This window comes from Lytechinus variegatus, chromosome 13 (assembly GCF_018143015.1).
Source record: "Lytechinus variegatus isolate NC3 chromosome 13, Lvar_3.0, whole genome shotgun sequence".
Classification (NCBI taxonomy): Eukaryota; Metazoa; Echinodermata; class Echinoidea; order Temnopleuroida; family Toxopneustidae; genus Lytechinus; species Lytechinus variegatus.
Genome location: NC_054752.1, coordinates 8,282,480 through 8,351,452, shown reverse-complemented (window position 1 = coordinate 8,351,452; position 68,973 = coordinate 8,282,480). Strand labels below are relative to the sequence as shown.

The 68,973-nt window shown below is 36.2% G+C and overlaps 1 protein-coding gene across 1 annotated transcript; it reads left to right on the top strand.

The window, feature by feature from the left end:
- Positions 1-13,698: 13,698 nt before the first annotated feature.
- On the top strand, positions 13,699-59,142 carry LOC121426620 (cilia- and flagella-associated protein 251-like). The gene is made up of 6 exons (XM_041622978.1): positions 13,699-13,726; positions 14,929-15,051; positions 21,448-21,568; positions 30,346-30,426; positions 37,602-37,681; positions 58,779-59,142. Exons 1-6 carry the CDS (start codon positions 13,699-13,701, stop codon positions 58,844-58,846), a joined length of 501 nt encoding a protein of 166 aa, XP_041478912.1. The 3' UTR covers positions 58,847-59,142.
- Positions 59,143-68,973: the final 9,831 nt, after the last annotated feature.

The window sequence follows — 68,973 nt, the reverse complement described above, 5'->3', positions numbered from 1 at the left end:
TTTACATGACACATTAGCTCAACACTTATTATAATTTCCCCCCTTACTGCATGCTACCCCCCCCCCCCCCACATCCCCGTCCCAATTCTTTCTTCTTTTTTTTATTGTATAAGTTGTAATTTGTAGTCGTAAGTTATTTTGTATAGGATTGATTTATGTTTTCTTTTACATATGTATTAGTTTGTATATTGTATGTTTTCTATTTTTTCAAAGTGTACACTGGACCCCTCAGAAGAACAGCCTGTGGCTGAAGGGGGTCATCTAGCCCACGAGTGGAAAATAAATAAATAAATAAATCTATTTCCATTTACAACTCTTTCCTTTCTTTCAATGTCCCCTTTCTCTCCTCGTCTTTCTCTGCCTTTTCCGCATCTGTCTCCTATTCCCCCTTCACGTCTTCTAGGGGGTATCCCAAAGAGCAGCGAATAATCGCAAGTGTTGCAAATTTGAGATTTTGCCAGGGTTCATAAATGGTAGCAGGAAAGTTTGTAAACAGTTTTCATTGTTCCACAGTTTTTGTCGTCGCAAAGAACACGTTCAAAATTATTTCACGAATCTATTTTCTGCAAATGATCAAAAGCCTTTGCAAATTGTTATCGTAGCTGAAGTACTCTTTTATTCAAGCAAGCAAATGACTGCATGGCTTCTGTGTAAAATTAACCCACTGATAAGAATGTGGATTGATTGTTTGTAAATGTATCTTTCTTCCTTTTGAAGCAGTTCGCAAGGAAATTTTTATATCACAAAGAAACATAAGAGTTTGCAACAAGTTGGCAAATCCAAAATTTGCTACATTCGTGCGATACTTCGTTCATCTTTCTCCCCCCTGCTTTTCTCTCCTTTCACCCCTTTTATGATTACCTTTGCTCCCCCATCTCCCCTTATACTCCACCTTAGCATGCCCCTCTCTCTCTCTTTCTCAACACCCCTGCGCCTTTCTCCAATCCCCATTCACTTCTTTATCTTTCTTCCCTCACCTTTCCCTTCATTTTACCTCTCCCTGTCTCACTCTTTTCATTCTCTATTTTCCCCTTTCACTCTTCTTCTCTCTTACCATTTCATTTCCCCTTGCACCCATTTTTTTATAAGTGGGGGTAAAGTATGCAATGACACTTTCTAAACTTGGCATGGGCTTTGGCTTGATCTACACTTACACAAGACAGATGTCTGATTTGAATTGCACTCCTTTTGGAATGATTTTATAATTCATTTATGATCCCTGACCTTTGAAATGGATGTTTCATAAATCTATGGCCAAACTTCTTAAGATTCAAGTAGCTCCTCTGTGATGATTGAATAATTGGATTAATTCAATCGGTCCACTTTCGTTTGAACTGTATTTGCAGGGGCAAAACAAGACACGTTGACATGCTTTTCAATGTACCTAGTCTCCCTGTCATACTTTTCCTCTTCACTATGTAGTTTAGATTGAGAACACCGGCAAAAACGCAATTGGGCTGCAAATTTAGCTTTTGCAGATCTTTTTTTTAAATAAATGAAGCATACGTACATGTATGTATGATGTTCTCAAATATATTACCCCCCCTCTCCCTGATTTTAAACCTTTTGCTCATTGGTGGATCGGGGGGGGGGGGGGGCACATCCCGTTTGTGCCCCCCCCCCTGACAATTTTTTAATGTAAATATGCTGTTCTTACAAAGTGTGCCCTCTCCCTTTTGAAGATCAGAGCATATATTTTTAATGGGAATAAGTCGTTCATACACAAGTGAGAAATTTTTTTGCTGTTCACATTTTCCTTTTTGGAAAATGTGCACCCCCCCCTTTGGAAAATCTTGGATCTGCCCCTGCTTTAGCTACAGATCTCATTTTAAATCTGATTACATTAACATATTATAATGAAAATGAAAGCATCAGTGAGACGATTATACAACTATAAGAATGTGATAAAGCTAATTTCATTAATAATTTTATATTATTCATGCTAATTAACACATCAGCAAGAGTAAAAAAACAACAAGAAAAAAGAATATTGAAATGTCTCCTTTGATGTAAAATCCCCTTTTTTGTTTTGTTTTTTTCAAAAAGTTGTGCATTTCTTATGTATGTAGTGTATACAGAATATATACTTCTACTATTGTTCAATTAATGCACAACCTCGATTCTTTTATCAGATTATTTCCCTTTCGCTTCCACCCAGCCTGAATAAAATTAAGCCAGGAAGCATGCCATTTTTTCAACGTACATTGCTTGTGCCATTGTTCACAATACAAGACAGGCCGAGGGTGAAAAATATTAGTCAGGTCCAGATTTGAGAAAAGTAAACTGCCTTAGGCAAATCGTGTTAATGCTGAATTGAGAAGTGCTTTAACATAATTTGAGGCGCTGAGTCCAAATTTGCTGTTTGCCAACCTTGATTTTTATGTTAAAATCCTCAAATTGGCAAAAACAAAATGGCCGCCATTCTACACCCATTTTTACTCTATTCTGACCCCCAAAACTTGTAACAAAAATGTTTGTCAACGGTTTTTGGTACTATTTGATCTCAAAAATAACATACTAAAAATCCATAAAATCCGTATCCGGGAAAGTGGTTATTTTCAAGATGGCGTCTAAGATGGCCGCCATTAACTGAAAATTAAAATAACCGGCGCTTTATCTACCCTAGACATCTTTTCCGGTGCATACATGTATTCAATGGTGGAAGGCGAAAAAGGAAAGAGGGAACATAAGCACTCCAGGGTACCTGAAAATCCAAGATTGCGTAAAAATGGCTGCCATGGTCTAAAAATTCATATTTCATCTTTTACGTATTTTAGTGTCTTTTATTTGGGTTGTATTCATTGGTGATTTCAAGGGTCAAGAAGTAAACCGGGACAAGTTACAAGGACAGTCAACAGCCCACTATGTCCAAAAATCCAAGATGTCTTTCAAAATTGGAGTCTAAAATAGCTGTTGTTATCTAAAAACCCCCAAACCCGACATATAGTTTGTTTAATACCTGCCTTGGGCATATGATGTTGGTGTCTAACCCATGGTTTAATGGGTCAAGAAATACGTTGGAACAGGTTAAAAGACAGTCTATGGTCCTCCATGTTAAAAAATCCAGGATGGTTTGCAAAAATGGAGTATAAAATGTCTGTCGTTAATTAAAAACCGACACAGTTTGTTTAATAACCGCCTGGAGAATATGATTTTTTAGTATAACGCATGGATTAAAAGGTCAAGTATTAGATTGGGACAAGTTACAAGGACAGTTAGTGGTTCCATTATGTCCAAAAATCCATAATGGCTTCCAAAAATGGAGTCTATATAGGCCATTCTCACCAAAAAACTGACATACTTTGTTTAGTATCAGCCCGGGGTATATGATTTTGGTGTTATACCCATGGTTTAAAGGGTCAAGTAATAAATAAGGACAAGTTACAAGGACAGTCAGAGATCCAGCATGTCCAAGAATCCAAAAAGGCTTCCAAAATTGGGGGTCTAAAATGGCTATTGTTACCTAAAAACTGTCATAGTTTGTTTAATATCCGCCTGGGGTATATGATTATGTTGTCCAACCCTTGGTTTAAATGGTCAAGTAATACATTAGGATAAGTTACAAGGGCAATCAATGGTCCTGTAGGTCTAAAAATCCAAGATGGCTTCCAATTAAGGGGACTAAAATGGCTGCTGATACTCAAAAATTGACATAATCTATTTAAAATCCATTTGCGAAATATGATGTTGCTGTCTACACTATGGTTTCAAGGGTTGAATGATACTTTTGGATTAGTTACAATGGTATGAAGCGGTCCATTTTGCCTATTATTTAAAGTTGACTTTCAAAGTGAGTCTTAAAAGACTTACAGTAATAATTAGGTGAACAAAATCTACACTACATGTATTGTGGTTTGAAGGCTGAAATAATAAATCGGAACTAATAAAAAAGATGGTCAGTTTCCTTTTCGTCGTAAAAAGTCCAAAGCGACTTCTAAAATTGCGTGAAAATGACTGTTGTCCTCTCATCATGAAACCATAGGATAGTCCTGAACACAAAATGACGTGTCTTGAAATACTTATAAGTGAATTATGGACATTTTTAGGTGAAAGTGTACCTTATTTTTTAAAGTTTGTTTTTGGATGTTTACTTATTGGTGCACCACAACCTAATTATTCACTAATTCTTGTAAAACATATTTTCATGAGTCTTGGAAACAGAGACACCAAAACAGTGGCACTAGATGGGATATGAAGTATTGTCATTTTTGTAATAATGGTGGCCAATTTAAATGTAATTTTTGGAGCGTTCTTCAATCTTTTGACAACATGGACATCTGTCTTCACCTATATCGACGCTTGAAATCATGAGAAAGGCCCACAAATGTTCTTAAGATAGTATATGAACTTTGTAGCCAGATTTTTAAGAAATAGCAACTATTTTTTTTAAGCCATCATTATTTTTGGGGGGGCAAAAGTGCACCACTGATGAACCTTGAAATTTTCCCAATTTAATTTTCCCCTTTGGAATCATGATTTTTTATATGTTTTATTTTATTCTCGGTAGACCCCAAAGTTATTTCTACCAGGTGGATATTATATGAATTTGGACCATTTCAAAGTTACAACGTCCATTAGACGCCATTTTGGAAGGTAATCTTGGATTCTCTGACACACTCACTGACTTTCTTGTAAACATGTCCTGATTCATTATGTGCCTTGAAAGCTTTTTGATTATTTTGATTTTGAGGATTTACTTCATTTTTGGAGTAGATGGTACAACCACTGCCGTTGTGGACGCTATTTTAGATTTCAAGGTAACCTTGACAACGTTTTGTAACTATAACCTGTGTCAATAGACTTTGTTTAATCCTAACATGCCTAAGTTTCATGTAATAAACATCTAAACCCTAAAATTTATGAAATTTCAAAAACTTAATCTCGGTTAAGATTTGATGTTGACTTCGCCGCCGCCGTCGGAAAAGCGGAGTCCATGTCTTGCTTCTGCTATGCAGGCGAGGAAAAATGGCGGACACGTTAAAGATATCCAATGTGAATATGCCAGCATTGCCCCAAATTATCAAACACTTTGCCATATTATTTTATCAAATCAGCAGCTGTGAATCATGGCAGCCATCTTGGAATTAAAGATGGCTGACGAATCAATCGGACACATTATGTTTGCAACCCTGGGTATAAAAAATAACGCATAGATCCCATTTTTTATCACCCATAAAAATCGTTTAATATGGGAAACTGCATTAAAAATGCCGCCATTTTGATTTTTGCCGATTTGAGGGTGAAAACGTCGGAATCGAGTTTGGCAAACAGCATTTTTGGAATCAGCACCCCTGAATTACCTTAAAACAATTGATAAATCAGCATTAACACGAAATGCCTAAAGCACTTTTTCTGAGCACATTTTCTAAAATCTGGACCTGACTATATAGTAATTCCATCAACTCAGCGCTGTTCATGCATACACTACGATCTCTATTAGATATGAATGAACTGTGAGGTGTATATAACATACTATACACTGTTGCAGCAGTTGAATAGCATGGTGCATGGGACAAACCTATGCCCTTGGTTACATGATTGAGTTTGCATTGTATGATTGGGGCCATTGTTGTTGGGCTGATTACATAGATTTTGACGGAGGTCTTTTGTGAATTGAGATGTAATTGATAGTGGTGTTCGGCAATAATGAGTCCATGTAGTATTAGTGTTGCCATGGTAATGGATTGGTTATGATTGGCTGATGATTGGATTTGTACATTGTTTGTGAAGGACTTAAAAGGCATTAAATCCGCATGCAGATGCAAACACTTGCATTCATGCGAATGATGGTATTGTTAAATTTAGTTATAATGGAAGTATGATGTGTAGTAACTATTTGTTCAATATTTATAATTTAATCTAATTTTGTTTATAATCTCATTTGATTGTGTTTTTGGTTATCGCTTAATGTTTATTTTTGGTAAGGATGGGTGGGTTTGATTTGCTTATGAATATTGATTCGGGTATTAATTGACTTGACGATTTCTTTAGATTTTTTTATAACTGCCAGTGGGGATGACATGACCCCCACCCATGTTGACTACTGTACAAAATTCAAATTTCCAGGGTAATTGTTACCCCGGCTTAAGCTTGAGCTTCCCCTTCCTTTTCCCCAGTGCATTCAACGAGGCATCCTTTCTGGGCTTTCATACACCTCACCTGGGTTAAGTGTAGTACAACCTAGGTCAATATCTTTCGGAGGTAATATACACTTTAGCTGGGATTTGAACCCTCAACCATATTGAAAGACAAGAGTCAGAACCAGCAAACCGTGACACACTCAAGCACTCCATAGAAGTGTTGACAAGAACTTCTAATGTGAATACCACCCAATTAGTTTGAATGTAACGTGTTCTGATACATGAACCACATTTCATTATGCTCCTCCGTGTTTGATGCGATGGGAAGAGTAAATCACTGCAAATGAAGAAAGTACTCGGAGGTGACTGGAACAGGAAGCTCTGAGCAGCGCAACCGCATTGATTGCATTTCCGTTGAGGCTCGACTTAGTAACTCGGGCTCTGGAAGGGGGGGAGCTCGCCATGTCATTGATCTTTAAGGGTGATGAGGAGGTGTAGAGGAAGGGGAGGATGGGGTCGGATGGATAGGGAAAAGTTGGGGGAACTTCGCTGATGAAAGGGAGGAGACTTCTTTTGAATGTGGTATCATGTGAATTAAAATGAAATACCTGTTAACCCTGAATGCAATATAAAACAAATTACTACAATTTCTTTATTTCTTTCCTGAGAGTTTGATGCTCTTGATGCACCCCCCCCCCCTTCCAAAAAAAGAGAGACCTGGGTGCCGTAACACAAAGCGATTGATCGTCTGCTTGATTTTCACGATTGATTGTACATTGTAGTCGATGGAATCAATCGTACAAATATGTTTTACGATCATTGCTACGTTTTGTGTTGCGGGCCCCTGATGGCTGCATGTGGAAAGGCTGACAATTGCGGCAATTTCTGGCCAAATCGCAACGGAAATGTATTCATCCTTATGTGGTTTACATGAAATAAGCATTACTCCATCGTTTGTGACTCTGAACATTTTAGAATTGCCTTTTTTTTCTGCTCTTGGAATGTGTATGGGATTGTCACCCGAGTTGTTCCGCCAGCCACCCACCCATCTAGCAGCTCTCAGGGCTTGGTTGTTTATAAATGTCAATGTGTGGACCTAGTGACATTTTAAAGCTGAATTGACACTCGATTCTCTCCTTCAGATTTTCATTAGAAATTTGTGAATGTGAGGAGTGCAAGAAGGGAGAGTAAGAGAGAGAGATAGGGCGTTGGACGTTCCACCTGCAATCCAATCTTCATAGGGAAGTTGACACACAGGTTCAAGGTTGGACCCTGGATTATGTCTTTCAGATGTAAACATTAAGCCAAGTTTAACTTTGGACGCGATTGCACTAAGATCTGATTGCAGTGCAATCGCATTGCAGATAGCCCACACATTTTGCCAGCTCTACTACGCACTTTCGTGATAGCTTCAGTGTTTTGATTGAAAGAGAAGAGATAAATACATCACACCTGGCTTTGATAATATCAAAGGCCATTGTATGAGTTGGGAGAGTTAAAGGTTACTAAAATCAATGAATAACACCATAAAGAAAAAGGAATAATGGATACAAATCAATTGATATTTTTCACTTTTACTCCATGTCAGCTTTGATATTGATTTTGGAGAAGGTGTTTGTAATATGAATATTCTTTTTTTGGTGTTGGGAAGGAGCCAGAAATGCCATACATCTTTGATTTATTTTTTATGCCCGGGGGGTCACTTACATTGACAAGTGGATACCATGCGTGACCCAAAAACACGTAAAAAGGATGTCCTTTTCACGATAGGGCACTTAACGTACGTAACGTAACATGATAAAGATGTTAAAAACACAAAAATGATAAAAAAGGGTATCTATTTCGCTAGGAAAATTACGTGTTTAGGGTCGAATTTGCAGGGATGATAAAACAGAATTAAAATATTTTATATGAAAGGATGTCCTTTTTGCCCCAACACCTCGTGTTTAGAGTCCGATTGCACGACGCGAAGAAGGTGGGGTCGTACTAAACCAAATTAGGTAAAACCAATGACCGAAGGACCCGTAACAGTAAAACATTCCAGTACTTGTTCAGGGTAGGGTTTCACACGCCAATACTTGTTAAGGGGTGCATTTTCAGAATATGGAAATTACATGTTTAGGGTATCCACTCTTGAACGGAAGTGGCCCCCCGGGGTTTTATGCTAATGTGGACTTGCAAATGATACTTCTAGCATTTTAGCTGATCATTATTTGAAGATATGACATCTGTAGACATAATACACTCAGAGCTTTATATTCCTTGACACAAGAAAATGAAAATCAGAAAAGTAACATTTATACATGTTTTGGGATTGTCCTTAAATCATTTTGATACTACAAAATCACCCTATACACTCTTAATCAAACATTACATTTTAGATATAGTCCTGCAGATTTGAATTTAAATCTTTTGAGATTTTAAAGCCAATCCTAACGATTGAATATAAATCCAAGATTCAGCTGGACTTTATTCACAGCAGATCTGGATTTTATTGTAAATTCTTGAAATTCAGAGTAAATATTTCATAAGCAAATGGTTATTTTGCTTCATATTGGAAAGAATTATCCACAGCGCAAGACAATTCTAAATCAGTAAAAAAAAGACAATATTATTTACTAGCATGAAATTTGGAGAAACCATGCCATTTTATGTGATTACAAAGATGTGTAGTTTTAAATTGATGTACAGGTTTGCTCCTGTTCAATGAACTAAGTGTTGAGTTGAAAATATCAGCAGAAAACGAATTTCATTTGCAGTTTTTGCATCTCTAATTCCAAGTGGTAATACTGGGTATTATTACTCATATCAGACATCTGACTAGGTCATTTACAAAACTGTATTGCCCTAGATTTCATAATTATTGGGAGGGGATAGGTACTTGTATATTATTTGTATTTTCATTGGTCATTCTGCATGTACTGACTTTGCATGCAGAGACGACACAAAATATTATACAGATATTGCCTACCTAGAGTTTGAATGTATATTTTCCCCAAGGGATTGTATTTTGCCCGAAAGGGAAAATATTCTCCCGAGAGAAAAATATTGCTTTGGAGGGGAGTTGAAATGTTATTTATTAAAAGTATAGACCAGGCAATATCTGTCATATTATTTAGTCATAGTGGATTCACCATCAGAGATTGCATTCATCATCTGGCTCTCTGATTAACCCAAAATTTTTGCTGCAGGTCTGATCCATGAATCCATCTACATCATAATAGAATTTTATTGGAAAATACATCAAGCGCGTTCTTCAATCAATTGACACAAGCGCGTGCATAAATAAACTACCTGATTACGCAACTTGTAAGCAGCGGGTGACGTCACCTTAGTGAATATAATGCTGCAATTGACAATACAACGCAGTTATATTCACTGAGATGACGTCAAAACCTAGAATATAACAAATGTGATCCTCGCAGCTATGGTCATGTGATGGCATATTAACCCATCACTGATTTGAATCTACATAACCGATGTAATATACCTCTGTATTTTCCCTGATCTCGCATCCGGGCATCTGAAGATGCGTAGAAAGAGATACGCGTCATATTGATCAGCGCAGCACAATGTCATAATATCAATCAAAATGGATACTGCGATATTGCAAATACGTCACGATGGTTAAGCTTAAAGGCACAGTCTGCTCAACATGAAAAGGGTAAAATATCCAAATTTTCATGATTTTGCTCTAGATGTATGATTTGGATAATAATATAAATATCGACTGGTTCTTCTTTCGGGAAACATCAAATATACTGCCCTTAAAAGAACCATATTGCCCTTGTGAAAAGATCTGGGCCAATATGATTCTATTGTGGGCAATATATTTGGTGTTCCCCTCAAGGCCAGTCAACATTATGATGAAACATTTGGTTTAAATCTATTTAATGTCTTAAAAAACAGAAGTTCATGTAGTTAACCAGGTTGTATGAAAATGCTGCATTTGTTTAATTTTTTTTTCTGTATGGCTTCACTCTTCAGTTCAATATCAATGATACTTTGGTTGATTGGCCAGGTGTCGGATGACATTCATGTCATTGAGAAAAGTACAGGTCAAGCCAATATAGGATGGCTTCTTCCGCCTCTTGGTCAACTATTCAAACATTGTGAAAGGTTTTCCAAAAGTGCATTCCAACACTGCACCTCAAAAGTGGTTGTGTTGATTGGTGTACATAGAAGGCTACACCAGTCATTCCACACTGGTGTTAATGAACTGTTCAAACGTTATGAAAGGTGTTCTGATAGTGCATAACTACACTGCAAAAGCTGTGGTGTTGATTGATGTACTTACAGGATTGCACAAGTCATTTTACTAAGGTGTTGAATTTTAGGTGCTAGATCAACACCTATGGACATCATTGCAACATTTTACAACTATTCAAACTTTATGAAAGGTGTTCTGATACTGCCTACCTACTCTTTCCAAATGTAGTCAGCAAAAATTGTGGTGTCAATTGGTGTATGTAGAGAACCACGCAAATAATTTTACTGTAGTGTTAATTTTTTGTATTATTCCGACATGTATTGGTGTTATTAGAACACCTTACAAGTACAACTATGCAAACATTATGAAAGGAGTTCTGATGGTGCATATCTAGACTGCAAAAATGGAAGTGCACAGAAAAAAATGGTATTCATTGGTGTACAAGTGGATTAAAAAAAAAATGATTGATATTAGAAGACTGAATTGCAATTGATTTCATGTTTTTTTTAGTAACACCACCTTAAAAAGTAAATTGAAGAATGAATCCTAATACCTTCATTATGGAGGCAATGTCAGGTCATTTAATGCATGATTAGATGTAGATTCAAACATGATACATGCACATTTCATAGCCTATATATTTTTAGTCACCTTTATTCAGAAGTTCTTTTTGGGAGTAATGGAAAGTGGGCCAGAAAATGACATTCTCCTAATTGCATTCTTGCCGAGCCGTGGCTTCGTGACATGGGGATATGATATTTGAACAGAGCGTTCTCTCTCACCTGAGCGTTTTTCAATCAGAAACCTAAATGGCAGAACATTGGCGCTCCCCTGGTTTCGTTCACACTGCCGTTTCCCTAGCATCGTTCACACTACTGTTTCTTGTGTGTTGGATGAGTTCACATTGAATGCTATTTTGGTATGTGTTCAAATTAATTTTTTTTTCAGGGGTCTGAGAGTTCAGCTCTTTAGATTTATTTTTGGTTTTGGTTTTAGCTTAATATAGATTATTTTAGTTTTCCTCTGTACAAAGACTGTGGGAGCTCTTTCTGTTTCAGCTTTGTTCAGATATTTTCATTTTTGACTACCCTGGTTTATACTTCATTGTCACAAGTCATGTTCGTAAGCACGAGTGTTACAACATATATTTTGGGTAGTATATCCAAGTGTATATAAACAAATGAACATGATTTAATGTAGAGTTCAAGCTTTATATGGATATGAGTAAATGGCAGGCACTCGTAGCCTGATTTTCAAATATTTTTTTTCATGAATAAGCAAAAAGATAGATAAGGAGATGAATTAGATATATTACAAAGATATTGAAACAGTGAATCGTTATCTTTCTGTTTTTTATTGACTTTTTGTTATTCATCTTTTTCATCCATCTCTTTGCTTATTCATGAATTAATTCATCAACTGATTAGTTTTTTAATTGTTAATTCATTCCTTTGCCCATCAATCTATCGATTAATTAATTAGTTCTTTTGGGGCAGGTCTGAAGTGACCACTGAATATATTGATGGAACAAGGTTTTTAATATATATTGCATTTTTATATGATTTTATGGATAAAGTTCTTGTGTGATGTGACCTCTCTTTGGCTTAGTGTGTTATGGTTTGTGTAAAGTGGAACCAGTGCTCCCAGGGAGTGGAGGATGTGCATACATTGTCTGTGGGCATGAACTGATTGAATCTGAAAAGGGTGATAATAAACCTGTAAGCGCTTTTTAGTTATATATGTCTTAAGCAACTTACAGATTACCAATTTATTATTATCATTATGTGAGAGTGACATGAATGTAAGAAACAAATCTACTTTTAAAATGAGAAAACTTTTTTAATCAAACAAAAGAGAGAGTGAGAGAGTGATGAAAGGGCATTTCATAGGAAAGAATTAGCATACATCTTTAAAGACAAAATTATGAATATCATTAATTCAAGTTTGGTCCCTAATCGCAGTCATTTAGAATACTTTTTTATCAGGATTTTTCCATAATCGCAGTCCCCTAAAATACTTTTTAATCTTAGGTCGAAAATAAGCAAGGGGTAAAAGACAGAAAGTGTGATATTCCATAGGAAAGAATTAGCATACATCTTTTTAGGAAAAAAAGATATATTGCATAAATTCAAATGTGGTCCGTAATCTCAGTCACTTAGAATACTTTTTTATGAAAGAAAGTATTATGTTGAGAATAAGCAAGGGGAGAGATGATGGGGAGAGATGCTGAGAGACATGTTGGGGTGGGGGAGTACAAAAAATAAAAGAATAAAAAACACAAGTGATAGGTAGAAAGAACAAATATTTGAATTTTATTCCAAAGATTGAAGTAATCAGAACTATGCTTTACTCCTCATGTACATCCATCAGCAACACATTGAATGAAGAAAAAGAGACCAAAAGAAAAAGAAAATAAGCAAAGAAAATGTGGAAAAGTTAAAGTAAATGCAGAGGGGTATAGTGAAAAATATAAATGTAAGAGTACTAATTATAATACAAATGGAAAGTACAGAGTGGAAATTAATTAAGCCCTCAAGAAATGAAGATGAATGTTAAAACAAAAGAAATGTCAGATTTTGACAGTATTCATGATTGATATAAAAAAATCCAAGATTTTATTACACATATCCATCAATCGTCCAAAGTAAGATAATGCAACGTGGAAAAATATAGTACATAGTGATGAAAAAGATCGATTCGCTATTAAATCAATATTGAGTCGCACTGTCTAACCATTCCACTGAACCGTAATACGAGTCACATTCGGCAAGAAGCTTGAACTCCCGCCTAGGGCACGCATCCAGCGTAAAAGGAAACCGAGAACCGAACTCTCTAATGGAATTTCTGCATTTTGCTCCTATGCCCTCCTGAGAGCTACAGAGGGAGACCTCAAAGATTTGAGTGGAATTTACAGTGTTGGATTGGGTTACTCTAGGTGGATGCTGAGGTCTATAGATAATAGGTTGCTTATATTTAGCAGGATCTCATTTTCTTCATCTTGTAAGTCACATTCCAGCTGCGGGAGGGGATCCCCCCCCCCTCTTGTCACCTGTATGGTCACAGAAATCTCAATTTTCCAGTGCTTAGCACTGTGTAGTGGCACATGCCCCCATACACAAAATTTGCATATTCTCTCTGTGGCATGTCGTCTGTGTCCCACCCCTACAGAAAAATATGAATGATTGGCTATCTGCTGTGATGTAAAATATACATACATGTAGGTTCCATTTGTGATAACAACAATCGCAAAATGAATTCTTTCAGAATCTAATAGAATGAACACGAAGTGTGTCTATATGCTTAAATCAATATTTGCCAAATAATTTTGGGGAAAAGTAAGAAAAGAGTAATCAGAAAAATATGTGTAAGACATTGTGTATTTTTCAAAGATACAATGTAACACATGACATGCCCCAGGGACTATGTTTTAAGCAGAGTGAGTTGATCACTTGCTACCGCTTGCCTTAATCCATTTCCGGTAGAGCAATTTATCACTCGCCCAAAGCGAATTTGGTTTTCTGTGACATAAAATGAGAAATACAGAAAAACTAGAAATCAAGCAACATCATGTATAATCTCTATTCTGACATCACTTAACCTGAATGTAGTATCAGTCAATGATCGAACTGTTAGAGCCAACCTTGAAAACCTCATTCTCAGTCAAGGTTTTATGAATAACACACAATTACATTTAAGCAATACTGTAACACACATCTAAAATGAGATAAGTATTGCATATATTCAGGGCATCTGATTTTATGTCTCTTTTGGTTGTGGGTTGTAACTTAGGCCGTGTTTATGCTTCCACTTTTCAGGCCAGAATCAGCGTTTCCAAACGTGGTTAGTCCAAAACACGGTTGCGTCCATGCTTACTTTCATTTAAACGCTGTTTCAAAACGCCGATCGTAAACTCACAAAAAGGTGCGTTTGTAAACGTCGTTTGACCAGAATCAGGCTTTCTGGGGAAGCATAAACAGAACCACGATCGTAAACGTGTTTAAATGACGTCATTTGGTACATGCTTCCGGTGAGATGAAAATCCGCGGGCAATACAGTCGTATTGCTCCATGCTTATCTCCACGTAATAACAACAATCGGAAAAAAAAACGAGAAAAAAGGCACGCCCAATTTGACCTCGCTTTACGATGCGAAGCCAGCTGGAGATCATGATTTGCTCTGAAAAGTTAAGCATAAACAGCACTCCCAGAACCACGTTTACGATCGGCGTTTTGAATCGACGTTTGAAATCGCTGATTCTGTCCTCGCAATGGAAGCATAAACACACCCTTAGTTTACATTCTTCCACTCACTTTGTAATCGGACAAAAAAGCACCCCTTTGTATATGTCAAAGAAGAGCTTTTTGCAGTGCTCCCTATACCACTCCTCTTTAAAGTTAAATTAGGAGAGCTCTTTATTGCTACTCTCATAATTATAAAACTGAATCCCTGATGCCCATACCTAGGACCAATGTGTGCCTGTTTGTGAAGCTGATCGTTAATCATATTGTTTTTTATAACAATTCAACCAACAAAAGTCTTTCTCTCACAAGTTGTTGCTCACTGGTACTTGACGTTGGCTTTAATAGGTCTCTTTAAACCTTTCCTTTATAAATTATTTGTTTTATTTCTGTATTTCAGGAGGTGAGTCACCTCTCTTTGAGCCTGAAGAGGAGAATGAAGGGAACAATGAAGTCCAGCTTGATGTCATTCAGCCAATGGACAAGAAGGATGATGAGGACGTCGATGAAGATACAAGAGAAGGTATTTAGTTCCCTAGATTGTTTTTATTCAGTTTCTATCTGAAATTGATGTAATGATCTAGTATGATTGTATGTTTTGTTTTTAGGCAGTTGTATCTGTTAATAGAATTAATCTGAAATGCATCTCTTTGTGCATTTCAGGTTGGTATTCAATTAAATCAAAATATATTCTCTTTGAGGAATATATTTTGATTTAATTGAATACCAACCTGAAATGCACAAAGAGATGCATTTCAGATTGATAAATATTATATGGAAATGCATTTTTATGTATATATTAGCACATGATATGGTGTAAACATGGTTATATGATGTTTCCCTGTGGTACCACCAAATACAGAGTGTTAAAATCAAGTTACAGATTCATATAATGACTGGTGGAAGGGGTGTATACTTAACTCCTTCACACTTTACTTACCACCATCTCCTAGCCCTTACCATTGAGAACCATTGACTATGATGAAGTATCTCCCTTGGAAACGAGATACTATGATGAAGTATCTCCCTTGGAAACGAGCACCTGCTTGCGTATGGTTTGCCGACTGGATTCAAAGAAAACCTCCCCCGCTAGTTGAATCAAATTTACGCTGCATTACCCGCCATTGTGACAATAGGCAAACATACATGCACTGCCCATGTTTTGGGGTCTTAGCTGGGCGGGATTATCGTATCGATAAAAATGTCCATTAGGATGGAAGTAATTGTGACTGAGTAGACGACATTGCATGATCATTATTTCATGCACGTCATCTCTGTCTCATCTATCGTAATTTTGCGTTTTTCAACCCCCCTCTATTTCCTGCCATATTTCCTGTGCATTTGTAATTGTCTATTGCTCTTCTTCTGTTTTTTCCCACTAATGTTGTCTCCTTTCAGTGCACGTTCTCTTCTTGTACTCTCTTTTAATGATGATAAACTGGGTTCCAAAGGAAACTTAGCAAACTTCACACCCGCACTACACAAATTCCACTCAGTCAGAATGAACACAATTTTGACACAGGCTAGCTTCATTAATCTTTATGAAGCACTTGTCAATAATGAAGAGATTTGTTTAATAACAAAGAGGCTGTAGCCCCTCAATTCAATTGGTTCCGGAATCCAAAGTCACAAAATTGGCAAAAGAAAGACCAATGGAAATGAGATGGGATGAAACCAAATGGACACATTTTCTGGACTGCTATAGAGTCCATTGTTCTATTGCAAATTAGTGATGGATTGCCAATCTGCTCCTTGAAACAAGAAGTTTAATCTGATTTGCTACATCAGTTGTGAAAATGCAACAGAATATTTGCAAGTGATCGCAAACATTTTCTTGCAACACCCCCTAAATGTGATAAAAATGCGGCACTTCAAGTACTAGTCGGGCAGCATATGTCATGATTTACCAGCTACATCGACAAATTGGCTAGGTCTGATTTTTCACTTTTATGTGATTGGTGACATCACAAGGAACAACTTTCAACTTGGTGACAAATTTGGTCATCTTGACCATGTTAGTGGTCAAAATGGGGTCTATAGGGGTCAATCTTTAACTTGCCCCGATTCTGTTGAATGACAAATCAAATTGTTTGTCTTGTTATACTGAACAAAAAAGTGTACACAACCATATACTCTTGACCTCCTGTAAAAAAGATATGAGCGGAAATGTCAATGGTCAACAAACTTTTGTTAAATCGCAAATTACACTGAAGGTGTTAAGAAAGCTCATTTTTCTGTGTTTTTATGCATGTGTGTACTTTTTTCCTTTCGATTTTGATTAGTCCATCGTTAGAAGTCGTTATCCAGAAGATATAAAGGGTCAAGACAACATCAGGAAAAGGTCAAAAGGTCAACAAACTTTCATTGGAAGCCAAAATGCACGTCTAAAAGCGGTTAGAAGTTTCAAAGTCTTATTTTCCGTGGGTTCTTTATTTTGAAAAGTCTATTTCGATTAAAATGCTAATATTAACTTCCTGAAACTTCTTAGTTATTTAAGCAATCAATTAAACATGCCAATGGTCATTCTGTGAACTTCAATAACCTGGTAAGTTTGTGTTATACCATCTCATTTTCATTGGTCTTTCTTTTGCCATTTTGTGACATCGAATTTTGGTATCAATTGAATTGAGGGGCTACAGCCTCTTTGTGATTAAACCAATCTGTTAATTACTAATGAAGCTAGCCTGCGTCAAAATTTTGTTCATTTTGACCAAGTTGAATTTGTGTAGTGCGCTTGTGAAGTTTGATAAGTTTCTTTTGGAACCCAGTTTATCTGTGATATTTGTTCATTATTTGATGTGATAGTCATATCCTCTACTGAAAAAGATGAAATATTCTATTTTGACAGTCAACTTTTAGAAGTCATGTGTGCAAGGCAATAACCTTCAGCACAGCACTTTCTTTGATCACTCTGAATTATTTTCATACTTCTATAACCTTTTTTGAATTTGCACGTTCATACCATAAACATGAACTAGAGTGACTTTATGACTTCATTTCATTGTCTTTGCGCTTGTGTACCTCTAAAGGAACATATTTATTACCTCTTGGCGCACCATTGCATATTTGCTTCACCGACCATGAAATGTTCATCAAAATAATCGTCATAAAAATACAGAAGTCGGCAAGTTGCAATGCAAGAGCATATGAATCCCTCCCTCGGGGATAGCATATTGAGGAGAGTGAACAATTGATATGATATTCAGGAAATAGATCGATTTCATCTTTGCATTCGGAAAGCGATCAAAAGAGAGCAAATTATGCTCGCTGGCCTCTTATGTTGTGCGAGAGTTTGGCAACGTGGTGAAAGTAAGGATTTGCAGGGAGTAAAATTGAATTGGTATTGCATGGCTTGCCAGGCATAGCGGATCCATTGATTTGCTCACTCGGCTATGTGCATATCAAATTACCCCTTGTATGATGGGGGGGAGGATAGAGAGCTTCTGCCTTGCTTCCCAAGCATGGCAAACAAGGTTATAATGTGGACTGGAGAACGAAATAATGAGGTTAGTACATCCACCTGAACAAAATAACTTTCCATACAGCCAGTATCAAGACTCTGCATTCCTGTACAAAAGATGTGTGGGTCTAGTTTTTACAGAGAGTTGTGATTTATCCAATCAATCTCATTGCTCTGGAAATCCATCAATGTCATAATTATTCCTAATGGGAATCTATCTATGTTTTTTCAGGAAAATTGAAATTCTATTCTTGGTTGTTTTCTATTACTGTTGTGTTTTCTGTTTATTTTCCTTGAAGCGCCATGAGCACCGAAAGGTGGACCTGTGCGCTATATAAGTAGCCACCATTATTATTATAATTATTATTATATACCGTACCTTTGAAGATAAAGAGGAAAGCACTGATTTTGTGGGGTTTTTTTGCAAAAAACATTTTGTCCTTGATAAAGTCTGGTGGAAGCTCTCATAATTTTGCAGGATACCGACTTGATCATTGCAGGGTATTGCCTGGTATTTTTACCATTCATTTTCTCTCTGATTTGAACCGATCCATTCCTCATCCTTAAACTGTCCCTGCGTTAACACTTTCCAACCTTACTATTCCATTTTTTCTCCCTCTTATCCAATTACTTTTTAAAAATAAGGCATCCTCTCCCTGTTTACCAGTCATATTATGTAACAACAATCAAATGTGTTTACGTCTTATTGCCATGTTTCCAAACTTAGCAAGCCATTTAGTATAAAAGAGTCACAATCGTGCACGCCCCCCATCCCCGTGCTGGCGCTATCCTTCCATTTCACCGTTATACACAGCATTCAAAAAGACAATAAGATTTTACCAAATTTATGAATCTATTGTATAGATATAATTGGATAAATAATGGTATTTAAATACTAAAAATTACCTTGCAGGAAAAGTGAATAAATTTGTTGTTTCAAATGAAAATTAATTAATTTATTATTGGTGTTATTTTATTAATGTATTTATTTATTTATTCATTCATTCATTCATTCATTTATTTGTTTATTTATTAACTAATTAATTAATTTACTTATTTATTTATTTATTTTCTATTTATTTGTTTATTTATTTATCTATTTATTTATTTATCTTTTTATAATATTTATACAAGGTAGCTCATGCAACAAGACAAGATCTCCTATGAGGTCCTGGATAACATATAATCCAACCATTTATTATTAAAATCAATGAATGATGGTAATACATAAAAATTTATCTTGTCATTAGATGATGCATATAATATTACAGTTAAAAGCATTTTATAAATACATAGGATTTGGGTTGAATGATAATGAGTAAATTTCATCTCATAAAGATAGAATATTATTCTCATTGTTCTCATCTTGCAATTATTTCACAGCTTGATTTACTCATATTCCTGTGTTTATCATTACCATGTATTTGATACAAAGAGTGAATAAAAAGAAGATGACCCTTCAAGGGCACTTTTTTATCAGGAGCCCTTCTCATTAAAATTGAATGCTATTCTCATTGTTTCATCTTAACAGTTTCACAAATTGAATGTCTTAATTTTCTGTTTTTATCATTCCCAATTTATTTGAAACAACAAGTGAATAAATGAAGATTATCAATGAAGTAATCATTTGATTGTTTCACCAAGGAGGTCTTTGGTTTAATCAGGGTTTATTTTCATATATGCTTTTCACACTGCACTTTTTGTCCTAAATTGGTGGGGCTAAGGGGGGGGGTCTTAGCCCCACCAATTCCCGGGGTTAAGCTGAGCCCACTTCATTTTCGCACTACGTTTTAGCAAAGTGGGCTAGCACGGTAAATAGTACGGTACTATCTGGCCCTCTAAAAAAGCAGGGTTAGCCGACTTATTGTGGTGCTAGCACCACAATTGCGGTGCTAAGAGATGCAGTGTGAAAACGAAACAGGGCTAGGGAAAGTGGGGCTAAGCATTAGCCAATCACAGAAGTCGAATTGCACGTTAATCATGTTCTGTTTGGTAAAACCATCAATATTCATAAGCTGAGGGATAGTCCGGGGTTAAGGCATTAACCATGGTTGAGCAGATAGTATGGGGTTAAGAAAGACAGTAGGTGGTTTCAAACCGCCTCGATCACAAGAATCCCCGTTAAATTACGAGAACTTTTTAAGGCTAAAAAATACCCGTTAATTATTCCTGCATTCATACCGCCCCGAAACACATCCTTCGGGATAAGTTCCCGAAGTTACGGGCATGCGCAGTATGGTCTGATAAGCAGGCAAGGCGCGAGATTCAAAATCACTAGTCCAGCAGCCACCCACGCCGCCGCGCCCAACGACATGCTGGGCTAAAAGTTCCCGTAATTTGCTTTCACATCGCCAAAATACCTACGACCTTGGAAAAATCCCCACGAAAGTTCTCGTAATTTCGCCAAGTACCTACTATTTAGCGGGTATTTTCTTTCGGGGAAATTACGCGTAGTTTGCTTTCACATTACCAAAATACCTGGTATTTTCTGATCGGGGTAAATTTCCCGATCAGAGAATACCTGGAACTGGCGAACTTCGAGGCGGTCTGAAACCACCTTGTGTGAATCGAAAAGAAGATAGTATGGGGTTAAGGAAATGTAATGTGAAAAACATAATAAAGAGTTTAGTATGAATTCAAATCATGCTTAGAGGCCACTGTGCACAAATTCAAAGGGGGGGGGGGTGAACTGTGTGTGGTCTCTCATTGACTGTGTGTTGTAATTACATTGTCTTAAAACATACATGTTTAGATATTTACTATTACTACAGAGAATGAATTGACCTATAATTGTATTCGTATAGAGAAACTAAAGTGTTTTGAAAGGAAAAGTGATTGTTTTGCTACTTGGTAACATAATTATTGCAGTATAAATGTATTGAGTAGTTAGCATGTTATCATTCAAGTGGATGAATATTACTAGACTACACTCGCATTATGGGTCAGGAAACTGACCAGGTATGAGAAGTTGAGGACTCAAGATGGCGCTATTGGTTCGTATCTGCTTTAACACATCTCATAATTTTTTTTTCATGATTTTTTTCCCTCAGCGTATTTGAAGTTACAACTTTGCCCCTCACTTCCAGCTGGCAATATTGAAAAAAAAGGAAAATGATGAAAATCCCTAATTTATTGTTCAAAATAGACATGAAATGAAATACTCCAAAAATTTGCTTTGTCCAATTGATCGTGGGCCCGGCAGCCGCTGTGCAGCGCCAGATCGACGAGGCTCTCATCCTTTAATTGTTGAACGCCAAACAGGGTAGCAGCAACTCCCATCTTTTAACGTCTTTTAGTCTGACGCGGCTGGGGTTTGAACCCCCGACCTCCCGGTTGTGAGACGGACGCTCTACAAAGTGAGCCAACACACCATAGCTTTGCTTAAACCGGTGGCATGTGTAGTATTATAATCAAAAGCTTTTTTTTTGCAACTTTCGTATTTGTGTTTTTGTTTTTCAGAAGTGATGGATGCCAATGATGAGGATTCAGGAAAGGAGAAGGAAGAGGAAAAGGAAGACAAAGAAGAGGAGCATGAAGGGGCAAAGTACTCTGGGATCATCACCCTCCGATTTGAAGAAGAGTGAGTACATCTGAATTTTCCTATTTTCCAATCCTGTTCTATTGTTTCAGCAGTTACGTAGCAAATAGGGCATACACACGCACATGGCCCCTCTGGCAAGAAACAAATCCGGCATACTATTTAAAAGCATAGAAAGAAATAAAATCGCTCACTGTTTTAATCACTTCTTGTTTTATGACACCTTTTGTGAAACCTTGACTTTTCTCTTTTTCAGCAAGTTCTTCATGAATCTAGTTGTGTAAGTGGGTCCATTTATCCACCGTATTTTAATGATTTCGAGGGGATGTTTCACAAAGATTTAAGTATGACTTTAAGTCAGACTTAAATGCAGAGTCATACATTAATTGCAACACGCAATCTCATTGATCAATACGCAGTAGTGCTTGTCCTCTTGGCATGATCTGACCAATGCGGTCATGTCTTATAATCCATGCAACTAGACATTTAAGTGCGGCTCTAAGTCATGCTTAAATCTTTGTGAAACACCCCCCCTCCAGATCTGTACTAGGTTTCATCTTATTTTTTTTTTAATCTGACAAATTCTTGCCTTTACCCCCTTTACAACTAAACCCAAGTCACTAGAAATAACACGTTTGTATCAGTGGGTTACTGCAATTACCCCCTCTATGTTGAGAATGAGTATATTTGTATGATAGCTTTTTAATCTATTTTTTAAGCTATTTAATATATATATCAGAATTTTTTTCTGAAAGTGTATTTCACTTCAATAACAAAACTAGGCCTGAAATCTTTTATTGCTCTGTCAGATGCAAATTAATGTTTTTCATTAATTTTTTTCTATTTTGCAATGTGTTGTTATTTTTTTTTGCAATTCCTAGAATGATCCCTCGATTTTCAATCCCTTACCGAAAGGATCTTACAACTGTCATATTGAGTGTGAAAGACTATTAAAATAACAATCCATATTCAATGTCAAATATTGAAAATTCATATTTTTTATTTGATGCGAGAAATGGCATGGTCATTTTTTCCCTAGTCAATATGCCTTCTGCACTTACACATAGAAATTGAGCTTTCTTAAACTACCCCCTCTTGAGGTGAGATTGTGTTATGTCTCACTGCTCGGTGGTTGCTGAGTTTGGAACACTCCCTTGTGTACATTCCTATTTGATTAAGATTGAATTCTGCAATTTGAGATTCATGCATTATGATTTTGTTGATGAGTTAAAGCCTGTGTTTTTAACACTAAGGATGATGTTGATAGTAGTGCTGATGTCTTTGATGCTAATGCTGCTGATAATGAAGATGATGAAGAAGAAGAAGATGATGATGATGTGATAGTGATGATGATGGTGATGATGATGATGATAATGATGACAATGATGATGGTGGTGGTAATGATGATGTTATGATAGTGATGATGATGAAGATGATGTTGTTGATGATGGTGATGATGATGATGTTGATGATGATGGCGATGATGATGATGATGATGATGGCGATGATGATGATGTTGATGATGATGGTGTTGATGATGATGTTGATGATGATGGTGATGATGATGATGATGGCGATGATGGTGATGTTGATGATGATGGCGATGATGATGATCTTGCTGATGAAGATGATGATGATCTTGCTGATGAAGATGATGGTGATGGTGATGATGTTGCTGATGATGATGGTGTTGCTGCTGATGATGATGATGGTGATGATGATGATGATGATAATGTTGGTGATGATGGCGATGATGATGATGATGATGGCGATGATGATGGTGATGATGATGATGATAATGATGACAATGATGATGGTGGTGGTAATGATGATGTTATGATAGTGATGATGATGAAGATGATGTTGTTGATGATGGTGATGATGATGATGTTGATGATGATGGCGATGATGATGATGATGATGATGGCGATGATGATGATGTTGATGGTGATGATGTTGCTGATGATGATGGTGCTGCTGCTGATGATGAAGATGATGAAGAAGAAGAAGATGATGATGATGATGGTGATGATGATGATTATAATGATGACAATGATGATGGTGGTGGTAATGATGATGTTATGATAGTGATGATGATGATGAAGATGATGATGTTGTTGATGATGGTGATGATGATGATGTTGATGATGATGGCGATGATGATGATGATGGCGATGATGATGATGATAATGGTGCTGATGAAGATGATGATGGTGATGATGTTGACGGTGATGAGGTTGATAATGTTGATGATGATGGTACTGATGATGATGGTGATGATGATGTTGACGATGATGATTTTGACGATGTTGATGATGATGATGGTGATGATGATGATGGTGATGATGATGTTGATGATGATGATGATGGTGCTGATGATAATGATAATGATATTGTGTGCATTCCTATTTGATTAAGATTGAATTCTGCAGCTTGAGATTCATGCATTATGATTTTGTTGATGAGTTAAAGCCTGTGTTTTTAACACTAAGGATGGTGTTGATAGTAGTGCTGATGTCTTTGATGCTAATGCTGCTGATGATAATGAAGAAGATGAAGAAGAAGATGATGATGATGTTGATTATGGTGGTGGTGGTGGTGATGATAATAACGGTGATATTGATGATGTGATAGTGATGATGATGGTGATGGTGATAATGATGATGATAATGCTGACAGTGATGATGGTGGTGGGTTTGGTGGTTGGGTTGGTGATGACGAGTATGGGGAGGAGAAAAACGGGCTGTCATACTATTGATGATGATGATGATGAAGAAGATCATGATAAACATACATTCAAAAGAATCTAGCGCCCTCTGCCAGCAGAGACATTCTCTTCAGACCATCTTATATTGAAGAATAACAAATCATGAAGTTCTTTCATGCATCTGAATTTGTTTGTAGGCCTTTTAATTAAATAGATATGAACATAAGGTATTTTGTAGATGTGGCGATGAGAATGTTTTCATGGTTTTTTACAGAGAGTGAGGGGGTGGGGGCATTAGGAAATGGCAGGCATTTGTTCCAATTGGTCTTCTGATTGATGATAAAATGTGTCGTGGGCTCCCTGAGCTAACAACACTCTGTGCCCTGATTGATCTGTTGTCATAGTTAATGTATGGGGGAGAGAGAGAAGAATCGGAAAGTTTGGAAAGGGGTAGATGAAGGTGAGCTAAGGTATGGGAAGATAGATATAGGTGGCAAGGGAGATCCGAGAAAAGGATTTTTAAAAGGAGAAAGAAAGAGGGAGGGAGGGACCGAAAGAAAGAAAGAAAGAAAGAGGGGGTAAATTTCAGTTATAGAAGATAGTTAATGTACGAGGAGAGAAAATAGGAAGGAAGGAAGGAAGGAAGGAAGAAAGAAAGAAAGAAATAAAGAAAGAAAGAAAGAGGGGGTAAATTTGAGTGATAGAAGATAGTTAATATATGAGGAGAGAAATAGGAAGGAAGGAAGAAAGAAAGAAAGAAAGAATGAAAGAAAGAAAGAAAGTAAGAAAGAAAGAAAGAAAGAAAGAAAGAAAGAAAGAAAGGAAAAAGAAAAGAAAGAAAGAAAGAAAGAAAGAGGGGGTAAAGGTGATAGATAGAAGATAGTTAATGTATGAGGAGAGAAAATAGGGTAGTGATTATGAAGCAAATGTTTTGGAAGAGTACTAGAAATTACATAGTAAACAATTAAATATTAAAAAGGAGAAAGACAGAGGGGGTCAGTGGAAGAAGTAGAAGGAGATGGTTAATGTATGGGAAGAGAGAATAATTGGGATGGCGGAGAAAGGGGTGGATGATGAGGAATGTGGAGAGGAGAAGGGGGAGAAATGAAAGAATATTCGAAAAAATGAGGCGGTGGTTAATACCCCCGTCACACTTATTCGGAATCAGCAGGAATGGAGCAGAACCAGCCAGAATGAAAATTTTTCAAAATTCGAGCCACGTTCGGGAGGGAATTTCGAATTGATCTAAATTTGTAAAAATGTTGTTCGATGACTTCAATGCTCTTCAGGGCTGACTGACGTTGCAGCAACAGCTAGCCGTGCTTTTATGCGATTCGATTCTCCCATGAATGCGATCAGAATGCCTCGAATGCTCTTAGAATGTCGTAAGAATATTTAGAATGCAGTCAGAGAGAAGTCAGAATGCACTTTGAATGTCGTTCGATATTTCTCCACTTCGAATGCACTTCGAAAGTTTTGAACATGAGCAAAACATTCGGGCCGGTCTATTCTTGTGACCGGCCCGAATGCACTCAGAATGCAGTCAGAAGTTTTAGAATGCGCTTCGAATATCCAGGAATGTACCAAGAATTTTCACTCCGACGGCATTCCGGCTCATTCCGCCTCTAGTGTGACAGGGGTTTAATGTATGGGATGAGAGAAGAATAGGATTGGTTCGGAAAAGGGACAGATGATAAAAAAAAAACCTAAGGTATGGGGAGATAAGGAGAAACAAGATGGGAATAGGATAAAAAAGAAAGAAAGAGAGTTTGATGGAAAAAGTACAATAACATGGTATACCTTGATTAATATAAGAAAAAATACAAGATAGGGATTCACTTCTTATAAGCCGTAATATATGCTTTATGTGATCTTACCACTTCCATTATATGTGTGGGATATTGATAAATTTGTGTTTGTTTTTTAATAAACCGTTGTGAAATTAAATGGAATTGAATTAAATTGTATAAAAAGAGATTAGGGAAGGGTTCAAGATGATTAGAGACTCGTATGTAAGCAAAAAATTTCATACAAAGAAATCAATTTTTGAAAAAAGAAAGTGTTGTGAGAAAATATTGGTATTGTTGGAAATATTAGTTTGAAATGAGACAAAATAAAAACTGAAACTGAAATTGATAATGCCCTATCTTGCATGCACAAGATGTGATGCACTTATTTAAATCCTTATTACCTACATGTATGTAAAGGTCATCCAAGATGTTTTGAAGTGAATTTTATAGTTACTTGAAAAGTCGAGGATAGGTGAAGGAGATGGATTGAGGAAGGTTTTTTTTAAAATGAGAACATGGGGAAGAGATATAAGAAATCTTGATTATGAGGGTGGGAGGGAAGAAGAAAGAAAAAGAAGAGAGATGGAGACATATATAGAGAGAGTGAAATGTGTTTTTGTTGCTAACTCACATGAATATGGAGGTTGATTTTCCTTCCTTGCCTGACTTCCAACGCGACCCAATTCGTTGGATAATCACCGTCACAATTTTCCAATTGAAATAATTTTTCACCACCCTTAGCAGCACGCCTCGCAAACCACAGATATGACTGCATCAGTATGTTTCTCATACAGGTATGATGAATTTCTTGATCTTCATGCATGGATAAAGATGCATGGGGGAAATGGGTTATGAGGTTGCGCTGAAATGATTAAACCAGTCAATTCTTATTCTATTTTTGTATCTTCCCTGGAATATGGAGCATGAAAGTGATACATAAAATGTCTATTTTTCACCAGCCAAGGTGGAATCATAATGTGTCATGGATGTTTTTTTAAGGAAAATGCATTAAGACTGGAAATAAAGCTTTTTAAAATTTGAAAACTATTATCATTATTATTATTATTAGTAGTAGTAGTAGTAGTAGTAATAATAATAATAATTAGACCATTTATATAGCGCAGTCACTATGTAAATATACTCTACTGCGCTGTAGTGTAACAGAGCTCCCAACTATGCTACTGCTCAAACAAATTAAACAATTATGCATATAATACAATTAACCAAAAGCTTCTGAAAAAGATGGGTCTTCAATAAATGTTTGAAGATGGTAACAGTTGGTGCTTTTCGTATTTCCAGGGGTAATTTGTTAGTAGTGGTAGTAGTAGCAGCAGCAGCAGCAGTAGCAGAAGTATTAGTAGTATCGGTAGTAGTAGTAGTAGTAGTAGCAGCAGCAGTAGTAGAAGTAGTAGTAGTAGTAGTAGCAGCAGCAGAAGCAGTAGCAGTAGTAGTAGTATTAGTAGTATTAGTAATAATACATTTTTAAAGAGTTGGGGTACAATCCATATCTGTAAGGGTTTTATGGTTAAGGGAGTTTGTGGAAGTAGGGGATATTCAAATACATTTTTCCAAAATCAGACATCAATGGAAAAAAAAAATGTTTGAATAACAATTTCTGTAAGACCTATGAATTTGTTGTATGCATTTTGCAGAATCCTTGCTATTTGAATTCTTTAAGAGAATTTAAATGATGCAAAATCTGGAAAGCATTTTTTTATTGATGCAAAAATATATCTCTATGTGACCATTGGCTTTCTCCTTTTAGAAGCTAGCCTTTCCCATACTTCACAGAATCTGTACATGGAAAAAGATGTTAAAAAGGTGACTTCTAGGAACATCTTTGCGCTGGTGTTGTTTTTACATACTTTCCCAGTTGAAGTACATGGTGTCCAGTCGAATGTGGCATGGTGGGGATGTCGGGAAGACCGCCGATCAATATTTGCATGGAGGAACTTAGCGGAAGTGTTTGGAAATCTAATTTAGGAAGGACAAAACGAAAGCCGGGATGCCTATGTGTACTTCAGTAGCCTTCCTATCGGTGATTGCGGTAGCGGAGCGTCTGGGTTGCTCGGTTTTGGGAGTCAAGGATGTTTTGTGTTTTATGGGGTGTTTGGTTTGTGATATGCTACCGTTTTCTTACTTTTGGAAATGAAATGGTGTTCAGTTGCAGCAGAAATGTTCACATGGGATGAAAATGAAATGAAACACACATCATAAAAGAAATAAAAACATAGAACAACATAAATACCAAAGAAATACTTCTTTGAATATTAGCAAAGAGCCAGGTTTGCTTATTATTTTACAGTTACATTTGTTTTTCGTTTTTATTGGGTGTTTGGGTTCTAATGTGCTACCCTTTCCCTATTTTTAAACATAAAGATCAAGTCCACCCTAGTAAAATATTGATTTCAATAAACCTCTATTCTTTAATCAGAAGATCTTGAAATTTTCAATTTGTTTTAGATATTATCCTTTAGACTGTTACCATACAAAATGATGAGTAATTTTGATCATCACGGGCAATTAAAATTTTGATTGCTTTGTTACCCTTGAAAAAAGATTTGTTGTATGGATTTTAGCTCAAGAAGATAGCTCGTTATACTTGATTTTCTTGCGAGGTGGGAAACTACAAGATTAGTTCTGCCAAGGATTGGATGTAGTTTATAGTGTATTCTGTCTTTTTAAAATGATGTCTGGTGTTTGTTTATCATCTGGAGATGCCTTCTTTTTAGTTAGTAAGTCTTCAAATTTGTATATTTTGAAATTTATGTGTATCAAATTTCCCTTTTCATTAAGTTACCAGATTCAAGATAAAAATAGATATACCCTCTGTGGATGTTCTTAGAACTGAATTGTAACTTCATTCCATTTTCTATCTATTCATTTAACTTTTAATCCATCCATCCTTGTTTTGTGGTATCTATCAATCTTTCTTTCCGTTTATGCCTGTTGATTGTGCCCCATCTATATTTTTTTTCAATCTAATTTATGTTTTTTTTTCCATCATTCATCTTTCTGATTATGTGTTTTATTCCTTTCTCTCTCCCTCTCTCTGTTTCTATCTCTGTCTGTTTCTCTGTCTTTCTATCTGTCTCTTCTCGACTCTCCTTTCTCTCCATCTCTCTATCTTTCCTTTATCCTCTCATCTCTCCTGTCTTCCACTCTCCATCTCTTCCACCCTCCCTCTCTTGGTCGTCCCTTCCTCTCTTCCTATTCTTTCTCTCTCCCTCCCACCTGCTTCCACTCCGTCTTTTTCTTCCTTCCTTCCCCTCTCCTTCCTTCACGTCCTTTCTCTTTCTATTTCTCTCTCTGTCTCTCCCCCCACTTCCCCTCCATCTCACCTTGCCTCCCACATATTTCCTCTTATCCATATCAAGGTCTCTCATAAAAAGAAATCTGTTGCCGAGCTCTATTGTTTTCAGGATCAATACTTCACACTCTACCATGGCAATGGCATTGGCCAGCTGTTCATCCTATCCAAATACCCCCCTCTTGCAAATATATCGATCGCTTCTCCCAATTAATCATTCCTTCCCCCCTCCCTTTTCTTTACATCGTTCCCCCTCTCCTATTCAATGTAGAACACCTGTTACACAAGAAAATCAGTTAATGCAAGCTTTCAAATTGGCAGCAGCTTGCACTAAGCATGTGCTATTTTATCTTTTGAATATTCCTACTGAAATACACAAATTTCTCGTTAGTAGAAGTAATGAAATTCAATCTGCTCTCTCATAATTAAAAGATGTTGACAGTCATTTGTGAGTAATTATTATGTAAAGCTCTATTCAGTCTCTAGCAGGGAGCAAGTAAGTAAATAATCATTGTTTTTTTATCATGATTTCTTTAGAAACAGGTTGTAAAACTGTTCCACTGCTGCTATTCTGAAGTATTATATTACGAGAGAGATGATTTGAACTTAAAAGTATGGATATTCCATGTAGCTTAATTGCCTTAAAACCCTGATAATATTCATATTCACTTGAAACAATGCATAACTGGAAATTTATTAATGGTGTAGTTCTGTAGTAAATACCTACTTTTGTTCAAATCACATCACTATCAAACCATAAAAAAACATATTTTTCCTCCTTTTTAGATTCAATTTCAAATGGCTTCTTCCCCCCAATATTCACGACAATAATGACGAGTGATAACCATTTTTCACAGAAAAATATTCCTAACCTTGTCTATTTTTATGCAAACCTGGCTACACGCCCTCTCTTAAATCCTTCATAACCCTTCCCTGTCTAACTAGTGTGGCATAACATCTTAAATAATGTATTCTGATATCTATATTTTGTTTCTTTGATGTCTTCTTGTAGGTTAACTGAGAAGGATGCCGATGAATTCTTTGACTCTCTCGACAGTCTGGGCTTGCCAAGGTCTATCTTCTCTGATATTAAGTAAGTAGCAAATCTTTGACATGTTGAATTTTGTAATTCCTGTAGACTTTGTACAAGGGCTTCCTGGTTCTAGTAAGCAACAGGTTGAATAAAAAAAGAATCTAGTTCTCCACATTTAATGATAATAATAGGCATTTATATAGCACCGATCTATACACACTTTAATAATAATAATAATAATAATAATAAAGGCAAATTTACCTAGGGTATCCACTTCAGTTCTGAAAACTGTTCTCCCAGCGGGCCCTGCTATTATCATTACCCTGGCTTTAGCTGGGCTGAATAGGCGCTCAAGCATTCAAGGAATTTCTTCCTACCGGGTACCCATTCACCTCACTAGGGTTGAGTGCAGCACAATATGGGTAAATTTCTTGCTGAAGGATATTACGCCATGGCTGGGATTCCAACCTACGACCCTCTGTTTCAAAGTCAGAAGACTAATCCACTGGGCCACTACATTCAACTATTATCATCATTACCTCGGCTTTAGCTAGAGCCGGTGTTTCCTGTGCTGTGCACTCAAAGAATACATCCTGCCAGATACCCATTCACCTCACCTGGGTTGAATGCGGCAAAATGTGGATAAATTTCTTGCTGAAGGAATAAATCCTATGGCTGGGATTTGAATCCCAACCCTCTGATTCAAAGCACAGAGACTAATCTACTGGGCCACATTGCTTCAAAGGACTTACAAATATCTCATCTTTGCTATTTTGGTAACTACCATGGTAACAGGGGATCAGTAGTCAATCACAATGTTTCCATGGTAGTAGCATAATGACAAAGTTACTGTGAAAGTAGGTCTTCATGAAATAGACCACTGGTGGGTATTTTATAAGTCTGTTCTTAACTTATGAGCGACTGTACGAATGACTGGTGATCCTTTCTTAGGGACTTCATCAACACCAATGAAAATCTGGTGTGTATCATTAACATTAGAAAAGAATCACCAGTCGTTCTTAAAGGTCAAGTCCACCTCAGAAAAATGTCGATTTGAATCAATAGAGAAAAATCAGATAAGCACAATGCTGAAAATTTCATCAAAATCGGATGTAAAATAAGAAAGTTATGACATTTCAAAGTTTCACTTATTTTCAACAAAATAGTTATATGAACGAGCCAGTTACATCCAAATGAGAGAGTCGATGATGTCACTCACTCACTTTTTCTTTTGTTTTTTATTGTTTGAATTATACAATATTTCAATTTTTATGAATTTGACAATTAGGACCTCCTCGCCAGAAGCACAAAATGTTAAAATAATGGAATTGCACATGTTATGGGAGGAATTAAACTTCATTTCACATGACAATGAGGAGAAAATAAAAATATTTCATATTTCATTTATGAACAGCTCTGTGAAACACCCACATGGTTGGGGATTGTAATATGGCACTGGCACTGACTTGAGACAACATTTGATTTGCATGTCTAAAAAACAAGATAGCAGCTCTATTATTCTACTTCTTAATGCAAAGATTTTCTCAATTATAATACTCTCATTCTGAATAATTCTTTCATTAGAATAACAATAATGGCGGCATATATGGTGGAATGGATTTATCGTTTTGTCATTATCCCGCTTTATACAATAGCAAGAATCGGTCAAATTTTTGATGCAAATTAATATTAGCAATTAAAGTGTCTGATAAACATGAATAATGAATTTATGTTCCAAAATTTAGATTAGTGTATTCAAAAGGATTATGACTAGATTCAACCATACAAATCAGTGGGATAGCCTGTTTCCAAATTACAGTATATCTGTTTTCTGCAAATGCTGTAACAACTGGATTAAAGGCTTTTATAAGTAGGTCATTGCAACCATCTCCACTCGATAACCGCCTGATTAGGCCTTCCATTAAATCCATCTCCCCTCCGCATCTGACCTCCTACTCCCTTCTCTGCCTAATTTGTTGTGATGTCATCATGGTAACCATGGCAATGGGTATCCACGGTGTCCAAGACTTTGCTCATGGATCATCCATAGAGATGGCATTCAAGGGTGCTTTGTTTTATGCGGGCCCTGTGACATGACCCTCAGCCATTGATTATTGGGCTGATTTTTTACGATTGATCATACACAGTAGTGAATGCAATCAATCATAGTAGTTAGCCTTGTGATCAATTGGTAAGCTGTAGGTCACAGGGCCCTGAGATTGTTCTTAGAAGGTGGGGTTACTTAATGTGAAACCCCTGTGGGGATCATTGAGTTCTTCACACGTGAATATCTTATTATGTAAAGTATAATTTCGCACGATAATGATGCCAGTGGGTCGTTGATATTTGGTACTCATTGATGATTTATCCCTCTTTCATATCTCTCTCCCGGGGCCGTAACACAAAGCTTAGCAACAATCAATCGTGAAACAAGCGTACGATTAATTGCTAACCTTTGTGTCAAGTAGATGAAGTAAAAACAAATCTTCTGCAACTGTCATCTTTTGTGAGACTGACATCTCATATCCAAAACTAAAATTTTGGTATTTGAGGATAGAACGATTGCATAACTCTTCTACTTAGGGGAAGGGGTGATAACAACAGTTTTTTTTATGACTATTTCATTGTATCTTGATTTCCATATTTCACTCTTGGAACTATCAATTATCTCATAAAGGTTTCTTAAGCATTATGTTCACAAGCTTGTGGATAGAATGTTGACTGATAAAAAAAATTATTACAATTTTGAATTTGATTGTGAAATGCGCAAAATTTGCATCATTTGTTCAAGTGGTTAAGAAGGCTAGAGAGGTATCCATATAAAATTATCTCCTCTGCATCAGCTGACTATGCCTGCCTATGATGTGCTCCAAACGATAGATTTATTGATCATAACCTGCATGGTCTTATGTTACCTGCAGCGCCCTCGCTCTCATCAGCCACCTCTCACTTCAAACAAACCGGGTCACGACGAAACCACCCCCTCCAAAACACCTCCATTCCTAGGCGATGCCTTCCAAATGTCAAATTGTCTCCACGCGGCAATTCATGCCGACCCCAATCTCCCCGAAATTCAATCAAATGTGACGGACGGAAAATGAGACGGTTTGGAATGGGAAGATGGGGAAAAATTATGAGTAGCCGCTCATTAGTTTCGCCGGCTGTCTTCACCCTTCTCTGAGCTGGTAATTGTTTGCCGTTAATATTTTCCCGGCCAAATATAATCACGGGGAAGAGCGGGGGCCCCCTCAGGAACGAAGGAAATTGCAGAGTTGGGTTATTGGAGGAGAGAGAGGAAGAGTGAGGGGGAGAGAGGGATGGAGAGAGAAAGACTAAAGAGAGGGGGAGAGAAAGAGGAAAAAAGAAAGATTCTGTTGCAAATAAGACCATCTTCGAATGGCTCTTTGCTTGCTGGCTTGAAATCAAAGCATCTTGTATACTTCAGCATCATTCTCTCACTCTCTCTCTCGCGTACATGCATGCTTTGGACCCTCGAGCATCTCATACTGCTTAACATACACCCCCGATGCAGCATCCAATCCCTGTGTGTTGGGCTACACACACACACTCACCCACCCACACACACACTCGCTAACTCACGCAACCCACAATTACATAGCAAAGCCTGCTTCCTCCAAACACATGTGCAATCTGATACAAATGTCTTCCCACGTTTTACTTCTCCTGGTTTGAATAACAAACATTCGGATTTGGATATATTATCTTTCTTTGGTCATCCGTACACGAGTGAATATCAGTATTATTTTTGGTAATGTTCTTCACCCACTATGATGAGGATAATTACGATGAGTTTTATCACTCCTGAGATTCCTTTGCGCCAAACAGAGTATTCGGCTGAAGGTAAGAGGTTCAATGCAGGGAAATGGGGTCAAACGTGATGTTCGATCCATAGACTGCAGCTCTCGTTTGAGAAATGTTCCTACCCGAGGATTGATGGGGAAAAAGCAGTCTAAGAGACGTGCCTGATTGCTCAATTTTTATGACCATTATGTTCAAATGCCAACCAAACATGCTTAGCATTTGAACTGTAGTAAACATCCCATACTGCTTGTTCAATTTAATTTAGTCTTTAAATAACATATTATTGCCTTTATGGCTTGACTATGCCCTTTTTTCTAGAGAGTGTGTAATAAAATGAATTATACTGAATGTTTATTGTCATAATCAAACTTTTAACATTGATTTCATGGAAGTATTATTGAATTGTGAGAGGACACTTTCATGATGTTGACTCAATTTGGGGGATAATGCCTAAGATTAAAAAAAAAGAAATTTAATAGTCACCTGGAACCATTACATGAAACAGTGTACTGGTCATTTTCACACATAACTGTTATAGATTACTGAAATCCTTGTATCTGATTGGCCAAAATGTCATTTGTCTGTGAATATCACTCAGAGTATGGCTTATGGAATGCTCCCAAGCCAGGTGTTTAAGAAAAGGGTAGAGATACATGTAAGGTGAAAAATGAGAGAAATGGGAATACGGAAAAAATAGCATGCCGGGCTGATAACAAATATTTCCCATATTTGACAAGGTGAACTGTTCCAAGAGGTTTTTGAGCTCAGCAGCTAATTCTCTGGACTTTGAACTGAACCATAAGGTTGGGGCTTCATATCCCACTGCAAAACACATATCCCTCAGTAAGGCATTTATGTTTATATTTGCCACTCTCCACCCATGTGTAGTAAATGGGTACCTGGGACGAAGTCATTTCTGAGCAAGGGATAAGGCTTTTGCTGTTGAAGTAAACTACTTCCTCAGTTTTTGCCAATGCTATTGAGTCTTGACACATAACATTAGTGAGTTTTCGCACATTTATGTCTCGGTCGAGGGTCGGTGAATCTGAACAGCAGTTTGTCCATCGTATCAGAGCTGACAAAAAATTGCAAACACACTGTATGTCGTTTGTCCAGAGTCGGACGAAACTGCCATTTAGATTCGCTGACCCAGCTATGAAAGGTCTCTGTATACCTTGTCTTATTCTGTCATCTTTTTTTCTTTCTGTAAAGCATTAGAAGTGATAAGAAGGTAGTTTCAAAGAAAGAAACCGATAAGATTTCTAGGAACACGAGTTGTGCCCGAGAATATATCTCTGCTACCGCAACAATTCAATTTCCAACTTCTCTTAGCCTATCTTATCTGTTACTGTAGACTTCCTGAGCAAACAAACAAGGAAATCAGCTTTATACAAAGTTTTATCATATTTTTCAAAGAATTTATATATAACACATCTCTCTCAATGTCAGGCCTCTACAAAAATTTTTTTTGTCACTTGCCCTGTTGGGCAAGTGATGAAAAAATTTGCTTGCCCGATAGAAAAAACTGCTTGCCCAATTTTTTAAATAATTTTTTCATTATGACAGCACTACTCTTATTTTTTATTAAGGTATACAAAATAACAATTGAGAATCATGTCCAGTATAAAAGAACACACATTGAAAAGGATATTTTCAGCAACGTAGGCCTGAGTCTTTACGTTTATTTTGGAGAAAAAAATCGATATTTTATGGGTATTTAAGGTTTTAAAAACCCTTCAACAAAAGTTGCTAAAATTTCATATTTTGCATCTTTAAATCCATGAAATGGCTACCTGCGTAACATATTTCCTTAGAATTGCTTTCATTTACCGTAGTTGGAAACTATAAAGAAAGCCAGTGAAAAATGTTCAGCTCTTTATTGACTCGGAAAAAATTATTTTATCATCAAAAGTGGAGTGGCTAAAATTTCACATTTTGCATCTTTAAATCCATGAAATGGTCATTTATTTTCCATATTTCCTTGAAAAAAAAATTAGTTGGAAACCATCAAGTCTTTTCTTCATCATTTTATGATGTTCCACTCGGTCAATAATTTTATCGACATGTTTTCACATGCTACTTTTTTTTTCTATTTTGAGGAATACCTGTTCACTTATTAATGAATTATTAGTAACATTGTTTAATATTGTATGATTTTTAAGTATTTTTTTTCACTATGCTTAGAATCTTGGGTGTGTGTGTGCGCGTGTGTTTGTGTGGGTGTGACTGTGAGTTGAACTTTGATATAAATGAATTCAATATCTAATTTCTACTTCGCCTATTCCAGTACAATAACCTGTACTCGGCCGTGTAATAAAGGCCCACATACCCTAACTTTTCCTGAAGTTCTTTGAAAACGCAGACTTCTACGAAAATTGCATTTCTCTATGGGGGAGTCTAAATTTGGTGAGAATGTATTCATTAATAACTTAAATATACATGACAATGAAGAAATCATCAAACTTTATTGGAAGTTTTGAAAAATATACCCGAAATGTAAACTCTGTCTGAAACAGAAAATCACCATCATTGTGGCCTTTACTGAGCGAATCGTCCCCCAGAGCTCTGGCAGAGAGACAGAGCTCAGACTGGCTAGCTAGTATGCGCACGTGTGTGAGCCTCCCGCCGGCCTTGTAAAATAGATGGAGCTTTGTTTGATGATTTATTGTCTGATATTTACCTCATCCCCTCAAAACGGGAAACAAATGAATTTTAAGTTATAATTAACAAATACGGCAAGTTATTTTGGATGTTAATAGGCCGTTTTGAAAAGCAAAGCCGAATGACATGACACCTCACCAATGCAAAGTTACTAGACTCTGTGATTTATTTCCTGTGTAGTTCTAATTATTTTATCACAGAATTGTGATATCAGAAGGGGGAAAATGTGCATTAGAAATTGCACATGGTGGTAGTCATAATGGACCCCTATACTACATTCAACTGTTTCCCGGCCATTGCGTTGATTTTTTTCATACCTGGTACCACACCGTACCATGTATGGAAATACGTGGTACAGAAAAAATAACGCAATTTCGGAATTTGAAACGGCGCTACTCCTATTTTTTAAGGCTTATTCATGATTTTGAGTGTGGATTTTGGATGATTTATGGAAAAACGAGGTACGGAACAGAAAAAAAAGACGCAACAACCACTTGCCCGATCGGGCAATTGACTTTGAGAGGTGCTTGCCCGCACGTCATTTTCACTTGCCCCGGGCAATCGGGCAAGCGGGTTTGTCGCGCCCTGACCTCGCAATGTTGTTACCAATTTGCCAAGGGAAAGGAAGAGTGATCACCGTTCATGTGAATGATATTCACTTAAACTGACAGCTACTTTTTTTTCCAAGAATTCATATGTAACACTTCTCAATATTTCTCTTCTTTCCATTCCTTTTTGTTGTTGAATTGCAGAGTGAAAGGAAAAGCAATCACCGTCCATGTAAATGCTTCTTCACTTAGACTGACGCCTCAGTCTGTTGGAGCTTTAATCGGTAAGTCAACTTTGAAATTTAACCACTAGTAGGCCATTTCCTAACTTAACCCAGATGGGTGTTTCATAAAGCTGTTCGTAAGTTAAGAGCGACTTTAAGAATGACTGGTGAACCTTTCTTGTGGTAAATATGCACCATTCAATGTTCATTGGTGATAGCTTAGCACGTAAGAAAGGTTCACCAGTCGTTCTTAAAGTCGCTCTTAACTTACGAACAGCTTTATGAAACACACCGGGTGTAGTTATATTTTTGAGAGTTCATATCCATTATAGGCCTTGATGGATCTTACATCGCAATGCATCATGGGACAGAATTTGAATAAGTAGCATGATTGATCTTTTGAATACTGATGAACGACACTCTTTGGGTCATTTTAAGCAATTTAAAAATCTAGAGTAGATGTGAACAACTTTTTCTTTTAATTATACAATAGAATACAAATAGCGTATAGGCATGATTGTGATGGTGCAGATTTCGCATGAAGTGAGAGCAAGATGCTCTATTCAATGAGGCTTTAGTCAAGTTGAATAGAGCCTATCTTTATTTCACTGAATTCATGCTAAATCTTGCACCATTGCACGAATATGAATATTTGCTATTTGTGTTGTACAATGCCTCAGAGTCTAGTGAAAATAGGAAAAAAAGTTTTCTTTGCAGTAATCTATGAAAAGGGAGCAAAAATATTGAAAGCGGAAAGCAAAATCCCACAAGCGCACATGAGCTTGGGCAGCACTGCGCATTGAGTCAGCAGGCTTTACGCGTATTGCACCTTCATTTTTTACTGAACGCAAAGAATTAATCGTATTGTGACGTCACCTCCTAAAGCCATGCAACGGTACATTTTGGATGGTACATGTACGTCGTGTTTGACATTCAGCCTCCCATTTGCTCGCGTACAACAAGCTAAGTAGGCGTTTGTACAATCGCAAATTGTAGGTATACCTATGATTAAAAGTTTTTGTTTTGTGCTGTTTCGTCAACACACGTTACTTAACAATTTATTTTATTGATTGATATGTGGTAGTGTCCATTTGTGCATGATTTTACCAATGTGGTAAGACATGACATACCATACCATCGCTAATTGGAACTCAAGTGTGATTTTAAATCACACTTCAATCTTTGAGAAACTCCTCCAGGGGCCCGTCTTTCGAAGAGTTACGATTGATCCAATCAACCTTAAGTGTATGTCATAATTATTTCTACAGGAAAGTTGTACATTGTCCTTTGTGAACAACGGGAAACACACTGAATATAAGAAATCAATGAATGTAGGAATTTATTGGTGGGGATTTTTTTTTTTACCTGCTTGCTTGCAAGCGGCGGCTTAAGGTCCTTTCCGAAGGACCTGGTAATGAGGATTAATGCCTTACCAAAGGGCACTTGCGCACCATGTAGGAATCGAACCCGGGTCACCGGAATATGAATCCCCTGCTCTACCGACTGAGCTATCGCGCCTCCCACCAGCTCTTATCTAGGACATATTCTTAGTCAACATGCATCTTAGGTATTGATGTTGCTGGTTTTTCATAGTTATGGTTGATCTGATCAATCGCAACTTTTGTCGAGTCTAGAGTAGATATGAACACAGTCTAGCAGGGGTTGTATTAAGAGTTCAAAGAGGCAAGGTCCTTTTTTTTCAAAGGGCACTAAAAGTAAAAGTAAAATATTTGCAATCAGTTTTAAATACTCTTGTGATTTTACAATTAATTGATTAATTTTAACTGTAACAAATCAGATTGCACTCCTTGTTCCAAGTAGCAGATAAGCAATCAATCACAAACTTGCAATTGATCGCAAGTTTCTTGCAACACCCCATTAGACCATTAAAATTGACATCAATTGTGAAATGTATGTTTCAATGGGACACATGCACTGGATTACTGCAGGGCTCCAAGGCCATAGGCAAAAAAGGGCACTTATTTTGGTCTTTACTCTTCAAATATTTGGAAGGTTATTTAGTCCATTTCTGAGGGCATTGGAGACAATGGTCTAAATTAGCCTTGTGTTATGGTCTGATTAATAAATTTACCCTTCACGGGTGGCTCTTTCATGGCCATGGTTTATTCAAAGGTAAAAGAAAGTAGTTGCAGCAAACAATTATTTCCTGAGAAAATCTTAAATTAAGATTATTTGTTGCCATATTATCATGGATCTAGATGTGGTACGTTGATTTAAACTTATCTTTGTGAAATCATGAAATCTAAGCTGAAAATCAATAGTTCTGAGCTGAAAACCGATAAATGTGATATTCACTTTAACAGAAAAGCTTACGTGGGATAGTGTGTTAGTATCGCTTCAGGGGAAAATACATGTACTTGACATTTGATGGAATTCTGTGCATATAATAGCTCATTTCTCCGCAATTACACATTTTCTTCCAGAGGCATTTGCACATTTTTTTTTTATTTATACATGCAAACACTTGGGTGGTCATTTCATTGGATTCTGTTCAAACTCGTTTAGAGATCATTAGAATGATTCATTACCAAAACTGGTATTTATCTTTATCCCAAATTTAACTTTTGACAACACTTCTGTGGATTGCCAGTCGTCAACTCTTTCACAAGCATAATTTATTTTAATCAAAATAATAGAAGTATACAGTGATATTTTATGAACTAGTTAGTACTTCATCTTTGCCTTGAATGTAAACGAAGTACATAAAACCTTGCATTCCACAGATGATGGACTAACATATTTCGTTTAGTTTGGAGTTAAAATTCTAAATACCACCAAAAGTGCAAGCAGCTTGGATATAAAGAAATCTAAGGTATATAAGATATCATTTTCACATACTTAAGTTATAGCTTACAATACTGTAAGCAATTATTCAAAATAATGAATAAAGCCGTAGTTTGAAGCGTGTATTAGGAATATTATTAGACAACAATACAACAAGGAAGACAAATTATACTCTTTATAAATGCTCTGCTCTTGATTTAGGTCAATCACTTGTTTCAATGCAACCAATTTATGACTTAATTATATAAGATCCCTCATAGCCACATCAGAATTACTCCATAATAAATTGATATTTGTAGAAATTAAAACCAAAATATTCTAGTTTACCCTACTGTGCCATTCGTTTCATTTCATTGTACGAATTGTAGCTCCAATATCAGCTATATTTAGCTGATTGCCAAATTTATGCTGCGTGCTAGCGACAGAAAGTTAACGTCATTCTAAATATTTATCTAGCCTAGTGGATTGGGCACGGACTTATAAAGATAGATGGTATTATTCGCCATGACACTCCTACTCAATCATGTGTAGTGATATTTAGTTTTAAAGGGAGACCGAAGTACACAGGGTCTATTGCATTGAATGCTTTGAGGATAGTTGTGATTTTTTTCTCTCAATGTATTCATGTATTTCCATCAACTCTCAGTTAAAGAAACATACATGGGTCTTTTCATGAAGTTGCAGCTCAAGTTGTGTTATTTTTTTTATTTCCACATATTTATTGGTTGTATGTTTGTATCAATGCCATGCATTTTACTCTAAATTTTATGCCATTTAGACAATTCTTATGAAGTTATAGAGCAAAAGAATGTATTCCACTGTTACGTGGTGTCAAAGTAGAATCAGGATATATTTAGAGTTGGTCCTTAAAGTTAAATTGTGGCAATTACATTGACCAAAACTTGAGATGCAATATGCACACGTAATTTTGTTGTCAGGTAGCTAAGTACATCAGATTTCCTAGGCATAGTCCTATTCTATAAGAAAATTCAAACATTGTAACTGTGCTACTCCATGTCAACTAATTGTGATATTTCTCTGAGAGTTAGAGAGCAAGAGAGAGAGAGAGAGAGATCGGGGGGGGGGGGGGGGTAGATGGGGGAAAGAAAGGAAGAAGAGGGTAAACAACAAGAAGGCCAGCAAGACAGAGAAATGGCATGGGAGGATAAAAAATAGAAAGCCAAGAGAATAAATTGATATACCTGTTGCCCATGGCGATACGATCCTGATTTATTAATAAAAAAAACTTATGGGATATATATCTATATCGAGATTGATGCTCGAAGCATGGGGATAACCACTTTTCTCCTTCCAAAATTGCTTTTTGAGCTCAAATTGCCTCCTGCAAATTGGCACTGCAAATAGGATATGAGGTGTAATAAATGTCAAATGATAAATTTTCTCTAACATCTCACCGTTTGCATTTATTTATTCTGCTGTGGATATCATCGCTAAACGTTACAGATTTAATGCTGATGTCATGAAGAGATAAATTAGTTGGTCATTATATTTGTGATTCGAAATAAATGGATTTGAGAAGGTTTGAGGGGATATTAATCAGATTGTTGTTAATCAGGGATGGGCTGAATTACAAGGTAATTGATCAATTACATAATTATGTTGTTTTAAGTAGTTGTCATTGCATTTAAAATTTTAAAAGGGAAGGTAATTGTAATTGACTTTATTTACTGTCGATTACTTTTGATTACATTCAATTACTTAACAATATACTTACTTAACTTATGATTTAATTGTATGACCTTTTTCATGTCAACTACCTCGGCATCAAAGAGTGATTTAGGCAGAATCGATGCTCTTTAACTCTTCATGCGTTACGTTCTCATTATTGCACATCCGTAGGCGTGTTTCGTTCGCATTTTTGCACAACCACACATTTCCCATAGACGTCCCCTGTCCCATTGTTTTTCGAACAATTGCACGTCCCGGAGCGAGTGCGACATTAGTTTAGCGTTCGACGGATTATCGCAGTTTACAAATTACAGAATCGTTGAGTTTTCCCAAAAAATCAATACATCCTGATCACAGCCAGGAAGTTCATTGAAAAAGGAGAGGATAAAATCAATAAAACCCTCCTCACAAACAATACCATGGCCAGGTTTATTGTTAGGAGTCTGTGACTCGTGGCACGAATGTGAATGAGACCCTAAAATAATGCAACACACAGGGGGTTTACAGGTGAACGCATGAAGAGTTAACATATGGTTTTTCTGTATTGAACTTATAATTATGTTGAAATAGGTGATGCTACATACAGAATACAAATTAATTTCATTTATGACTTTTATGGAAAGTAATTAAGATTGTAATTTCAATTGACAAAAGTAATTGGTAATTGTAATTTAAAAAATGTAATTTAATTGAAAAGTAATTGTAATTGAACATTTCTTCAATTACGTTATTGTAATTGTAATTTAAGAAAGTACTTGAGCCCATCCCCGCTGTTGATATTCAACTTGTCCCATTTCCTATCCCTTCTTTCTGTCTGTCTTCCCTTCTCACTCTCCTCTTCTCTTTCTCTGTATGTTGCCTCTGTCTTTAACTCTTTATCTCTTTCTTGTATGCTCTCTCTCTCTTCATATCTTATCTCTCTCCTCCCTCTCTGCCACTCTCATTAATACTTCTCTCTCCTTTCACAATCGTCTTGCCGATCCTTGGATATTTCCGTTTTGTCTTTCTTCCTTTTCAAACTCATTCTTGTCTCTTCATCTTTCCTCATCCTCCCCACCCTCTTCCTTTTCCCTTCCATCACTACCCATCCCTTCCTCCGCAATCAAGATGATTTCCTGTAGTTTTCCTGAGGTCATACCGACGTGCGACATTCATTTCCGGTTTCCCATGCAACCTCTCGTCCCTGCCCATTGCATGGTTTTTCTTCCACTTCATCATCCCGACCAAATTCTGACATATTGTATCCGACTGCACATTGAGTAATGAAAGTAAACCTCAAGGATACTGACTATCAGTTTGTCTTTCCAGCTTCGTTTCTTAGCCTAATTAGACACAAAAATATATATGAATTTCCCTGAATGTGATCAGAAACGTATGCAAAGGATCTATGAGGTAGTTTACTAGCAAGCAAATTTAGAGAAGCAAAAGGGAGGAATACTTAATATACTTTTCCCTTTTTATTTTCCATTACTATCGCACGGTTTTCTTCCACTTCATCATCGAGACCAAATTCTGACATATTGTATCCGACTGCACATTGAGTCATGAAAGTAAACCTCAATGATTGTGATAATCATTTTGTCTTTTCTGATTCGTTTCATGGCCTAGTAAGACACAAAGCGCATAAATTTCCCCTGAATGAGATGAGAAGAACATACATGTAAAGGATCTTTGTAGTACTATTCTAGCAAGCAAATGGTTCACATTACATCCAGAGAAAAGCAGAAAAATTATATAATCTAGTTTTTCCTTTACATTTTCTAATCCCATCGCGTATATTTCTTCTACTTCATCGTTCCGACCAAATTCTGACATATTGTATCCGACTGCACATTGAGTAATGAAAGTAAACCTCAAGGATCCTGACTATCAGTTTGTCTTCCCTGCTGCATTTCTTAGCCTAATTAGACACAAAAATATAAATGAATTCCCCTGGAATATGATCAGAAACATGCAGAGGATCATTAAGGTAGTTTAATTGCAAGCAAAGTGTTCACAAACACATCTTAAAGATAAATTCCAGTTTTGGTAAGATCTCAAAATGACTTTTTACAGAATCTAATATAATGACCACCCAAGTGTCTGTTTGTATGAATAAAAAATATGTGCCAAAGGATTCCGGAAGAAATTGTGTAATTGCTGAGAAATAAGCAAAATAGGGGCGGATTCGGTCACTTCCATCGGGTCTTTATTCCAGCAATAATAATAAACTCCCACGTGTGCCTATCTGTGTTGGTGATCTTCAGTGTGAACATTTTTCAGCGTAGATTTCAAGATTTCACAAAGTTCAGTTTACGTAACTGTACCAGATCTAGATCCTTGATGATATTCTGACAATTAAGCCTGGTTTTACAGACTCTCTCATGAAATCAGTGTTTACTGCAACTACTGGCATTTCTCTTTAAGTTCCAAAGGGAAAAATTTATTTGACAAATGGAAGAGTATGTACCATTCATGCATGGTTTTCATTTTACATCTAACCATTTTAGATTTACCACAAAGCAAGTGTCCTTCATAACTTGATATGTTACCTGCATTTACCACTCCCTACCCATGTTTTAAATCATCCATTCGTTCCTGTCTGACCCAAAGATGTGCAATTATTGTGAAAATCAGCTTAATCAGTGATTTTTATTGCGAATGCTGGACAAAGTTTCTAATTGAGTTTTCTGTATCTTATCTATAGATAACATTCTCTTGCCATTGTTTGTGTTAAGAAGCATTAAAACATTGTTGAAATCACAAAAGTAACATGAGGACAAATTTTTTTATTGATTTTCACCAGTTTACCTACACAATTTTGCATACGCTTGGCATTATATTCGCATTGTATGCATACCCTAGTGTTTAGATCATTATTTTCTTGTATCCTTTTCAGCTCTGTCTCGTGTTCTCTCTTATTCTCTCCTCCTTCTGCTTCTTCTCCCCATCATCTTCTTATCCTTCATCTTCTTTTCCTTCTTCATCTTTTTACTTCCTGTCTTCCATCCTCCATTTCCGTCATTTTACATTCACAAGGTCTAAATGCCCCCCTTTCTCAAACACTTGAATTGTTATTCAACGTTTTCCACCGGGCGCTCATTTACTCCCCTTTTCCCGAGGCGTTCGGCGTCCCTGTGCCAACTTCGATATTGTCCCTGCATAAAAAGCAGCCTGCAGATTTCTCGCATTTCAACATCTGAAAACAAAAAGAGGAATCGGAGCATTTGGGATGCGGTCGCGGCACCAAGAGGTCATCTCTATGGAATGCAGCGACAGGCTTCTTGCGGGTAGTGAGGTCACGAGAGTGCGTTGCGTAGAATTGGGAATGCAAATGGAGGAGTATATTTTGTTCATCATGGCAGGGTTTTTTTTTCCCTCTTTCATGTACCTTTTTCTTTTAGACTTACTGACATATCACATGGTTCTATTGATTTGAGATGTCGATGCATGTGTAGTGTGCAGTTGTATAAATTTCACAATAAACTCAATCACAGATATTATACTGCTGTCTGGGAAGATGTTCAATGGGGTCATGGGGTCTTCACCCCCCCCCCCCACACACACACACACACACATAACCCCTCCTTTTGAGTGCTTAGAAACATTGCTATTAAGTGCCTTATAAATGTTAAAATTATTACTATCATTAGAAATCTAAAAATGGTCCCCCACATTCCCGTAGCATAGGCTCCAATATAAACTATGAAACAGTGCAACAAGTTTGGCCTATGAGCGATAAGAAGTAGCTCTGGAAAAAATGCCCTGGGGCCCGTTTCATAAAGATGTTCGCAAGTTAAGAGCGACTTTAAGAACAATTGGTAATCCTTTCTTGTGGTAAATGATGTGTACCATTACATGTTTGTGATTATTCAGCGCGTATAGAAAGAATCACCAGTCGTTCTTAAAGTCATTCTTAACTTATGAACACCCACCAGATGTTGTATTATGGTAGTGGGGCATTCAATTAATATCAATATCCTTGTATACACCATGGTAGTATGTCTTTCTTTAAAGGACAAGTCCACCCCAACCATTAGTTGATTTGAATAAATGGAGGAAAATCCAACAAGCATAACACTGAAAATTTCATCAAAATCAGATGTAAAATGAGAAAGTTATGAGATTTTAAAATGTTGCTTAATTTCACAAAACAGTTATATGTACATCCTGGCCGGCATGCAAATGAGGAGACTGATGACGTCATCCACTCACTATTTCTTTTGTATTTCATTATATGAAATGTTCTAATTTTCTCCTCATTGTCATGTGAAACAAAGATTAATTCCTCCCTGAACATGTGGAATTAGCATTGTTTTAATACTACATGGTTCAGTCAAGTTGGTCATTTTTGTCAAATCTGTAAAAAATGAAATATTGTATAATTCAAACAATAAAAAACAAAAGAAATAGTGAGTGAAGGACATCAACTATCTCATTTGCATGTCGCTGAGATGTGCATATAACTGTTTTGTGAAATAAAGCAAAGCTTTAAAATGTCATAACTTTCTTAATTTACATCCGATTTTGATGAAATTTTTAGCGTTTTGCTCGTTGGATTTTTCTCTATTTATTCAAATCATCATTCTTGGGGGGGTGGACTTGACCTTTAAACCATCGCTAATTGTGGGCGCTTCGTGGTCTAGTGTTTCTGACTCTTGCCTTTCAAACAGAGGGTCGTGGGTTCGAATCCCAGCAATGGCGTGTTTTCTTTCAGCAAGAAATTTATCCAGAATGTGCTGCACTCGACCCAGGTGAGGTGAATGGGTAACCGGCAGAATTATTTCCTTGAATGCACTGAGCGCCGGTGATGGTAGCTCGAGCTAAAGCCGGGGTGATGATTGCAGCACTTAGTATCCTCAGATAAAAAGGGCTTTATAGATCCAGCTATTATTATTTTTATTATTGTGTATTTTTCATTTGTTAAAATGGTGCTGAATGCACATATTTTTTTTTCTGTTTGCTGGGTACATTTTACCCCCTGAACAGAAATACATGCTATAAAAGCCCTATAGAATTGAATAAGAATCAGAACTGAAATGGCTCATACATTATGAATAAAGAAAATCTCAGTTATCATTAAGTAATACTCCAGGGATATCATATATCGAGTAATTCATCATCATTATGGCCCTGAATCTCTCAAAAGCATTTAAAATGTAATATAATATTGTTTTACCTCAGGGCATGTATTATCTCTTACGAAACACATTAACTTTGTTTTTCTATTAAATATGCATATATCAGGATTGCATGGCGATTTAGGTCTAATTCCTTTGTCCTCGTTATCTATAGTGTCTGCAAAGACAAACACTTTCAACTAATTGCCTTGTATTGAGTACTGAAACCTGAAATTACCAATGTATGTTGAAAAGCAGTAGGGGAGTGATGGAATCTCTTTTTTATTTGCACATCCGGCACAGCTGTGCCGCTAGTATGTAGGTTTAATATATTTTGTGGCTCAAAGTCCTAATTCAATATTGCGCTTGGAGTATGCCACGTATACAAGACAATTCCACTTTTTCTCAGAGGTGTGAGGTTATCGCTCATTTGGATAAATTGATTTGTACTTATAGGGGTTTTGGTTATTGGTCTCATATATGCTCTAGGCAAGAATGTTTTTGCATAACCAACTAGGGCACTAAAAATTTCAACAACAATTATTGTTATTCATTAAGCTAAATAAAACAGTTTACAAGATATTACATTGATAAAACATTTTTTTTAAATGAAAGTCATTGATGAAAACATATCTGAGAGTTCTTTCCCTTGAACATGTTATTTTGGTTTGAAAAATTATTTAGCGAAGGGTTCACTCTTGAAGAGTGAATTGGTAGTAAAAAAAAAACTTTTATTGGGGATTATTGAATGATGCAAACAATTCCATATCATACATTCTATATAGCATAACTGAGAATAAAGAAAGTGTACAAAAAAAATTTTGTGAATATTTTATCATACAAAATTGTAATGCACATTATAAAAATATTTATATCTGTGGAAATCATTAGCTCAGTTTAAATCATTAAATTAAACAAATCAAATCTTATAGCGTAGCAACCTCATCTTGAAAACAAGCTATTAATTGATGCACATATTGATATTTTCAGCAAAATACCATACAATGTGGATATAGGAGAACAATTAATAGCTTTGATATGGCTATTTATCAATCAAGCAAGCGTCACCAGGTTGTTATTAAGACAATGCTGGAGGGAGCCGCCATTCGTGTTTGGCGGAGTGGAAACCAATATTGACCAAAATGAAAAATAAACAAAGTTCTAGTCAGTATATATTAAAAAGGGAGGGATAAAACAAGGCCCTTGTAAATTAATATGTACATGTTGAGAACAGATGGAGGGGCGGAACCAGGACAAAATATGAGAGGGTTGGGGAGGGAGCTGAAATTCGGAAGAGGTAGAGTAGAAGGAGTGTGTTCTTTTGGTCTACTCGCAGTAGATCCATATGTCTAGTTCTCAGATCATCTTAGACCACCATGGCTAAACCCACTTGGCCTACTACCAGAAGTTCTAATCCTCAGGTTATCAAATACCATTAGGGCTTAACCCACTTGGTCTACTAGCAGTATGTCCAGTTCTCAGATCATCTTAGACCATCATGGCTAAACCCACTTGGTCTACTAGCAGGTCTAATCCTCAGATTATAAAATACAATTAGGGCTAAACCCACTTGGTCTACTAGCAGTATGTCCAATTCTCAGATCATCTTTGACCATCATGGCTAAACCCACTAGGTCTACTGGCAGAAGGTCTAATCCTCAGATTATCAAATACAATTAGGGCTAAACTCACTTGGTCTATTGGCAGAAGGTCTAATTATCATATCATTTAACACCATCATGGCTAAACCCACTTGGTCTACTAGCAGTATGTCCCATTCTCAGATCGTCTTAGACCATCATGGCTAAACCCACTTGGTCTACTAACAGAAAGTCTAATCCTCAGATTATCATATACCATTAAGGCTAAACCCACTTGGTCTACTAGCAGTATGTCCAATTCTCAGATCATCTAACACCATCATGGCTAAACTCACTTGGTCTACTAACAGAAAGTCGAATCCTCAGATTATCATATACCATTAAGGCTAAACCCACTTGGTCTACTAGCAGTATGTCCAATTCTCAGATCATCTAACACCATCATGGCTAAACTCACTTGGTCTACTAACAGAAAGTCTAATCCTCAGATTATCATATACCATTAAGGCTAAACCCACTTTGTCTACTAGCAGTATGTCCAATTCTCAGATCATCTAACACCATCATGGCTAAACTCACTTGGTCTTCGAGTAGAAGGTCTAATTCTCAGATCATCTAATACCACAACTGCTAGACCCACTTGGTCTAATAGCAAAAGGTCTAATTCTCAGATCATTTAACACCATCATGGTTTGACCCACTTGGTTTACTAGCAGATGTTCTAATTATCATATCATTTAACCCGTTGCCAACGGGAGCCGGCTATATACGGTTCCCTAAAACTCATTCATGTACGGGAGCCGTATATAGTCGGTTCCCCAAAGGCTATTACTCGCATCCATTTGCAGGCTTTAAAAATACAATTTCATACTATGTTTCTGCCTTTTCTGTGGTATAATTACAATGTCCATTAATTAAACTACACATTCCAGAAAGTCATACGTTTTTACCTTTTGTTTCTATAGTTTATAAAGCATTATAAAACGAGTTTGCTTCGATGAGAGTCCAATATTGGCGTACAGTGGGCATTGCCGCGATGAAAGCTTGATTTCAACGATTTTCAGTTTCGCAGAACCACGTATATACCGTAATCAATAAAAGTGAGGGAAAATAATGGGAGCAGCGAAATGCAACCCAAAACGCACGCAGAGCTGCGTGCGTGCGCTGATATGATCAACGATAGATCGAAAACGATCGACATGATCGATACTATATTAGATTGCTTTCTCTAAATGGGAAAACTTAAATATTAGACCATGTATTGGAGCCCAGAGCCAGTTCTCCACCGGATAGGGGATGGGGGTGTTCAAGGGAGGGTGGGGGGGGATAATGACAAGGGCTGAGTTTGTGTTTGAATTTATTTGGGTGAAGAGGCCGAGGTGATGGGTCAAAAATATATATGCTGATGGCTTCAATTCGTTTAGGTTTTATTAATGATTTATTTATTTTTGTATTTGGAAAATTTCTCTTATGTTATTTATTTGACACTGGAAAAAAAATAATATGTCGGAATTTTCTGTAGAAGTTTCTTCTTGATGCATATAATTATAATCAATGTTATTTATAATTATGTATTGGAAGATGTCTGACATTGTGTTTTATTGTAACATTCATGAAAATATTATGTTTCAAAGTTCTATTTGTTACATATATTTTATTTTGTATATGAATTGAAGTTGTCAAAAAAACTACTCAATACAAACAAAATTGCTTGTGAGGTTTCAAAATGGCGCCGTTAGTAGAATATAGGAAGAAGAAAAATCATGATTTCAGTTTATAACACATCGATTTTTGTTTTCTTCTTTCATTTAGGTGCATTATTTTGCCTCTTGAAAATGGTTGTCATAATATTCAACTTCATGAACTGATCAAGCTAGATCAAACTAGAAGAGAGTACACGACTTTAAGTTGATATCGATTTCTATAATCCTAAACAAAAGTGTATACAGCTGGCCATTGAGAATACCTCGGATCGTACATACACTCTATTCTGTTCTAACGGTACGGATGGGGTAATTGATGGAGGCATGGCCCCCTTTCCTTTGAAAATGACAAAAGGGCATCCAGCGAAGATCAATAAAGTTGCCACTTACTAACAATGTAAAAGAGTGACTTGAAAGGGAAGGATGTACGGATGAATTCACCCTTTGTCAGTTTGGTTTAACACCAAAGAGTGATAAACACCGTGACATAGGCATAATCATGCAAATGAAGACTAATATGTGTTATTTACGATGTACAAAGTATTAGAAGCATGTTTTATCCATATAATCTCATTATATGAATTTTCGAAAAATCTAAGGTTTCCCCGATTGATTTTATTCTGATGCATGTTATCGTGGTTTGGTTTGACCTGCATATCAAAAATGTGATGCGATAGGAATCCAGAGCATGGAGTAAATATGCATTCCATGGATATATTATTCGAGAAGATAGAGGGAATGAAAAGCAGAATATATTAAAATAAAATATCTATGTTTATGTCTGAAAACAGGCCTATAATGCTTTTCACGGAACAAATGATGTAAGCCGGGTAATAAATAAGTAGAGCGCCTTGATCACAATGTTTAGTGGATATTATATATGAATTATTAATCATCATCATCATGCGGCTCGTTTTATTTTTTTAATTGCTTGTTAGAAGGGTGCGAGAAAAACGGCATAAAGCATATTCCATATACGTCCATTCGGTTATTTGTTTTATTTTTAGCCGTACTCCATAGAATATAACAGACGCTCAAGTTGGATAAAGATAAATATGAGATAAAGCAATCAGTACATGGATAAATTAATAAAGACAATTAATTAATTAGAGATATTATGTATCAGTCAATATGAGCTGGAATATGATATTTAGGCAGGCGAGAATGGCCTTTCTATGTATCTCTTTTTAAGCACGCTCTTCCTCTTACAGTTCTCTAATTAACTCGTTATATTTGTATTTTCATCGGAGCTCTTATGGATTGTTGGCTACAAGGAAAAAGGAAGGGGAGAAATACAACATAAGAATTATTTTAATACATCGACATTCTGTAAAGGTGAATGTACCGGGTGAGAAATTATATACACTTACGACATTTTAGAATTTTACTTTGGCAATGCAGGTTATTATTTTCACAGTCCTTTTCCATCTTGACGAAATTGTATATTAAAACAAACTGAACGCAGGAAATAATAATTTCCAAAAGGAAAGTTCCTAAAATGTAATCAAATCATATTGTCCTAAAATTTGACAGTGAGTGTGGCGAATCAAATAGGGGGGGGTGGGGGTTAAACGATGGAATATAATTCATATGCACTAGAATTAGAAAAAAGGGGTATAAAATAGTAATGGTGTAACTCGGGTTGCGATTTCATTGCTGACCTCTATTTCCTCCCCCCTTTCCTTGTCAGAAAAAAAGTAAAGAAAAGTAGCGCATTTATAGTCCCCTCCACCGAGAATTCCTTGGTTCACCGCCGATCTCTAACAAATAGATTACCAGCAAAACAGAAAATGTTTTTCTGGTCACACTCATTTTTTTCCATTTTAAATTGTCCAACATATACTTATGTTATTCTTTCTTGCATTTTTCCATGCATTACTAATCATTTGTTGATCATTAAATCCTTTGCACATAAATGTCAAGAAAATAACCACACATGTTCTAAACTAGTGAAATAAACTGAGAATTGAGTAAGTCCACAATAAATAAAACGGATTGCAGGGACTTATTGTATATTCTTGGATAATGAAAGAAAAGCAGAATGTCTTGTTTATAATACAAATTTAATTACTAGAATCATGTGATACATAATATTCATTTTTTTACACAAATACATGGCAACGTCTCCGTTCGATTTTGAATTAAGGAAATAATTTGGAGTTTTTTTGTTGAACATTTCTAGACGACGTAAAATCTAGACATCGTTTGAAATTGATTATGTGCCGAATATGCCGGGCACCTATCCTAAAATAGGTTCTATTTTTATTATGGGTTGGGCTTGGAGGGCCGGGTTTGGACATATTTCTCTGATGACGAGATAATACTAAGAAGGGAAAAAATAGAGAGAGGGCCGGGGGGCACGGAACGGGAGATGAAGAAGAGAGGGAGAGCATAACCCACTTGTCTGCGCAGTGTTGTAGTACATTTTTTTTCGATTAAAAGCGCCTCGTATGAAATTGAACCCTACCCCCCTGCGTAAGCTACTGATTGAATAGAAGGGTAAAAAGTAAAGGGAAAATAAAGGAGAGTAGAGGTTGACTAGAGGTAAGGGGATTAGAGAGAGGAGAGGGATTTTTCTTTCGGGCTGCGCCAAACAAACATGACAATAGCAATAATATTTTTCAATGGAATTAAACTAAATTCTTTTATTTTTTACATGTAAAGTATTCAAATGTTTACATAATATCAATGATAACAATTATAAACATTACTATCAACACTAACAATGATAATAACAAATAATAAAAGAAAATATAACAATCGGATAATAATAATAATAATATTGACAATAATAACAACAATGATCAGGATTATAAATATAATAATGATAAGACAAAGAAAAAGATAAAATAAAAAAGCAGACGAAACAGAAAAAAGATGAAAGGAGAAGATAATTGTGATCATGGGGGATGGGGTGGGCTAACTTAAATAATTGGATGATAAATGATAAATAATCTTCAAAATAATTGTCGTATACCACCTTTTGGATTGGTAAGAACTGGTCCCTATCGAGAAGATTATGATTTCTTGTTCAGAAAATATTACTTGTATGCATATAAAGATATTTTGAAGATTCATGTTTTTGCGGACATACTTTTAAAAAGAAATATCATATTCTTCATTTTTTTCATTTTGCAAGAAGAGAAAAACAGAGAGAGAACAAAATAAAGCAAAATAGGATGACGGGAGTAAAAGAATAATGAGAATAGGTAAGAGAAGATAAGACGACGAAGAAAAAAAAACGAAAAGGAAGAAGAACAAGCAAAATCATAACAAGAATAAATAGAAGGGAAATAGAAAAAGAAAACTTAGGGGATGGAGGAGGTGTAGGATTGCACAATTATCAGTGAAGGAGGAGAAAAGGAAAAGGGAGCATTATAAAAAAGAAAAAGGAAAAAAAAGGAGGATTTCATTTGCAAGAGGAAACAAAGAAAGACTATATCAAGGGAGAAGGGGGGAGGGGGGTCTATAAATAGGAAGTATAAGAATAAAAAGATGAGACAGAGATCGAACAGAAGAAGAAAGGAAATGACGATGATATGATGAGAAGAATATCGAAAAAGAAGAATATGAGAAGAAACGAAATGAGAATAATAATTTTGATAATAATAAGATCGAAAAAGAAGAAAAGGAAGAAGAAAGGAAGGGAGAATGATAATATCATGATAATAGTAATAAAAAAAAGAAGAAGTCCAAGAAGAACTTCAAAACCCACATCACAAACAATACATTCTCAAAGAAGTCACTTTGTGCGGACGTAATTATAGCTCTTGAGCGACAGGTGAGCTCTGAACTCCGTGCAGCCAAAACAGGAAATGAACTACGCATGCGCGAAAACTATCGATCGATCAATTCACTCATCGTGGATCGCACACACGCTTTGTAATCAACGATCCAGCTCGCACGCACGGAACAATGGAGCTGTTCGAACTTGACATGGTCGGCTGATTAATCTCGTTTGGGGTGTTAGAACCTATTCTACTATGCCGTCGCGAACGGGTTAACACCATCATGGCTCAACCCACTTGATCTTCTAGCCAAAGGACTAATCCTCATATTATCTAATACCATTAAGGCTAAACCTACTTGGTCTACAATCTGAAGGTCAAATTCTCAGATCATCTAATTCCATTAAGGCTAAACTGCTTGTGATTGTCTACTATGGATTTGGTTCTATTGTCTCTTGGTCCAACCATCATATGGTCTAATACTAAGGCTGTCATGTAGTCTAATTGCCACTAGGTCTAATTTCCACTTTGTCTACTTAAACCTTTTTTTTGCAATTAGTCATTATGAAAATTTGGTTCAATAACAATTTATCCAATCATATAGACTGAGTGATGTTAGTCTGTTAGTCCAAGTGAAAAAAGATGAAATGTGTATATCCTACATGTATATGAAAATTAGACCAAATGGCAAATAGGTTAAGTGGCTTTGAGAAACAAATGGTTCCTAGACGAAGTAGTGATTGATGAACAAGAATAGAATTATACCATGTGGGATGAGACCAAAAGAAAGAGTTGACCAAGTGGGTGTAGACCAAGTGGAAATTTATCAAGAAAAAAAATCAGGAATATCTTTTTTTCATCCAGAATATGTACAATGCACCTGACGGACTTCTTACTTGCTACATGTACATTTTTCCCACATAATCCTTTATATCCGACCTTGGAGAACAAAATTTGTCTTTACCATTATAAAGAGGGGGCGAATATACGCCCCACTCTGTCCTTTTCCTTCTCAACTGTTGATGCCAGGCTGTGTTTTTACCGCTAATCTCCCAATATGTTGATATGATAACAAGATGGTGATATCAAAGCTGTTCAGTTTGTGTCATGCAACAGCCTGTATTATACTAGAAAAATGGGAGGCCTTGGCTTGAATGTAAGTTGTTATATATTCATTATTTAGGATTATAGGGCAAATAGTGATATTGGGGCATTATTTTCTTGTGATTTAACTAAAGACGATCGGTATAAAAATTCATGGATTGTGAGCTGTCATTTTTAAAAGGCAGGGTCATTTGCATTTGATACTGGGATCCTTGTATTCTATAATTTGCTAATAATGTATTGAGTGATATACATATTTTCTAATAATATTCTGATATCTTACTTATTCGGTGTATAGGTTTTTTGGGGGGATGAGGACTGTTATTAATTTTATCAAGTTAATGTATATCATATAGTCACATGAATGGTTAAAGTTTGTTTTGGTGTTGGGTTTCGTTTTTTCCTTATGTCACCTTTTGTCATGTGCTTCATGGCATATGATGTTATATCAGCTTGATCCTTTAGGTTTTACCAATATAATAAAATATTTTTCCAATGGTAATTAGTATTAATACTATTGTATTGCTTTACAATATTACCAAGATGATGACCTGTTTTTTAGCTCTAATCTTCACTATCTTCAAATATAATGTGCACTCATATAAATTCAGGAAGAAATGCTGTATTATCATAGAACTTAAAGGTCAAGTCCACCCCAGGAAAATGCTGACTGGAATAAATAAAGAAAAATCAAAGTAGCATAGTGTTGAAAATTTCATCAAAATCGGATGTAAAATAAGAAAGTTATGACATTTTAAAGTTTCGCTTATTTTTCACAAAACAGTGATATGCACATCTAGATGAGTCACGTCGATGATGTCCATCACTCCCTATTTCTTTTGTTTTTTATTGTTTGAATTATACAATATTTCATTTTTTATAGATTTGACAATAAGGACCAACTTGTCTGAACCATATAGTATTAAACAATGCTAATTTCACATGTTCAGGAAGGAATTAATCGTTGTATCACTTGACAATGAGGAGAAAATTATAATATTTCATATAATGAAATACAAAATAAATAGTGAGTGGATGATGTCATAGCCTCCTCATTTGCATACCAGCCAGGATGTGCATATAACTGTTTTGTGAATGAAAAAAAACTTAGAATGTCATAACTTTCTTATTTTACATCCGATTTTGATGAAAATTTCAGTGTCATGCTTGTTCGATTTTTCTCTTTTTATTCAAATTTTTTGTTGGGGTGGACTTGTCCTTTAATGCTCATGTTATATCTTTTAGGATTATTAAAATACTGTTTTGACAGAAAAAGTGGCGAATTACCAGAAGGTTCTTTATAGAATTTAGATTTGATGATTTGATACCTAGTGCTTTGTATCTACTTCAAAAGAGATGTGGAAGTGCTATTCTATTCAATACTGTGAATAATTTCTTTACTTTTATGTTTCATATCATGATTGATATTGATCAATAAAGATATAAAGAAAAGAATGAGAAATATTAATTATTTCTTCGGGATATGAAGTACATATTGGATGATCGATCCCAACCCTGAAAATACAATCAGTATGTTTATTTGAATTATCATTTTATTTTTTTAAGTAAAAAAACCCCTCTTCTTACTGTATCAGGATACTGAAAATGATGCACAATGTAGTGTGGGTGTGGTCATATGAAGCCTTTTCATTCTTTTGAGTGTGGAATAAGACTGAGAAATAGCCAACTGAATTCAGCTTCTGACTTCATTCATCCCTCTTTCCAAACCTTTTCTCTATCTCTTGTCTCGAGTGCTCTCTCGTATTCTTTGCATAATAATTCCCCACCGCCATCCCTCGACTCTTGATGCTCTAGCTCACTTTTACCGAAAAATCTTTTGATTTATTAAAAAAAAATATATATAAACATTTTATGAAGTCCCTTCCACCCATTCTCAAATTCCACTGCTACTGCTCCCCGCTGATATTTGCACAGCAAATACGCAGAGTGGTAAACGACCCTTTCACGTGTTATGAAAATATAAAATGAAATGACAATATTGGTTTTCGGGTTGTGTTTTAATTTTATCTTCATGTTGACTGTTGTGGGAGGCGTAGATGGGGGATTGCAACGTGAAGCACTCGTCTGACTTTGATTTATGCGAGTGTTTATCATGCAGGATTTGAGTTGATATATGGCTCATGTGTGGGAGCATATTGCAGTGAAAAACCCATGGAAGGCGTTCAAAAGCTGTTTCATTTTCATTTAATTTCATTTATTATATTTCTACATGCACATCAGCCAATGGGTGTTCTTCAGAACGTGCGTGTATGATAAAAACATGTTACATGTATATACAGTTAAGAAATAGATAATGATACAATTCAATGTATAAGTAAACATCAATAAAAGAAAAAAAGAGTCAAAGTATTTGTAAAAGAACCAAAAAACAAAACAAAAATGCTGTCTTGAATTACACTGTTAGAATTATTAGAAATTGAGAGATCTGCAGGAATTAATTCCTTGAAATATTTGTACTGTCAAAGGCATGCCAGGTTGAATCCACGGTTATAATATCCAAAATTGTTTGGAAGTGAATAGTGACTGTAAATGGTACATGACAGGTGCTATACAATGACTGAATATAATTATCATTAATATCATTTTTATCAGTAATACCTGAAATACCATTCTTTTAACTTAATAAAGTACCGAGCTTGTGAGATGTTGATATGGCTTATTAGTGCTCGGAAACAATTTTCACCTTTCTTCAAGTATCTAATGAAGGAGAATGTTGGAATGAACCCAGAGATAAGCCTTACTTATTTTTTTTCAGAAAAAAAGATAAAGAAATGAGATTTCTATAAAAAAAAATTGGCAAATGATATCATGCAGCTGCTCTGATAAGAGGAAGTCAAAGGGTAATATTACCCTGGTGTGATGCTATTTTTGATGAAAGCACAAAAACAAAAGAAGCATATATTAAACTTGGTAAAAATACTGCTACTACTATGACTTCTACTACTACTACTACTACTACTACTTCTACTACTACTACTACTACTACTGCTGCTGCTGCTGCTGCTGTTGCTACTACTACTACTACTACTACTACTACTACTACTACTACTACTACTACTACTACTACTACTACTACTACTACTTGTACCACTACTACTGCTGCTGCTGCTGCTACTACAACAACTACTACTACTACTACTACCACCACCACCACCACCACTACCACTACTACTACAACTATTATTACTACTACTACTACTACTACTACTACTACTACTACTACTTTTCTTGCTTTTTTAAAACTCGTTTATCGTTTTGCATTATAGGGCCTAAGAGTAGTGAAGTCAGATGTCAACTAACTCTTTACTTTCAAAGTGAGGAATAGGCCTATGTGTTTGATGATGCTTGGCTGAATTGATTTACATGCCATTTTAACTGCTTATTTTGTTTGTTTTTTTATATCACAGCTAGTGAAAAGGAAGAGGTTGCCAGTATGATCGGGTTACATATGGCATACGGTCAAGACGTAAGTTGAAATCATTTCTTTATTTCTGTTTGTGTGTTTTCAATAGAAAGGACGGTGTTATATTATGTAAGCAAAAACAAAGAGAAACATGTTTTATAATAGAACAAAATGTCTAAACCATTTCAAAAAGGCCACATAGAAAAAATACTGCTATATTAGTCAATCAAAAATAAGAGGACCATGTCAAATCGGTTCCATGACATTTTCTCTGGCGACAATTGCTCTGCTGTAAATTCCACACATGAATTGAAAGACCAACTTCACCCCTGGGTTTAAAGCCTGTGTATAGCTTTGGTAAAGGGTCAATAATGTGATTGATAATCGAATATCATCTAATATGACAGTCTTACTGAAGCGTAGAGACCGTTAGATATTTTTCCAACTGCACTTCTCTGAGAAAATTTCAAATATTCAAATCTTGGATATATAGCGCCCTCTCTCGGCGATGCTTGTTTTAAATTAAAAAAGGGGCATTCAAGCACTTATCTTATAAATTTAGTGATTAGATATCCAAAAGTTACAGACAAAGAACATATCTTGAAAGTTTTAGCCCATTCCATGATTTGGAATAGGATTTAATTGAAAGACAAAAACACGCAGATATTTTAATTTGATTGGGTGACCTGATCAAGTTAAATTTCCATGTAAAATCGCAAAATTTATCCTGTAAAACACATTTTCATTTCATATCCTCCACATCATAACTGTTATAGGGCATATCCATTCATATTAGCTAGCAATGAATTGGAATAGTGATAGGTGCATTTTGGTGGATTTACCAAAACTATACACAAGCTTTAACACCATACCCTACCCTAACCCTGACACAAAACCCTATTGCAACCCTAACCCTTTATCTTAGGTGAAATTTAACCCTGAGCAATTGTCACAAATCTTTTGTTACAGTAAAAAACAAATGAAATGAATTTGTCCAAACTGAGATATATGTACATGCATATTCTGTCCATATGAACTCCTTAGTTTTATTGGCCCTTTGTCCTCATTTAGTATGAATTGGACACGATGACCAATACCCAGTTGATTGATGAGATCTGACAAGCTATAATTATAAGATTGAATAATGGATGAATTAGCGAGGACGGCTGATTGATAATATTTCAGAAAAAGAAGGTTATGGCACTGAGCTTGACCCATGCTGGAAGGTCCAAGTTTGCTTAAATCCCTTATTTGTAAATTATGGAGGGCAAGGTGAAAAGGGATCAAGTCAACTCATTATTAATAAAGTGATATCTTTCAGGCTTTTGTTTAAAAAAATAAAAAAATCCAGTTATTTTTTTGACACAGATTTTTTAATCTAATCCTCAGTTTGGTTTTAATTAGATCTAATGATGGGTCATGAGTAGTGTAAAAGTCTGATGTTAAAGAGAAATGCCAGTAGTTGCAGTAAACACTGATTTCATGAGAAAGTTTGTAAAACAAGGCTAAATTGTCAGTATATCATCGAGGATCTAGATCTGGTACAGTTACATAAACTGAACTTTGTGAAATCTTGAAATCTACGTTGAAAAATGTTCACACTGAAGATCACCAACACAGATAAGCGCACGTGGGACGGTGTATTATTATTGCTTTGAATGTCGTGCCCGACGCTTGACCCGAATCCCAAGCTTATTTGCTAATTTCTCAGCAATTACACAATTTCTTCCAGGATCCTTTGGCACATATTCTTTATTTATACAAACAGACACTTTGGTGGTTATTTCTTTGGATTCTGTACGAACTCATTTTGGTATCGTTACCAAAACTGGCATTTACCTTTAATGTCACTAAAAGATACAAGATACATAATATTATTTTGTATTATGTGACCTTTTCCTTTAACATATCCATGCAAAATTTATGTTTATTTTTTTTCACAATGAAAAATGAACTTGCTGTTTCGCAAAGTTCACACGTATGCTTCATTTTTGACCTGGTGATTGAGAATACACAGGTACACTGCAAAGTCTGTGGTGTTAACTAGTGTACTTACAGGACTACACCAGTCAGTTTACAAAGGTGTTAAATTGCTAGTGTTAGTTTAATACACCATGGTGTTATTACTACACCCTTGGTTGTGAAACTAACACTCTTTGGTGTTAAGTTAATTGTTAGTATAAAATTATATGGTGTTATGACAACACCCATGGTTGTGAAACTAACACTGTTTGGTGTTAAGTTGATTGAAAGATCACATGGTGTTAAGTTGCTGTTTGTATAAAATCACCTGATGTTATTACAACACCTAAGGTTGTTGAGTTAACACTCTTTGGTGTCATGTTGAAAACTCTTGGGTGGAACTTTACATTGTGGTCCTCTAGAAACACCATCTGGGGTCAGTTGGTGTTTCACCAATCGACAACACTCCAGCTTTACCATGTACATACATCTATAACTATAGATTGTAGAAGTTACGTAGGCAAGTAAAGATATGCAGGCAAAGTTCACTATTTTTTCCCAGAGACAACATTGATCATGGAGTAATTCTACCCGCACCTCATGTCATAGACCAAAATAGTGATTGCACTGGCGAAGACGGTCGGAAGATGAATAGGCAATCAGCGAGTACTTGGTACATGAAGAGACAGAAGGACATTAATCCCCAGACATGGATGCGGTGTTTATGTCTGTCTTGCGCTGAGTAAAATGAATGGATGGATTGAATCATTGATGAAGTGAGTGTTAGGAGTGTAATGAATAAGAAGGCAATACACTCCTTAGTGATGTGGACATTGCCGACTAGTGGTTCTTACTCTAGCATTGTCTTTCAACCATATGGTCGTGGGTTCAAATCCCATGACGGGGCGGGGGGGGGATTGCTTGGTGATCTCAGCCTCTCTCCGCTTTTTTTCAGTAACCCTAACCCTATAAATGTGCCCAAAAGTGAAAATGACCATCAAATCATGATTCTGTACATGTTTTGCCCCCACCCCCACAACTTTCGAAATCCCTCAATGGCCCCCGTATTACAGAAAGAAACATTACATAAATAATGCATTGAAAATTGAATATTGAAATGTAAAGACCAAGAATTGTTTTTTTTTAACCGACACGTATGAGTTCAGACCAAGATACAAATTCAAAGGAACAAATTCAATGTATGCCCGTTGGCAGTGTTGAAGTGAGCCCTCTCATGTCCATGTAAAAGCCAGCCCCAATGTGGCTACATGCAATTTTGACCCAAACATAATTATTTTGCATTCTCTGAAGCCATGAAATGGCAAAAACATTCAATCAATGCTCGTGGCCATTTTTTCAGAAGTTAGAGTTGCTATATTCTAACTGCATGGAAAGAATAACTTCAATTGTTGACTATTGATGCATGTAAATTCCATCCTGAACTCGAACACTCTTTATCCATCTTGAAAAAGACAGACAGAGAACTGAAATCTATCTCTCGAGTCTCAACTTTGACATTTTGCAGTATTTGCTGCTTAAAAAAGTGAACAAGTAATGAGCATATTTGGTTAACAATTTACTTTTGAGAGAATAGAAGGGAATTTCAGAAATACAGGTGCGTGCAAATAAATTGCGCATTGAGAATTGACCCTGATATTCCCTCCAATTCTCTCTGTCTGTCTCACCCTAGTCTCTTTCTATTTTCAACTCTCTTTGAGCCTTTTCACATGTGAATCTTGTATCATTATAATGATGACTGCTATTGTAATCATGACTGTGATTAGCGTTTGTGATTCTAATCATGTTCTAGTTTGGTTTCACACATGCTAAATATTCGTCATTAGCCTTATTTTTCACTGGAATCATCATTCAAATTACGTTTTTTTTACTGTGTGAAAGGACGGTTTGCCTCTCTTTTTGCTTTCCTTTCCTTTCTCATTTATACATATTCCTGTTCCTTTTCTTCAATTATATATATATATATATATATATATATATATATATATATATATATATATATATATATATATATATATATATATATATATATATATATATATATATATATATATATCCAACTCCTGTCCCCCCCCTTTCTCTCCCTTTCATTTCTTTAAGCATCACACTTATCCACTATATCCCTTTCACTGCTGTTATACGTGCATAGAACATTATCGATATATTTGATTAGAAATATCTCATCTATACATATTATTCCTCAACAAAGCTGGCATACCGAGAAAAATTCCTCTTCACGTTCTTGAGCAATATCAGATTATTACTAAAATATCACGTGCAAGGCTGTTGTAGTGCGCTCCATCCTCCATTGTCAGACTCTCAAATGAATGTAATTTTTAAAACCCGCTGATGCATTATTAAAGGCAGATCCTTCCTTTACGGCGAGTTTTGCCATGCCGAGACACGTTCCCTCTGCAAATCTCCCTCAAAATTGAGATGAATAATATGCACTCGTTTGGATTAATGGATGCCCCAGCGTCAGATCGTGTAAGCTGATAAAACTGCCTTTGGAAGGCGTGGTGGTGATCTCTCTTATTGTTATGTGTAGGAATAGAAATTTGCATACAGGCCTTACATCTCAACTGCATACACTTATAAAGACAATGGTCCATATTCTGAGCTTTGGTTGAACTTGAAATCTTGAAAGTTGCAGTGCTGACGTAAAAATCTAAATGTGTAAGTTAAATTCATCAGCTCACCAGATATTGTAATAAGCAATATGATATGTTGCATGTAAATTATCATTAGTTTCAAAGAAATGTGTAAGCAATTCATGCAGTAACACTATTTTTTATATACACTGTAGCACATAATGAATAGATCATTATCTGCTTCAGAAAATAAAGGAAAGAAAGTGATATGTTGGTGAGTTCACTTTGATGAGTTGAGGAACAATTCAAATCATTAGGTTTAAAGGGTCATTTGAAATTTTTCAACTGAATCAATTGTTTTCAGGGAATTTGGGAGTTTCCATAAAATGGGCAGCTCGTGCAAATGAACGCTCACCATCCATCTAATTTCTGCATCATTCCATATCATCCTGTAGGCAAAAGATATAAATGGACCAAGGTTTTGATGCTGTTCCTACTCTATTTGAAAATATTTCTTTCAGTTTAACTACAATACAATCATGAACCACAACTTCTTTTTAATAATTTATTTTCTTCTCCAAGGCAAACCCAGATTCTCACACTGCACTCAAATCTCGGCAAGGCTTTGTTTTCGAGCTCTAATATAGGAGAAATTGATCCATATAATTACCCTACATCACAATCAATACATCATACAATATAACACCACCAGCTGAACCTGTTCTTATTGGCCGTTGTGATGAAAAGCAAATAGAATTGTTGGACCTATTCTTGAGAATGCATTAAAGTTTACACATGTGTGGAATAGAAATATGGGAGTTATAGATGGGACAGCGACATCTGTTATTGAATTGTTTGAAGAGAAATAATTTGATTTTTGGGTGTTTTTCATACATTTAAAATGGTATAGGAATTAGCACCATGGAGTAGTGTATTGTTTAATGTTGTAAATTTATTTTATGTTAGGATAAGAGGATTCCATGTTGAATCAGTTGTTTGGTTATTGGTAAATTTGTAGAGTTGTGCAAATAAAGGCATGGTCACACCGCCCAAGCGTTGTTGGAGCGGTCGTGGAGCGGAGAGAAAAAAATCATCACCGCTCGCTCCCGTTCACCATTTTCGATTTCGATTGTTTTTATTTTGTTTTCGATTTTTGTTTTTTATTTTTTCCCCAATTTTGTGAGCGAAATTCGACCCCCTCTCCCTACCGCTCCACGACCGCTCCAACAATACTCTGGCGGTGTGACCAGGCCTTTAGACCCTTGTAAATTATAATAACATTTGGAGAACATACGACAAGCTAGGGTTTCCTTTACAAAGCTGCATAGTCAAGAATTTTCTGTTTTCAGAATTAAAAAAGTCATTCTTTCGAGTTTTGAGAAATGGTAGACATCGTGCCGCCAAGTATTAGCGTATTAAGTAATCAAATTGAATTAGTTCCTCAGTTGAACTCTATCAGCCCTTGTTTTATTTGATATTTAATACAAAATGAAACAAAGATTTCACATCTAAAGGTATGGCTGTTCCAATAAATCTTGGTGTTTATCTCTTGAACGTGAATAGATGACGGTAAAGATACTTCGTCAGTTATGATGTAAACGATTCCTCAATAATTTGATTTGTGTATGCAAACTTGCAACGCCTTGTTTTGCATGGCAGTAACTTTTAAAGGGGCACATGAACCCACAGCCTTAATATCCCCACCCCGAGGTCTCAGCTACTCCTATCAGGCCAGGTCAACTACCCATAATGCAGTGCACGACACTAGCACTGGTCGGACAGTCCCAGACCAGTAAAACTTAATATTATGTAATAACACACCAATTCACTTCTCGCTACATTCATAATGCAATGTATCTGTTACCAGGTAGTAAGACTCTCCCTTGCAAAAACATTTCAGTTTCTGTAAGCAAATTAAATCGTAGACTGTTTTTTTATTACTAAAGTTAGCTCTAATGGTATGTTTCAAAACTAGCTGTATATACCACACAGTCAATGGAGATTGCAGAGTGTTGGCCAGTTTGCTCCCCTGTTAAATCAACCCATTAAGTTTTTCAGATTACCATTAATGGAACTGGATTGGAAAAAATATCCTAGGCCAGTTAGTTTCCAAGATTGCCTTTTATCTCTCCTAACGTATGTTTTTCTGTGTTCCGTACAAAGTTATCGTTTTGTGGAGTAATGCATTCGAAATTATAACGATCAATTCTAGGAAGAAATTTCCTTGAATGCTTGAGCGCCTAGGCAGCTCAGCGAAAGCTGGGTAATAATAATAGCAGGGCCCGCTGGTAGAACACTTTTTGAATCTGAAGTGGCTACCCTGGGTAAATATACCTATATTATTATATTATTATAATTAATTATCATTATCATCATCACCCCAACCACCACCACCACCTCCATGTATACTGATGATGATGATAATGATGATGACAGAGATGATGATGATAGTGGTGGTGGATGATGGTAATGATGATAATGTGAATAGCAACAATAATAATCATGATATTATACTATAGTCATAAGAACTATGAATTTTTTGCCCGAGCAGACTGTCCAAAATCTAAATGACATCATATCTCAAAAAATAATGCATCCACAATCCAAACCTGCCATTTTCACCTCTAATTTGATTTTCTCTCCTACCCCTCCACCCAACAGACTCCTTGTCCTTCATTCACTAATTACGTCTGATATCTCTCTTTCAATCTCACAATCTATCCCCCGTCTATCCTTCAAGTTTCCCTATCTTTGCCGCGCCATACCTCTTTGTATTCAAGCCTGGAGCCCATTATTCATAACTTTACTAAATGAATCCTCCGCATGACTTCACATGCAGTACCCACAATCCGCCATTCTTCAGACCGACCCAAAAGTGTTGTGTACTGTTTCTTGTCGCCATGGCAACTTGAGTAAATTGCATCGGGCAGGAAGATGCTGAAAGACACGCTTTGCCATTTTCCTCTCCCGTGCGTTTCTTGTATCTTCTTAGTTTATCTCATTGGAAGTAAAAGATGGAAGGCAGAACCAGGTGTTTTTTTCTTCTTCCTTTTCGATTTTTTTCGTTGATGCATCTATAAAGTTCTTCTCATCTCTCCTTTTTTTCCCCCTTTTGTTTCTCCTGAAACCTTGGAAAGCGTTGGTTGGAGACATTGGTTATATGGCCGTCATAAAATGGCCATGCACGGAAGAAATGAAAATGACTTATAGCGCTTGAAGCTTGGAATCATTTAAATATTAAACATACTCTGAGATGAATAACTGGTATCTTCCCTGTTTTTCGAATTGACAGATGCATTTGTACACTGTAAGAAGTATAATGTTAAGAAATGTCAGAAAATGTCAGAAATACACCAAATAATTTACAGTACAGAGAGATTGATTCCGAGAGACTAGATGGTTTGTATCACTGTTAAAATTATACTGGTAAGAAAAGCACCAGACAGTTTTCCTGGAGGATTACACCCTTTGGTGTCAGAAATACACTTTGGAGCTTGAATACAACACCAAGTAGTGTTAAGATAACACACAAAATGTGTTAAACATAGCATCATTTTGTGTTGATTTAACACCATGAATTAACACTTGTTTAGAAAGCATGAAGTTGTCCTCATGTATGAAAAGTACACCATGGAGTTGGAACAAAACACCAAATTGACTACATGACAAACATGATGGGTTATGAAAGCACAAGTGGGTGTGTTTAGCTAACACCATTAATCTAACACTGATGTGAATTTTTGGTGTGAAAATTGGTAGTGTAGTAGTAGTATTCCACCACTCTCTTTGCTGAATATACAGTTGTATTCATGCATTTAAAATGAGGAAAACTATTGAGGAAATCTTCCTGTTATGTCAATATAAGTTAAGATCCAAGGATGGTGTTGTAAGATTTCACTTAATGAAAGAAAACATAAAATCATCTCAATTATTCTAATTGCCTTAAAAAGCTTGTTTATTAAAAATATTTTGAAGTTGTGCCAGCCTAGTCTGCTGTGCAAACCCTTCACTCGAGTTAAGGGTCTGAATGTACATCCTACTCATGCCTTGTGTACTGAAGGCCCTCTCTTGAAACAGCAAGTTTTGTATGTGCTATAGTCTTTGTATGGAGACACACTTGGTGATCAAAGTTTCAATCAGGGTCTGTGCCTGCAGACTATTGCCAGCCTGCATGGTATAAGATGTTGGCAGTTGATTTTGATATGAGAGATTCCTCATGAATGAAATCTTTCAATCTCTGTCACTTTCTGAAAACAGCTACAGGATGATTGTTTCTCGAAATGAAATATGCATTGATCAATACTGAATTAACCGAAGGCACTACTCCCCTATGCAAATGAGTCCTCATATCAAGGCAAGGGTGGTAGCAATTTATTCTAACAGATTTTATTGTCTCACAAAAGATTATTTTTGAAGGTTGTACTTTGTAAACTTGATATTTTGGGGGCAAAAACGAATATGCGTTTCTGCTTTAGGACCAGTTATCAGTTGATTGACTGGCGGAATATTGATTTCTAAAATGCTTGAAATACTTTCCTCCGGAAATATCAATCAGCCTCCTTTCATAGGCCTCCCAATGTTCTTTGATAATAAAAAAGGAGAAAATGAATTATTCATTTTCCCTTTTTTGTTTAGGGAGAAGTGCCAAAATGACTAGGGCCTATTTCTGGGGCATTCTGCAGGGCTTGTAGCCAATTTAACTTTGTTGTAAAAATTAACAGGAGAATGGTTTGATATATCTTATTGTGATCAACCTCTTGGCAATGCTAAATGTTCTGCTTGATATTCACAGAAAACTAGATCTCTGTGAATTGACCTTTTGAATAAAGTAGATCCAGCAGTTTTTCTGTGCATGCTGTGGTGCCGATCGGTAGTGTCTATTACACATTTCCGTATTTATCTATTTTTTTTTGGGGGGGGTTGTGTTTATTTTTACATAAAGAAATGGATGATGCAACCAACAAAAATGTCAACATCATTTCAAGATTTAACTAGAATGAAAATAAAATGATTTAAGTGGAATAAGAATAATGATGAGTTATCATAGTAAGATATGAACGTGTTGATATCGGTAGTATCTCCATCAACACTATCTCATTGAAATCATCATTTTTGTTACTTTCAAAGCCACCATCTTCATCATCATCACCATTATCATCATCATCTCAACCATCATCATCATCATCATCACCACCATCACCATTACCATCATCACCATCATCATCATCATCATCATCAAATCATCTTAATTATCATCATCATCATCACCATTATTACCATCACCACCACCACCACCATCATTATCATCATCATCACCATCATCAAAATCATCATAATTATCATCACCACCACAATCATCATCATCAACATCACCACCACTTACACCATCACTTATATTCATAATTTGTTATCTCCACCATCATATTGAATCTTTTTTTTTGAAGAGTTGTTGTAATAATATTTTCCAGGAATTTCTTAGTGATAACAGAAGCAGAGAAGTTGCGGTAGCATCAAACTACCTGTTCGAAGTGGTGCTATTAAAGAAAACAACCAGATGTTGTTTAAAAAAGAAACATTGTAAACTCAGCATGTTGCTATAACACTCATCATCTTCATGAGGGATTGATT

Bases quoted from the DNA above. Each gene is read 5' to 3' on its own strand.
- LOC121426620 (XM_041622978.1), top strand. From the start codon at position 13,699: ATGCCCCAGGGACTATGTTTTAAGCAGA. The intron at 13,727-14,928 runs GTGAGTTGATCA...TCTGTATTTCAG, and splicing joins GGGACTATGTTTTAAGCAGA to GAGGTGAGTCACCTCTCTTT. The intron at 37,682-58,778 runs GTAAGTCAACTT...TTTATATCACAG, and splicing joins GTCTGTTGGAGCTTTAATCG to CTAGTGAAAAGGAAGAGGTT.